Source organism: Heloderma suspectum, chromosome 10 (assembly GCF_057233095.1).
Source record: "Heloderma suspectum isolate Gila_16-S chromosome 10, 16-S_ref, whole genome shotgun sequence".
NCBI lineage: Eukaryota > Metazoa > Chordata > Lepidosauria > Squamata > Helodermatidae > Heloderma > Heloderma suspectum.
This window is the reverse complement of record NC_139467.1, coordinates 40,852,487-40,913,160: the sequence shown is the minus strand read 5'-3', so window position 1 is coordinate 40,913,160 and position 60,674 is coordinate 40,852,487. Positions and strand designations below refer to the sequence as shown.

The window sequence follows — 60,674 nt, the reverse complement described above, 5'->3', positions numbered from 1 at the left end:
GTTTAATTGCTGTGAACTGCCCAGTATAGAAATGTAATAAATAAATACCACCCATATTGCAGATGGGGGCACGCACAGCTTGCGTAAGGCCATCTAGTGAATTCATGGGAGAGGTGAGATTCAAACCAGACTTCCCAATTCCTAACTCAGGGTGCAATCCTATCGGGATAGGTGGCCAACTATCCAATGCAGGGCAGGAGAAGCACAGAGGGCATCGGTCCCCTCCACGCTTCAGCCGCCCTGCATTCACGGCTAGACAGCAGATTTCGGCTGTCTAGCTGTGGGACCTAAAAGCGTGGGAAGCGGCAGCTGGACGACATGTAGGATGTGTCGTACCGGCATTTCCAACTTCCCCGCCCTGACACGCCTGTTTTTGCCACTCTGCACTTCTCTTCCAAGTGCGGGGCTGTTCCGCGCTGCCTACAAGGCAGCGCGTGAGGGGGTGGAAGTCAGTTCTTGGGGAACCAACCTATCCTATGGCCATCTAGCCACTGACTAGTGGCCATAGGATTGCTCCCTCATTCTCTTAGCCGCTGCATTATGCCAGCTGAAAAGGCAACACCACGTTCTGCTGATGTTGTCTTACTGATAAAACAGTGTCAGCAGAACAAGACAAAGCAAAGAACCCTCTTAGGGCACAACCCCATGTGTGTTTAGGCAGAAAAACAGCCCTACAACTTCCAGCGTTCTCCAGCTGGGGAATGCTGGGAGTTGTAGGGCTTTTTTTCTGTCCAAACATGGATAGGATTGAGCCCTTCGTGACTTGCAGCACATTCCTATGCATGTTTACTCCAAAGTAAGTCCCACTGTGAAGTCCCACAGGCTCCCTCCTGGGTAAGTTTGCATACAACTGCAGCTGGAGCCCTGTAGCACCTGCCAGAGGGCCCTTTGCTGATGGGGCTGAGAAGGCCTTTAAAACTAAACGCATTCAGGCAAAAAAGCCTTGCGTGGCCAAGACTGACATGGATGAGGATGGTGAGGGAATCCCTAACAATCCTCTCCTCCGATGCAAAAGCTTTCTTTGTGCATGCATTCAGATTTGCTCTGGACGAATGGGCAGGTGCCAACTTAGACGCTGCTGCTACATCATGCCATCTTAGCCCCCTGCTCACTTTTTTTTTTTTTTTTGCCCCCCTGTGTAATGGGTAGTGGATGGACTCCAACCCTCTTCACCCACATGCACTCTGCAAAGATTGCTCTCCGCTTCTTCAATTATGAATTGGATTAGGGAAGTTAATCAGCCATTTCATAGAGGTCTCGACCCTCTCTGCTCTCTGGGATTAAAGAACCGACAGCCTGAGCTGTTAGCCACTTCTCCAACACGTTAATTGCTTCTTGGCTGCCAATATCCCCTCCACCCCCACCCCACCACCGCTCCCTTTCTGGCTTCCTTGCTGTGGGAATAATTCTACCATTGGAGGAAGACAGGCCGCAGAAGAGATTATATTGTCTGTGGATAGGACTGTGCTCTCTCTCCATGTCTAAGCAGCGGGGAACCTCCCTCTTCTTTACAAGAGGGATAAGAAAGAGCTGATTCACACAAGTATACTCATCCTTTGACGGTGACACACAGAACACCACAGACCTTTCCTGACATTGGCTTAAATGTAGTGCTTTTCAATGGAGTCGATGAAGGTCTTCGCCAGTGGAGGCTGGTGGCTCCGATGTCAGTGGGTTGGTGAATCCGCTCCAGGTTTCAGTTAGAAGCCTAGAGGAGCTCTTCAAGGTGCAGAGCACCGATAGCTCCTTTAGAGTGCAATCCTATGGGGATAGCTGGCTGCCTCTGAACTCGGAGGCGGCCGACTAGCCCATGCAGGGCAGGCGGAGCGCGGAGGGGATCTTCTCCTCTGCACTCCGCCCACCCTGCATTTATGGCTAGATGGCTGGTTTTGGCTGTTGGAGCAGGAGGGGGGAGGCCAGACAGTGCATAGGAAGCGTCATACTGGTGCTTCCGTGGTCCCCTCCCTGCCCCCCGGGAGCACCCCTTTTCGGCCACTCCGCGCTGCTCTTCCAAGCACGGATCTGGGGACAAACTGCGCCTCCCACAAGGCAGTGGGGGAGAGGGAGGGGAGTCGGGTTTCTGGGAACTGAGCTCGGAGCACCAGTTCCCATAAACCAAACAAATTTTATGGCCATCTAGGTGCTGTCTAGTGGCCATAGGATTGCGCCGTTAGAGTTCTGACTGGTTCTGACTGAAACCTGGAGCAGATTCACTGCCCCACTAACATTGGAGCCACCAGCCTCCATTGCAAGGTGGTACAGTCCTAAGGTTCTAGAATGGACTTGTGCCACTCCGGATGGCGGGGAGGGAACAGGCACCATTTTATTTATTTGTTTGTTTGTTTGTTTATTTCATTTCATTTCTATACCGCCCAATAGCCGAAGCTCTCTGGGCGGTTCACAAAAATCAAAACCAAACAGCTCACAATAAAACAATTTAAAATATATAGAACATTAAAGCCACAATATAACAATGCAACCACAATAAAACCTAGCAGCAGTGCAGGAGGTTAAAATACAGATTTAAAACAGCAAAGCTAAAAGTTCAGAAAGCTAAAATGCTAAAATGCCTGGGAGAATAAAATGCCTGGGAAAATAAATTTAAATTTTTAAATGTAAGAAGCAGAGAAAGCCTCGTTGGTCCATGACAACAAAAGCTACAGTGGGGTAATACCTTTACTAGGACCAGTGAAAATGCCACAAAAGAGCGTGCAAGTTTTTGAGTTCTCCAGAACTCTTCATCCAGCTAGGTGGAACAAAACGCAGGGGTGGGGGGAGAAACAAAAATGTTCAAAACAATTAGACCCAGATGTTAAGGCCCCAAACTCTGCATTTTAGACCTTGTCTCAAGATGGAGATTGGCGACTGAATGAATTAGTCACTGCTAGGTGCATCTAGGATTCTGAAACACACAAGCAAGGGCTGACCCCCAGTTTCTGAAAACATAACCCCACAAACAGCTCCGTTCAAGTAACTCCCCCACAAATCAGGGAGAAAGGTTCTCACTCGCTTCTCAGTGGTCCACCATTCTTCTAGGGCTTTTCTTCTTCAGATTTGTTTAGATTGCTAAACATGTGCAGTTTATATCTTCCCCCTTTCATTGATGTTTGTCTATGCACAGGAGCACATATGTGCTTTCATTAAAACATCATAGAAAGGGGGATCTGGATGCAATCACTCCTTCCTATCAGGTTACCTTTTCATGCAGTGATTTCGCACACATGTGCAATCACAATGCGCACATGAGCAGTCCATCAAGATTCCTCTTTGCATGGTGTTTTAATCAATGCACGTATGTGCACCTGCACCTTGGCAAACCTTAAGAAAGGAAAAGACATGATCAAAAACTGTGGCAAACTGCACCCACCAATTCCGGAATTAATGTCAGAAATTCTTCCGGTCAAACATGGCTGGGTAAAACATGAGACGAAGGAAGCCCACAGAACAATGAAAAATAGAACTGGGCATGTCCAGCCATACCTAGTCGATTGTGTTTTGTTTGAGCTACTGTGAGGTGTCATGGAAGCTCTGTCTGTGCCATTGGATCTGTGATGTTCAGTTCAGACATGACAGTCACTGATGGATGAGCACATACGTGTGAACCAATCCATAGTGGCCGGCAAAGATCAAAGAAGAGGAGCCTGTTTGGAAGAACTGGGCGTATTGCAAGGGTAATAATGCAGGATACATATGTTGTGTTGCCAGTGATCTTATTAGCATTGTGATATAATGACTGCATTTGTGCTCACTAGGGTTGAAAATGATGTTCACATCAGGGGCGCTTGGAAGACACGGATACATACCCAGTGCACCCTAATGCACACTGAACGTGTACCATAAGGACTGTGCTGGCTGGTTCTTTCACTGACAATGGGCTCAAGGCCAGTGGAGGCTGGTGGCTCCGATGTCACTGGGGCTGTGATTCCGCTCCGGGTTTCAGTCAGAACTCTAAAGGAGCTAGCCAAGGAGCTATCCTTTAGAGTTCTGACTAAAATCCGGAGCGGATGCACCACCCCACTGACATTGGAGCCACCACCAGCCTCCATTGCCAGGACCAGCAGAGTGCCAGCAGTACCAGGGCGGGGCTGAGAGTGGTTTCAACATATTCTGCCCCCTTCCTCCATATTGTCTGATCCTTTGCTGTCACTGTCTGCTATCCCCCCACCCCCGAACACAATGGCGGGGACATGGACTAATGGGAGGGAGGAGAAGACCCCACCGCTCTTTGCCCCGCCCTCATTTTTGGAAGGGGTGAGGACACTCGAGGGGGCTGCTTCTCATAAGCCTGGCATATTACTTCTGAATTTCTTCTCATTCACCCCCTTCCTTTCCCCCTCTTGCTTTTGGCTGTGAGGAGAATTGGGTCAGTGAGGTAACCATGGCAATGCTTAAGCAAAGAGACTCTAAAATTCCCCCCCCACATACACACACACATCATCTCTCTCTGTTTCTCTCTGGCTCGCCCTCCCTCCTTCCAAAAACCTTTGCATTACAGAGTAACTAGACTGCCGACTCCAGCGATGAAATTTGGGGTCTGAATCCCCCTCCACCTGGGGGCAAGGTTAGACTCATCTGTTTCTGGAGGGGAGGTGTGTTTGCGGCAAGGAGGGCGAGAGGTTTCCTTGATTCCCTGCACCCTTGGAGGCAGGCGGACCCTTCTGTAGGTAAGGAGCAGCCTTCTTCTCTTCAGAATGGATGTTTACTTTCTTACGGGCGAAACGCGGCGCGAAAGGCACAGGACCCCTTGTGCGATAACCTTTGACAGTGACAACTGCGGGCTGACAAGGATGAACCGTCTTTAAATGCTTTGAGGAATTCATTAGCACCACCCTGCCACTCCCAGATGACCAGGTCTGTGCGACCGATCCTCCTGCCACAGCCTGTGGGAGAAGGAGATTTCTGTATGTGTTTGCATGCACCTCTCTTTCAAAGAACAGACAAGCCGAGAGGCGAAAGGCCTGTCCTTTGATGTCCTCTTTGCTCCCCAAGAGGAGCTGGGCAGGCTGACGGATCAGGGTGAGACATGAAGAGCACTGATTTGTTCTCTAGAAGTGCGACTGAAAAGACACCTCAGAAGAGCAGCTGGCACCATAGTCCGAATGCATCCTTACTCAGAAGTAAGGCCCACTGGGTTCAGTGGAGCTCACTCCCAGGAAAGTGGGTACAGGGTTGTGGCAGACTGCTGGGTCATCCATGAGCCTCCTTAAAATCTCTCTGCCAGTGAGGTCTCGCCTCCTTTTAACCTCCTCAGTTCTTACAATAAGCCTCTCCTAGCTTCCTGCGACCCGGACCCGTCCGGCCTCCTCCACATGTGTTGGACTTGCAGTGTCCCCGGACAATGTTGGTGTGCTGGCTGGGGATAATAGCAGCTGTAGTCTAACACATCTGGAGCCGTGCTGGGGAAGGCTTCGTACTTTGCAGAGGCAGAAGAGAGAATGCTTCTGGAGAGAGAGAGAGAGTTGGGAACTGACTGAGCTTCTCTTCCAAACCTTCCCCTTTTTGTTGGTGTTTGTTTGGATAGGAATGATGGGGAAGCCAGGGTTTGGTCTGGGGGTGGTGAAGTGAGAACTAGCCCTTGGGTGTCTTCAGTGGGGCTAACTTGGCTACCAACCTAAATCCCTCAGTCTAGCTTCTTTCAGGAGCGTGCATCTGCCCTCAAGGCACTAACGGCTGTCTGGAAGAGCAGAGGGAAGTAAAATTGTAATGTATACAAACAAGGTATAGGGATGTAATAAATAAATTGGAAGGCCAGCTAAGAAGACAAAATGCCTCTGTCTAGGACCCTGAATAAGCAAAGATGCCCCCCCCCCATTCCCTACCTGCCACCTACCCTTTGCTTTGCGTGTGGGATTGCCAGTGATCTCATGGGAGTGGTGCTATAGTGGTCTAATTTGTACCCGCTGTGGTTTGGTGGTGCTGTTCAGCAGCAGGGTGGGAGAGGCAACTGGTGGGTCGTCCCTCCTTGTTCTTTGAGAAGTACTGATTCTGTTCAGCTCTTTATGACTCCTGTCTTTCACAGAACTCCGTACCCGTCTGTAAGTGAAAGAGATGGAAAGACAGGGGGTATTCAACCCCTCCAGCCCACCTTTCTCCTGGTAGTGTCTTGCCCAGGCCTAACACAGAATTTCATGTTGTCGTTGGGGGGGTTGTCACGATGGTTAGGAGAAGGATTACGGTAATTCCTTACACTACCAATGTGTGTTGGGGGTGGGGAGGGAGGAAATATTATTGCACATCGCCCAGAGTGGCCGGGTGGCCGGCCAGATGGGCAATTAAGAAATGTAATTAAATACATAAATAAATAAAACACATGGTGCAATCCTAGACACGTCTACTTAGAAATTAGGTCCATTGAGTTCAGTGGGACTTACTCCCAGGTAGGTGTGTAGAGGATTCCAGCTTATGAGCCAAAATGCACCTGACACCAATGAAGTTGATGCTGATGGGAGCTTCCTTCCCAAGCCAAATAGCAGTGGGGGGTGTGTGTATAATATTTGTCTGATGGGGAGGAAATGGTTAACACCACCACCCAATGCTGCAGTCATAATCAGCCACCAGTAGATGATTTATTTATTTATTTTTTAAAGGTACACATGCAACCTCAAGTAACCCATCTAGCAGTCTTCCCCAACCTGGTGCTGTCCAGATGTGTTGTACTCCCATCATTCCCAGCCAGCATGGCCAATTCAAGTTCAACATATCTGGAGGGTGCCACCAGGTCAGGGAAGGTTGCATTTAGCATCACATGTAGTTTGGCCCTAAGGCTGCACTCCTAGGCACCCTTACTAGTGAGTAGGTCCCATTGAAATCTCTTTCTGAGTAAGTATGCTTTAGAAAGGCCAAGAGTTGGCTGCCAAAGTGTTCCAAAGAACTGATGTCTGATGAAAGAGCATTATCTCCTAGCTCCCATGGCTTTCCTGCTTTAGAAAGAGATGCAGATGTTAAATGGGGCAGGGGGCGCTGTGGTGGTTGGAAATTGCACAATATGTTGTTTAAAAGAAAGTTGGAAGGGAGTTAAGTTGTTAAGAACTACAGCTACAGCATTAAGTCAATTGATTAGTTAAATCAGGAGTAGGCAGCTCGATGCCCTCCAGATGGCTTGGACTACAACTCCCATAAGCCCCAACCAGCATGGCAGATGGTTGGGGATTATGGTAGCTGTAGTCCAAAATATCTGTAGAGCACAAGGTTGCCTACCTGGGTTAGATTAATCAGCTTAAAAATGTTTTGATCAATTAAAAAGACCAATTAAACAAACAGCAGGTGTGTATTTTGATGGTTTATTATTTCAATTCATGAAGTTACAAAAACTATGGGTGGGCAGCAACATCTTAAAAGAGATATTTTCTCCCTTCTCACACAGGAAAGACTTTAAGATGGTGCCTGCTGTGACTTGTGCTTGGATTGTCTAAAAACCAATGAATAATGCGCCTTTTCTTCTGAAGTATTGTTTTATGCATATGCAAATGCATGCAGATTTACTCATCGCAAGCTCATGATTAATCAGCCAAGATTTATTTAATTAGACAATAGACCTATTAAGGACTCACATAAGGAGCTTCAAAGAAACAGTGTGGTGTGAGGGTAGCATCAGTGCTGATGTTAAAGCACAGCTTAATGAAATTTCGAAAGATCTATCTGAGAGACAACAGCAGCCCAGATTGCAAATTCGAAGAAGAGGCAAGGAGGTGGTGTTGTCCCCTGGCTGTGACAGAATGAGGAAAGAGGGAGCATCTCTAAGGTTCTGTAAAATGTAATTTATCCTGTTCTATCAGCATCCAAGTACACTGTCAGAGGCACCAATAACACAAAATGTCACTCTACTTCCATGTGCAGATCTGGGCCTCGCTGTGCAGCAGAATGAGGTGGTAGATTTGAGGTGGTGGGATGGATGGTGCCACTTTAGTCAGTAGGTGCAGGATTGCCTTCTGAATGCTCCTCCCTATACAAAAGGAAAAGCAAACTCCTTCCTCTAAGCCAGACTTACCCCCAACCTGGTGTCCTCCCGATGTGTACAAATCTCATCATCTCCAACCATAGCACTGCAGGGAGAAAGCAAAGCTAGAACCGTTCTCCACAGTGTGCTAGTTTTCTCTTTGCAGGACGTCTCCATGTAGAACGCACCTTCAAACAAATGGTGGGAAAACTGGGGCACAGTTCTGTTCTATGTTTTGATGGTCTCATTTTGCTGCGTGTGTTGACCAGACCCAAGTGAAGCAGCTGGAGATAATGAAGGAGCATGCTAGCTGCATAGTTGTGCAAGTGGAAAAGGTGTTGCACCAACTCACAAGTGGTGGGAAAGGGAAATAATGGAAACCCACCAAAGGGGGCAAAGGGATTTATTCCAATGACAATGAGCTAAAATTATCCAAAAGCATTTCAAGCAGAGCTGATCTTCATCAGAGGGGAACAAAATTGATGTACTCAGCATAAGCTACAGCAGAAAGCACTTGCTGGCGGAAGCCTCTTGTGATTAAAAGCTGCCATACTTAAAATGTGTTTGGTTGTTTTAACTGGTTTAGTAGTCCTATCTTCTCCCCATGGAACCATGGGAACTGTAGTTCTGTGAAGGGGACTATGGATCTCTAGTAGAGAATTCTCAGCATCTTCACCAAACTCCAAATCCCAAGATTCTTTGGAAGAAGCCATGACAGGTATAAAGTGCTAAAGTGGCATAAAACCCAGTTATGCCTATAATATTGATGTACAACTTAGGTACAGGATCTGAGCCAGGAACCGAGGGCATCTAATATAGCTAAGGGCATCTCTACACCTGCAATTTATCACACATTCATGATTGGCCACTCACGGAGGTTTGCGGGTCCATGACACGACGTCATAATCCTCTAGTGATTTTCTCGCTATTTCCCGCTGCCTATCCCGTGTTATCCCCAAATGGAAAATATGCAGTATTTTCCAGCCTGTGAAACAGGAGCGCCATGGCCTGCCTCTGTACTTCTCCCATAGCATGAAAAAACCATTTTACTGGAGGTTGTTGGGGGCACGGTCATGATGACAACAGCAGTGACATCAGAGTGGTGGGTGTGTTGATATATTGACTTGCCGGCTTGCTGCTGTGCCATGACTAAATGCAGTGCACCGACTTTTGCTCCTGACTTCTGCTGCTTAGTCCACGACACAGAATGCCAGCCTTCCAGCAGTTCGCCAGAAAACCAGTGTCTGCGGGAGCAGGGTTTGGGCAGTTCAATGGAGATTGCCGTCGACTTGCATTGCGTGTCAATCACAATCAAACCACCAGTAATCTGTGAGGGGAGGGAAAGGGGCAGGAACCAGGGAGGAAATTTTGTGATGCCCCAAGTGCGTGTAATGGCTTTTTGCTGAAAGCAGCCACCCTGTGGAAAGGTAAGGAATATAACAAGAGAGAAACTATGTAAAGGAGCTCGATCTAATCCTGTGATGAAACCGGATGGAGAAAGCTCCAGTACTGATGTGGATTTCTGCCCCCGTGTGATGGACTCCTTAGTCTGAGCTCCTGTTCACACAGGATGTGGCAGCAAACCTGAAGCTACTAAAAAGGATACACTGAACAGGGAATGTCACTGCTGCTCAGTGTAGACAGTACTGAGCCATTCTGAGTACTGAGACAGTCTGATGTGGTGTAAGGCAGTTTGCTATGTGTTCCTACTCCCTAAGAAATGTACCTCTATGATTTACATGTTCAAAACTTGTGGGTGTGTTCGAAAAGCCATCTTGAGCATGTACCCTAAAGTGTCACATGTGAAGTGACCCAATACCCAATTCTACGTAAACAAAAACTGAAGCAGATGTTCAAAAAGTTATATGCACCAACCAAAAGATTCACTCAGACTCTGATTCAGCACTTTGGAACATGGCCCAGTTCTGCTCGGACTGATTTGGAGCTTGTCTGTTTAACACGGGTACTGAACCTGAGTTGAGATTAGGAAATCTGGGGCTTCTTGGCCACCATTAACCACCATGGGAAGTCACAAAATGGCTCCCACCCCTTTTCCTGCTTGTCAGAGGTGGATGGGGGTTGGCAGGCATAGTGGCCCCTTGGCAGGTGGGTATGGCTGTCAAGTTTCAGAAAAATAGGTGTCGTGTTTTCTTGTGCCTTTATATTTTGATTCTTTTTTTGAAGGGACTGCTGATATTTTTTTTTATTTCTTGGCAGAATTGGAGGAGGTTTGCAGGGATAGTTGCTCCTTCTGAGGGAACTGCGCCTACCAAGAGTCAGATAAATAGGGGCAGGGATCTTTGTGCAAGAGCAGCTTTTACATTTTGTGGGTATCCACAAAAGGACACACTTAACCGCCTATGTTTCTTGTGGACCATTCTTCTGAAACTGTCAGCCAGCATAGACGTGGCCCTCAGTTAAAATCTGGGTGCAGCGGTTTATGTAGCAGGGGAGTCCTCAAATTTGAAGTGGGCGGGTGGGTGAGTGATTTGCTTTCTTTTCCTTTCCCCGTATGAAGACGATGCAGGTCATAGGGGGGTCTCTAGGCAAAACCTGCCAAGTTTCAGAAGGAGAGGTGCAGGGGCTAGGGAGCAATGGTGATGGAAAACCAGTTCAAGTCTTTTTCATAGTGGAGCTTGGCAGCGTGGAAAGAATGGTTTGTCATGGTGCCATCCTTGCCCTCCCCTAAAGCACAGTGAATGGAGAACACCTGGCAAAACATGCCCTACACTTACGTAATTCAATTTAATTAATTTAGGGTGCAATCCCATTCATGTTTACACAGAAAGAAGTCCTACAATTCCCAGCATACCCCAACCAGGAGTTGTGGGACTTTTTTCTGTCTAAACATGCATGGGATTGCACTCTTAGTTGATTATACCACACTTTTGCTCCAAAGAAGAGGTGCTAATGGTGGCTATGGTTAGCAGGTGGACCTGTCTGTCACTCAGCCCCACTTCCTCCCCACATTTAGACCAGGGGTGGGCAACCTGCAGCCCTCCAGATGTTTTGGCCTACAAGTCCCATCATCCCTAGCCAGCAAAGCTAATGGTGAGGGATCATGGGAGTTGGAGGGAGTCTCCTGTAGGCCAAAAGTATCAGAAGGGCCGCAAGTTGCCCACCCCTGATTTAGAGAAAGAAAGCAAAAGACGCTGTTGTTGGAGAAACATTGTCTGCCTTTTTTGAGGCTCGGCCTTTGGCCAATCTGATGCACATCCCAGATAGATAGATAGATAGATAGATAGAGTTAAGGAGCTCATTATTTTGACTTCTGTGTTACTCCTTAATTTTCACCACTGTGCTAAGTATTGCTTTGGCATTTCAGGTTGGCGCGGGGAAAAGGTCCCCTGCCTCGTTCCTTTTCAGAGCTCAGAAGAGCGACCCGCAAATTTTGTTTCTAGTGGCTGGTTAACGCTGTTGATCCCCAGCCAAATATTTTCTTGAAAGGCTGGCAAGAGGGGTTTATTTATCTACATTTCCTGGGGAACGGCTGATTTACAGGACTAATTGAGGGCTGGAAGTGGCATTGGCAAGGATGTAATCCCCACATACACCCCTGATCTGAAACAGAGGCCAGCAAAAGGTTGTTGGCTCCCAGCAATACAATCTGCACTGCCTTTGTTTGGGGCTGCAAATGAAATTCTTAATTGCACATCCAGATTCTGAGCTCAGGAAAGCCAGATTCTGCAGCCAGAAGAAGGGACATCAATCAAGCAAACCTAAAGAAGCTCTGTGGAGATTGGCTGCCCTTGTACATCCTGCTCATTCTGTGTTGTGTCTTCTTTGATGCCATGACTTTTCAAACTTAACGATGACATCCGAGGGGCTAGAAACTTGCAAAAGAAAATAAATCCTGATGATTGTAGGTTTCCTACCCCATACCTTTCCCCTTCCTTTTGACTCCCCAACCAGTCCTCTGTGACACATAATTCAAATTAAGCGGGGGTGTCAAACCTCTTTCAGCCCGAGGGCCAAATTCAGTTTCAGAGAAGCTTTTCAGGCTGCACTTCAGTGGTGGGCGGGGCTGAAGGCAAAGGAGGAGGGCCCAAAGGCAAAAGGGGCGTGGCCAAAATGCCAGCCTAGTTTAGCTTAAAGCTCTTCCTGCCAGGAACTAAGACTTTGTAGAGAACTTTCAACCTTTTAAAATGGGGAAAAAACATGCAAAAGCTGGGAAACAACCCAATGCTTGGTGGTTGGGGGGAAAGGAAAGGGTGCGTGGCCTTCTGGGTGTTTTGCCAAGAGGCAAAGGCTCTTTTTAGGATTCAGAAACAATACACACACAGGTGGCTAGAAGTCAAGACTTCAGTAAAGAGTAGGCAAAATGATACGGAATAACAAAAGATACCAGCACTGAGCAAGATCACTTACTTCCAGGTGCCAGGAGCTCCAGGTGAACAACAACGGAGAGACCCAGTCAAGCAGCCAGCACACAGCACCTCCGTGGTCCTGGTCTGTGTCAAAGCTCCCACTGAGTGACACTCTGGAGGGACTTATCTACCCAAAGTCTCCCATGGCTATGTGCTGTCTTTCACAGCCCCTACTTGATCATGCTGTTGTGATGGTCTCATGACGTTTAGGGATTTTTTCATCTTGCCCCAAAGATAAGCTAAATCTGCGGGTGGGCCGCAGCCAAAGAGATCCTCCCAACTTTCCCAGGCTGTCCTGCCTTGTTTGAAGAACAAGGAGTCTGGCCAAGAAGCTAGACAGTCCCTAAAGAGGCCTAGGAGGCCTGGTTTTTAAGTTCTCACAGGACGTTCAGGCATAAAAGAACCAGTTGTAGCATGTCACACAATCTCCTTGATAAATGAAGGTCTTCCTGGGCATTTCCTCTACATTGGGGAACTTCAGAGGGCTGTATTGGGTCCCCAGGTGTGCTGGATTTGGCCTGCGGGCCTGAGGTTCAAACTCCTGAAATAAAGCCAAGGGAACCATCCACTGGGAAGTGGAAAAAAGATGGGAATCAATTGAAATAGATGGGGGCAGCACATGAGCACACAGATGACCTGCTGCGGTTAGTTTCAGGGAGGTGTGTGGAGATCTTCCTGGTGGACGGGGCCTTCGTTCAGAGCTCCCATCCCTATATACCTGCTTGATCTGGTGTCTCCTGCAGACACTGGGGAAGCTGGCAGAACAGCGAACCCACTAGCTCAGTTGTTAGATGTGGTCCTGGAGAAAGTAACCCATGATCTGGCATTCTGTCAGGCCAACAGCAATATTGGTGGGATTTTGTTCTAGAACCTGGTCAGATGAAAGAACAGAGCCGCTATGCCGGGAGAAGCAGGCAAAAGGCTCAGTGGCCCTGATTCATTTCAGGGGGGGGGGTGTGCAGTTGTCAAGACTGTCAGGGGAGGGGAAAATTTGTCCTCCTGCCACAAATTAAGCATCTCCAGGGGCAGATGCCTCCTCCCATCAGCAGTTTCCCTGAGGACAGCCGATTACTTTCTAAGCAAATGGTGACCATTCACTCTGATGCGGGAACGTTTCATTGGAATGGGAAATAGCAAACTGCAGAGTATGGGGGACACCGTTACATGCAGAAAAGGGCAACTAAAAGGATCAAGGAGCTGCAGCAATTCCCCGACAGGGGAAGGTTACAACACCTGGGACTGTTTAGCTCAGAAAAAATGTGAGTGAGGGGAGACATGATAGAAGTGTACAGAATCATGCATGGTGTGGAGAAAGTGGACAGGGAGACCGTTTTTGCCCTCTCTCAAAATACTAGAACCTGGGGTCCTCCCATGAGGCTGATTGGTGGGAGATTCTGGACAGATAAAAGGAAGGGCTTCTTCACACAGCACATAGTTAAACTATGGAATTTGCTACCACAGGATGCAGTGATGGCCACCCATTTGGATGCTTTAAAAGGGGGTTGGACAAATTCCTGGAGGAGAAGGCTATCAGTGGCTGCTAGTCCTGATGCCTCTGTGCTACCTCCAGTACCAGAGGCAGTGAGCCTATGTGACCAGTTCCTGGGGAACATGGACGGGTGGTGCTGTTGTACTCATGTCCTGCTTCTGGGTTTCCCATGGGCAACTAATTGTCCACTGTGTGAACGGAATGCTGGACTAGATGGACCTTTGGTCTGATCCGGTAGGGTTCTCCTTATGTTCTTACATTGGAAGCAACACCCCTCCAGTGAATGCTGGCTAGTCCAGCCTCCACCACAATATGGGAAAACCTGTGGGAAGTGACTCTGCGTTACCAGAACCCCTTCACCACACCGCTTCTCGTAACAATGGGCAGTTTTCTAATCTCCCTACAGATTGGTGATCCCCGACACCAGGGGTGCTGAGCCTTCTTCAGTCTGAGGGCCAAATTCCAGTTTGGAGATGGTCTCAGAGCTGCGTTCCAGTGATGGGTGGGGCCGAAGGTAAAAGGGGCCAAAGGAGCCATATCTAAGGGACCAACTGTCCCCCTATGAACCCACTGAGGTCTTAGAACCTGCAGGAGAGGCCCTGTTGGGGGTGCCAGTACCCACAAAGGCCCATTTGTCAGGCACACATAAAAGGGCTTTCTCCTGTGTACAAGTGATGTGCACATTTGGAAAAATATGCACAAAAACTTGCATGGCTTTTCATGCAAAAAGGAGTAAAACAAAGCTCACGATCTGATATGGACTCGAGTCTGAATGAGCTTCAAGATGGAATTTGGAGAACCTCCGCAGGCTCGAGTTTTGCCGATTCGCACATCCCTAGCTAGCACCCATTGCAAGAAAAGGTGAAGACACATTCAAATGGCAAGGATTCCCTCCTAATTAGATCAGCCTGCCCCAACATGGTGCCCTCCAGATGTTTTGGACTACAACGCTTAGCATTCCTGACCACTGGCTGTGGTGAATGGGAGTTGAAGTCCAAAACCTCTGCAAGGCCCCCAAACATCCCCTGCCCTCCCCCCAGGTACCGGGGCATGCCTGCCTCTTGCAGCTGCTGCCCACCAAATCAATTGGAAGCAGAGAGAAAGAGCAAGGCTCCCCATGGAAGGGCAGGTGGGTGTTGGGAGACACCTTTGATTTATGGTGATGGAAATCTTTGTTGCCAGCTGTTGCTTCTGCCTGGCGGGCAGGAGCTGACCAGACTGTCAGGCAGGAGACGGGAAAGGGGGGGAAATAGTCCTGATTCTCACTGATTGCCTCTTTCTGCTTCTGCCAGGGGGGTTGACTTTAGGCCCCAGATGGCAATCTCCTTTCTTCTTGGGTGCCATGATATTTGGCTTAAAAAAAAAAAAAAAAAAAGCAAAGGCCATCCCTGCCTTTGGCAATCTGGGCCTCTATCCAGCGGTTGGCTTGGGGAGGAATCAGTGGCAGAACACGCGCTTTGCATGCAGAATGTCCCAGGCTCAATCATCAGAATCCTGAGTGCCTGGGGTGGGGGGGAGACCCCCAGTTAGAAACCCCGGGAGCAGTGGAGGCTGGCAGCTCCGAACTCAGTGGCGCGGTGAACCTGCTCCAGGCTTCAGGCAGGACCAACCAGAACTCTAAAGGAGCTCTCCAAGGTGCGAAGCAAGGGTCTGGCTCTGCAAAGCACCCTAGAGAGCTCCTTTAGAGTTCTGATTGAAACTCGGAGCAGATTTACCACCCCAGTGGCATTGGAGCCACCCGCCTCTGCTGCCCAGGGAGCAGCTGCTCGACAGTCTGGGAGCTCGGCGGCCCGGCTTGGTCTAAGGCCGCTTCCAATGCGCTATTAGACGTCTTTTGCTGCAGACTGCTGGCAGAGCAGCTGCTCTCTATGCCAAAGGCCCCCAGTTCTTCCCAGGTGGGGCTGGTCTGAGAGCTGCTGCCAGTCAGGGCAGACCAAGGGGCTGGAACCTCTTTCGGCTGAGAGCCAAATCCCATTTCAGAGAAGCTCTTGGGAGGCGTGCCCCAGTAGTGGGCGGGGCCGAAGGGGGTGTAAATTCGGTCCCGTTTAACCTCAGAACCTGCACCAAATGGGCCCGAAGCACCCCAGTGGGTAACCAGGCTAATCCCAACAGGTAAACGTCACCACAGAACATCACTACAGACGAGACTGTAACTTGAAATCATATGTATGGCTTTATTACTGAAAAGTCAGGAGAAATACAAAACAAAGGAAATAGCATGGTGGTTATATGAGCATTAGAAATTCTCTCTCCAATTATAGGGAAAGAGAATGCAACGAAAACAGAAGATAAATCAAAAGTTCTGCTGCATTTTCCCCCCCCCCCTTCTTCAAAGACAGTCCTGAAAAATCTGTTAGAGTCTCAGTTAGGGAAATATCATCATTTAGTATAGAATCAAACTTCATGGTCTTCTCGCCCAGGGGTCAAGAGTCTGGAATACAGAGCTCGTTATGAGTCTGGGGTCTTCTAGGGGCGCTTCTTGTAGGCCTCTCCCAGGTTAAATCAGCCATCTTTACTCTTTGTTAACCCTTTTCAGTACCAGATTAACAGGGGGCAGGGCCAGAACGCTTGAAAGAACAGCCACTCCAGCAAGTTTCAGCTGAAAACTCTTCCTGCCAGTAGCTCAGCCTCTGGAGAGGCATTTTGACCTTTCAGAATGGGGAAAAACCTGCCCAAACCCAGGAAACCACCATGTGATCAGTGGTTGGGGGAAAGGGGGTGGGGCCAGAAGACGGGGTGGAGCCAGGCTGGGACCCCCACTGGGCTTGAGGGATGGTGGAGAATTCCGCCACGGATCTCGGTGAGGCCGAATGCCAGCGCATGCTCTGCGAATGGCGGCCGTGTCTGCGGCCACCATTCACTTCACCATTTTAGCCATGATAGGCTACGTAAATACTTACGTAGCCTATCACGGCTAACGCATTTGCGTCCCTGCGGAGGCTGTGATAGGCTATGTAAATATTTACATAGCCTATCATGGCAAAGAAAAAAAAGGGTACGCAAATGGCGGTGGCTACGGCGGCCACCATTTGCGTTCCCTTTTTTGCCGTGATAGGCTACGTAAATATTTACGGCGAAAAAGGGAACGCAAATGGCGGCGGCCATAGCCGCCGCCATTTGCGTTCCCTTTTTTTTTGCCGTGATAGGCTACATAAATATTTATGTAGCCTATCATGGCAAAAAAAAAGGGACGCAAATGGCGGCAGCTACAGCGGCCGCCATTTGCATCCTTGTGCAGCCCAGCAGCGGCCGGATGTCGCTGTGGGCTGCCCCGTCGGGGATTTCGGGGGGAGGGACGGAGCACCTCCCCCCCCCCACGGATTTACGAAACGAAACAGGTAAGTCGTTTCGTACATCCCTATTCAACACCCCTGCTCTAAGAGCTGATGCGCCATTCCCAAAATTAGTTTGCTACAGCTTGACACTGAGATGCCACCTAGGAAGAAGAGCAGTGGGTGGTTTTCCCTGCCCCACCCCATCATCTGTAATGGGAACTCTTCCCTATTTCTTGGCTAATGCCTGCCTCTTCGCTCTGGTCCTTTCCTCCTCCGCCTCCCCTCTCACTGACTCTGCCGGGCTGAGGTGGGACATCTGCACATCTCCTCTTCCATGCCAGCCATGTCAACATCCAGTCGGGCTGTCCCATGGTGTGGAGCTTCAGCTGGCATGACGCACACGCCTCAGTCCTCTTGGATGTTCTCCTGGACAAGCCCCGCTGGAGCAAACAGGAGATGTGCAGGAGCGTGGGAATGATCTTGTGCAGTTTTCCTCCCATGTGCGCAGGGGAAGGCCTCGGGTGATCGTGCCCCACATGAATCAGTGCCTGCAGGTAGATGACATTTGGCTTTTCTCCCTCAAGGCATTAAAATCGCTCGGGTTGGCCTGGTGAAGATGAACCCTTTCTCTTCCCTGCATCATGTGATGACCAACGTTATGCCAGCCACCGATGCGCAAAGTTGCTAAAGAAGAAAGCAAAAGGCCAGCAAGCTGCTGGTCCCACTTAGGTCAGGTCAGCGAAACCTGTGGTGTGTAGCACTTCCCATAGAAACTAGTCCAGTCCAGTCCATGTAACTACAATCGGGGCATAGCTGGCACCTTGGCAAGCCAGTGAGAGGTGCCTGCCCCTCCTGGAGAACCAGTGAGTTTGCTCCTATTGAATCTTCTCTTTCTGTCTTACATCGGCAGCAACGTTCCTGGAAACCTTTTCCCAGGCGCCGGCACCTTCCTCTTTATTACAACGTGGCCTGAAATGAATAATTTAGCTCCTTGCTCTGGAAGATGGATGCGCCCATCACATGGGTGGGCTGAATTATTCATGGCAAGGAAAAGCAATAGTGAGCAAGCTACCCAGCTGGGCACTTCACACCTTTCTGGGGTGGCCCAAACTGGATGTTTGCTGTGAAGGAATAAAACTGAGGCTAGCCCAACAGCAGAAGTGGCTTGCAGAATCCTTAGGGCAGGGGTGGACTGAGGGTAGCTCTCCAGAGGTTTGGGACTTCAACTCCCAGAAGCCCCTGCCAACCTGGCCCATGGTCAGGAATGCTGGGAGTTGAAGTCAAAACATCTGGAGATCCACTTTCTGCACACCTCTGATTTAGGGGATGTGGAGTGGGGGCGGATAATCAAGTGTCATCTGCACCTTGTCAAGGTCCTCAGATGGAGGTCCAGGGTCAAGGAGAGGAGGAAGAAGGCAGCAGGCCAAGCACAGAGAGGAGTCCCTGGGGGAGCAGCAGGAGTAACAGCAGCTCCCCGCTGCCACGCACTCAGTAGCTGGCCAGTTCCTAGGTTTGCCAGGTCTCAGCTTTAGTGCTACACATCTGGAGAGCAGCAAGCTTGGGAAGGCTGCCTTAGTGTCAGCCCCGGTGCAAGCTCTCTTGCCGCCCAAGATGGGAGAGGGAACATGGTGCCCCTGCATCGTGCCCCTTGGTTCTTCCATCGCTGCATCGTGCCCCCCTTCCCCTTACCTTTGCCACCACCGCTGCATTGGCTCTATGAAGAGCCATGTGGCCAGAAGAAGTGGCTGTGGGGCTCTTGTGACAGCTCGTTTGGGTCTCGTTAGACTTGGGCGAGGTCTCGCAAGAGCCCCACAGCTGCTGCTTCTGGTTGCATGGCTCTTCATAGAGCCAACGCAGCGGCGGCAAGAGTAGGGGGCATGACAAGGGAAACAGAGGGCGGTCGGTTGCTCCAGAGAGCCCTGCTGGCCGCTCACTTGCTGCAGCAAATATCACAGTAGGAGAGTGGCTGGTGGGGCTCTCCACTGAAGGGGGCAGGGCAAGCACTGGTGGGCCCCCTTGGTGAGGCAGGGCGGTGGAATTTGCTGTTCTTCCCACTGCCACCTGATGTGGGTGTCTCACCCTGCTTCATGGGAGTGCCAGCCCTGCTTAGTGTTACACCTATAATGTACCTCACATGTGCAGCAGAAATGAGATGAATCTATTCTCCACTCAGTCTAAAATTTCACTTCCTGGGGAGGGAGCAGAACCTTGAGGAATCATGCCTCTAGCCATTCCCTTCAAGCATATTTTTACCAAGACACCCCCAACAGCCAAAAATAGGGCCAGTGTGTCATCAAGGTCAGGTATTGGAAAGTGGGTTGTGCCCATGCAATGTTAGTCCTACTTAGAGTAGACTCATTGAAATGAATGGAACTTAAGTTAGACTAACATTGGAAACAGCCCCAAATCTGAAACATAAGAACAGCGGAGTCCACAGGGCAGTGGAGGCTGATGGCTCTGATGCCACTGGGGCAGTCAATCCATTCCGGGTTTGAATCAGAACCAGTCAGAACTCTAAAGGAGCTACCCAAGGTGCTTCCACACCTTGGGTAGCTCCTTGAGAGTTGTGACTGTTGTTACTGAAACCCGGAGCGGATTCACCGCCCCACTGGCTTCGGAGCAACCAAGCCTTCACTGCTACAGGGTCAACCCCACCTTGTTCCTCACAGGACTAGGTGGAATGGCAGTCTTCAGGTGCTCTGAATGATCAGCATGCATAGCTCAGCTCAGGAGATGCCAAAGCAGGGCTAGGGTGGCCCTGTGTTCTGCTTCAGGGAGGCCAGTCCGCTATTATGAAGGCATCCTCCCTGTGAAGGGCTCCAAGTCTGGAACAGGCCTCGAAGGTGCCCATCCGCCGTCGGCACCTGGACAGCAGACTGAGCGGGCACATCAGCCCCCTGGTCCCAGTCTTCCCCACTAGGGTGAGATGGATTTTATTTCTAAGTTATTTCTAAATTGGCACATATATTAGCATATGCCAATTTTATACAAATCGGTATCCTCTTTGGGCCTCCTTTTTGGTGCTGGATTTCTTTTTTGGCAATGCATAAATGGCCACCCTAAACAGAACGCTCGTGTACTTAAAAAAAAAAAAAAAGTCCTGCAAGCAGCAACAGTAGGGAATTTCCGTGGCAAAAGTAGCCATTCTTTACAGAAGCAAGGATGACTTCTTTCTGCTTCTCTCCCTTACCACCTTTATCATTCTCAGTGGTCTCCCCCAACTCCTCTCTCACCACTCTGCAAAAGCCACCTTTCCGGCTTCCTGATTCCCAGTCATTCTCTTCCCTTAGGGCCAAATTAGATCTGACCTGGCAGATCAGGGTCCAGTCTCTAAATTAGATCTGACCTGGCAGGTCAGGGCCCAGTCTCTGGACATCCCCCCCTCCTGCTGCCGCCTGCTGCTGAAATGCAGCTGTAGAGAGGCTGGGAATTTGTTTGGCAAGGTGGCAGGAGGAGGGGTGCTTAATCCTTTTCCCACAGGTCATTTTTCTGATCAAAGTTGCCCTGCTTTTTTTTTTTCCTAACCAAGGAGGGGAAACCCCCCTCCCTCCCATCAAGACCTTGTATCTTTTATCCTAGGAAGGCAATTTTGCTCAGAAAAAAAGTGAGAGGGAGAGAAAGGGTTAAGCAGCCCCCCTCCCCAACTGCTGCAAAGGTCAAGGTTGCAAGTCTTCCCCCAGAGCTATGTTGCAGTCAAAATGACTGGAAACTCCTTCGTGGGCCTCTTGCATCACATCCAGTTTCGCTCTTAGGCTGCAATCCAGTGCACACTTACCTGCGAGTAAGGGCCACTGAACACTGTGGGACTTCCTTCTGAGTAAACATGCATAGGATCGCACTGGTTACACACCTGTTATTTATTTGGAGTTCATTGACTGACCTCAGCTCACTGCCTTAGGGACTGTAGCTCAGCGGACAGAACATGCACAGAAGGTTCAATCTCCACTTGAAGTTTAGAGTAGGGCTGCTATTAGGCACGTAAAAGATTTGGATGCCAGGCCCATATGACAAATATCTGCATAAAGTTTGCATACATTGATTTATATCTATATATGCAGATGGAGAACTAATTACTAAGATTTGTTCACATTTGTCAAGAGGCAAAGCCAGACAATGAACGTCTCACCCAAATCATCTCAAATAAAGTAACGTCTTCAATTAATTTGCACCCAAATCAACGGAAAAGCTCAACTGCCATGCAGGGAGAGGTTTGGGGTTGGGGTTGCCGCATGTGGGGAGGAGAAAGTTAACCCTCCCCCCACTGCTACCCCCTTGAAAATCACCCCCTGCACGGCAATTAGGCTGAGGGAAAAAACCTTCCATCGGCACCAATGGACACTCGGGGCTTTGGGAAATAGATCCAGGGCCCAGGGAAACAGATTTCAGGGCAGGGCCCAATGTGCCCAAGTCCAGCAATGCCACCGCTTTAGAGAATCAAGTCCCACCCTGTTCTGCACTTGTAGTGTGTGTACGGACGAGAGAATTAATGGCTGGGAACTCTTGGATTTTAATACAAGGACCCCCTAAAGCTGTGCTGAGTGTTGTGCTGACCCCCCCCCCCATCCACTACAGCTGACAACCGGTTTTGGGCATTAGAGCATGGGCTAGCTTTATCCGTGTCTAGTTGCCAGCATTTGTCACCAGAGGTTGACAGCCCCAAGCAGCCCACGCAGACGGAGCCTTTTGGCTCTTGCTTCTCTATGCCACAACTGCCTTGAACACAAAAACAAAACGAAACAAACCAAGGAAAATACAGCGGGAGGAGCGGCCGTCACGAGGGCCTTGCGTGCAGGCACAGTAACATCCGCATTGACATTTGTTTAGAATTCAAGATGTATCTTACTCATTTCTGCCCTTTTGGAAGGGAATGGCGAAGAAAGGGCCAGGCCTTGTGAAACAACGAGGAGGACAAAAAGCATTTTGCTCCTGGATATGCTCTTGCCTCTGTAGAAGGTAGTTCAGGACTGGTGAATAGCTCAAGCTGCCCTTATACGAAACGTGTTCTGTTTCAACTCCAAATCTGTCTGAACCCTGTTACCTGATGGTCAGGGTCCCAGGAATTGAACTTAGGACGCAATCCTGTGCATGTTTAGACAGAAAAAAATCCTACGACTCCCAGCATTTCCCAGCCAGCTGTAGGACCTTTTTCTGTCTAAACATGCACAGGATTGCACCCTTACGGATGTTTCAAGCATTCAAAGAGACGTGCTTGCACAGGCAAACGCCTCTACTCGACTGCCCTTGAGCAGGATTGGGGCAAATGCAACCCTGCTTACAGGATCCGGGTATTGTGTTTGCCCTGATCGTATAAGCCACCACCACCACCCACCACCCTTTCCCCGCCCCGAAGCAAAGAAACTTGCTCTGGAGGTCTTCTCCTCAATGGAAATGATGGATGCAGCTGGGGATTCTGGAACTTGTATTCCCAGTCACAAGTACACCCTGCTGGGGGCCCGCTGCCACCTCCACCTTCTCCTGGAGCCTGGGATCAGGAGGGGGCAGCAGCAGCAGCAACACGCAGTTCTTGAGCATTGTCTGAGCTTTGTGCATATTTGCTTGGAACATGTGCAAGGTCTCCAGCGAGGGAGCAGCGGGCGGTTTGTGCATGGCTGGCATGGATCCTCGTTGTTCGGAATGACCACATCATTCACCCAGGAAAGAAAAAGAAGCAGCAGCCAGGAGGAGGGGACAAAGCAGCAGCAGCAAAGACACGAAACGGCCTTTAAAAAAAGTCAATATTTGCACTAAGTGTTTTTCCAGGGAAAAGTCTACCTTGCCGAAATGGTTCCTTTTGACCCGCAGCTTGGAAACTGGAGAATATCTGGAGCAGTGCGATATTCCCATACTGACTGGATTACTCACAAACTTTGGTTGTTGTTGAGGGAAATTATATTGGATTTTTTATGTATTTATTGCATTTCTATACCACCCAATAGCCCAAGGTCTCTGGGCAGCTCACAAAATGAGACTTAAAACCATAAAATGCAATAACATAATAAAACATAACATTAAAAACATTGTAAAAATAGAACAGAATCAATCTAGAATAAAAACCGAAGTAAACGCCAGCAGCAGAGGGAAGATCTTAAAACACATAGACAGTTTAAAAAAAACAAAAACAAAAAACGCTGAAGGACTAAAAAGCATGGAAGAATAAGGTCTTCACCTGGCATCAAAAAGAGCACAGTATAGGTGCCAGAAGAGCCTCTCTGGGGAGAGCATTCTACAACTGGGGTGCCACCACAGAAAAGACCATACTAGCCACTCGCCTCGCCTCATTTGTTGGGGGGCACCCAGGGGTTAGAAAGTAGCCTTTTCTCAGATCACGTTCCAAAACAATATGGCTGCCCTTTAGGTCCACAGGAACCAGCTCTTCCTTCCTCAGTGGCTCATGTCTCCTTTGTCTTCTATTACAGCTTCGCCCTGCTGGCAAGGAGCCACTGAGATCACCTCAGGTGACCATGCTTAACGGGGAGACAAGCTCCTCCTCGGCCAGGAACGTGGTCCGGAGCTCCAGCATCAGCGGAGAGATGTACAACATTGAGAAGAGCAACGGAGGCAATCCGGATTCGGCGAGCCTCTCGTCCACTAAGAAGCGGCGGTCCAGCCTGGGGGCCAAGATGGTGGCCATTGTAGGCCTGTCACAATGGAGCAAGAGTACGATGCAGCTCAACCATCCTGGTAGGGAGCCTTCCTAGACCTGCTTTGTTGTCTTTTTTTGTTTTGTTTAAGTAACCACAGTAAATGCTCTTGAAATACTGTTATGCAGTGAGATGTCCCAGGCAGTGGAGGCTGGTGGCTCAGACGTCAGCGGGGAGGTAAATTTGCTCTGGGTTTCAGTCAGAACCAGTCATGACCTCTAAAGGAGCTCTCCAAGGCATGTAACCAGTTCTGACTGGTTCCGGATGAAATCTGTAGTGGATTCACTGCCCTGCTGATGTCCGAGCCACCAGTCTTCCGTGGTCCCAGGAGATCTGGAGGCTTACGGCATGGTTGCAATATCTGATTTATTTTCAAATATACATGCAGAGTATAAAGGAGGGCAAACAGGCACTCCAATTACAGGCAAAAGATACACAGAGCACACCTCCCGCCCCGTTCCCAGATGCACCCCCACCCCACCCCACCCCGTTCCAGCTAACTCTGAGTAGAAACTCCCGACTTTCTCTCTTTCGGCCCAGTTCAAATGCAAACTTATCTGTGAGGCAGGGGGCTCTGCCTCCCCATGGCAGGTGAATTGCCCATTCAGAAAATATCCACAGTCATGAGGAAACACGGATGTTCTTTGGTCTCATCCTTGACTGCTTATTTGCAGCCACCCACCTTTCTTTTGAGGAATGTGACCTTGAACATGTTCTAAAGCAGACCGTTGACTCTTGCTCCCAACAGTGCACCCTCAAAATGGTGCACCCTCAGTTCTTGGAAATGGGGCTTCTGTTAATGCAGCCTGGAATGAAGTTGGCCTTTTGTGCCGCAGCACTGTATTGTTGGCTCATTCCCATGCTGTTGCTGTTGCTTCATTTCAGAGTGGTACACCACCTGCTTTGCCTGCAAACAGAACCAGGTTCGATTCCCAGTGTCTCCAGTTAGGGCTGGGAAAGACTCTTGCCTGAAACACCAGAGAGTCCCTGCCAGGAAATGTAGACCAGGGGAGGGAACCTCAAACCCAGGGACCAAATCTGGCCCACTGGAGTTCTCCAGGTGGCCCTGACCCATTCCCTGGCTCCACCCCTTTCCTCCAACCACTGATGGTTTGGTGATTTCCCACTTTTGTTCAGTTTTTTCCCCATTCTAAAAGGCCGAAATGCCTCTTCTAAGGCATAATTGCTGGCAGTACAACTTTAAGCTACAATATGCTGGCATTTTTCACCCCGCCCCCTTTGGCTACAGCCAAGCCCACCACTGGAATGTGCCCCCCCAGAGCTTCTCTGAAATGGAATTCAGCCCTCTGGCTGACCAAGGTTCCTCACCCCTGCTGTAGATAATACTAAGGGTGCTAGATTCGATGTTCCGATGGTGCTGGTCTTTCTTTTGTATGCTCTGCATCTGTGATGCTCCTTGCCTCTGCTGCTGCTTAGCCAGTCCTTTCCCCCGCTCTCGTCTGCATGGGCATTTCCTCTTTTCTTTCCTGTGTGGAACCTTTCTCCTTGAGGAACTTCATGCCGCCACTCTCTGCCCAGCAGACAGCTTATGCCTCTTTGCTGTAGCTTAGCAGTGGGCCTCGGGGATCAGCTGCTGCTGGGTGGCACCAACTCGCTAAGCTCTCGCAGGAAGTTAGGAAGGGTTACCACTCACGCCAGCTCAGCCGCCTGCCCTTTTCTGTCCTTTCCCTTGCCAGAACAGTGATCACATTATAATCATTTAATGAGGGAAAATCCCATTCCCTTCTGTTCTCTCTCCCTCTCTCTTCTGCCCTCTCTGGTTCTTGTAACCTCCAGCATTTGAGGCAGGAAAACATATCCACTCATTTATATAAAGCACACGAGGACACCGAACAAGTCAGGTGACTAAGATACAGCGATAAGGTTTAGTGGCATGACTCGCCAAAGAATTTGGAAGGAAGCCGCCCTCCCCCTCTCCGCAAAGGAGGGATGGTACAATTATACATGCCATTATTCATTTATTCAAACAATTTTGATTCTGCTTTTCCAAGCTTGAGATGGCATACATACAATGCATTCAAACACGGATTTTGATTTGTAAACCCCACCCCCACCCTGCAATGTTCTTAGAACAAATAAGGAATCATGCAGTCCATTAGCATGCAAATTATATATCTATCTGTGTGTGTGTGTGTGTGTGTGACAGCAGGTACACTTTAGAACAGCCTTCTCCAATCTGGTCCCTCCAGATGTGTTGGACTACAATTCCTGTCATCCCCACCAGAAAGCCAGAGGCTGGCTGGCTTTAGAACATACAGTAAGTGACCCCCTCTAGATAAGACCGAAAGCCCATCTCATCCAGTATCCCGTTACCAGCAGTGGCCAAACAGAGCCCTCTGGGAAGCCCACAAGGAGGGCAGGAGGGCGAGTGCCCATCCCAGCTTTTGCCTTCAGCTCATATTCAGACTTGCGCTTCCTCTGAACCTGCAGTTTCCCTTTAGCTATCATGGCTAAAATCCATTGCAGATAAAATTGATCAGATTTGCAGATTAAAATGATCGGATAAGGAGTGTTACTCCGTGCGCTGTGGATACAGTTAGTGAGCAAGAGGCGGCCTGTGGCAAACCGGTTTTGTGGGATCAGTTCCAGCTTCTTCCTCCTGATGAAGTGGACAAGGTGCTTTCATCTGTAAGGCCGACCACCTGCTTACTGGATCCTTGCTCATCTTGGCTCATTATGGGCTGCAGAGAGAGGCTGGGTGAGGGGATCAGGGCGGTGGTGAACGCCTCCCTTGAGGAGGGAGTGATGCCATCAGCCCTCAAGGAGGCAGTGATAAGACCGCCCTTAAAGAAGCCCTCCTTGGGTCCCCAAGTTCTGAATAACTTTCACCCAGTCTTGAATCTACCATTTTTGGGCAAGGTGATTGAGCGGGTGGTGGCGATGTAGTTGAAGGCACACTTGGAAGAAACCGATTATCTAGACCCATTTCAGTCGGGCTTCAGGCTTGGGCATGGGACAGAAACGGCCTTGGTCACCTTGGTGGATTATATGAGGAGGGCTCTGGATAGGGGTGAATGCTCCTTCCTTGTTCTCCTCGACCTCTCAGCGGCTTTTGATACCGTTGACCACGGTATCCTCCTGGACCACCTGGAGGGGTTGGGCATTGGAGACACCGTATTGAGGTGGTTCCAGTCCTTCCTCTCCGGCAGGTACCAGAGGGTAGCACTGGGAGAGGAGGTTTCGGACCCGTGGCCACTCACTTGTGGGGTGCCACAGGGTTCCATCCTCTCCCCGATGCTATTTAACATCTATGTGAAGCCGCTGGGGACTATCATCAGGAGGTTTGGGGTGCGGTGTCATCAATATGCAGATGACACGCAGCTCTACCTCTCGTTCAAATCTTCACCAAGGTTGGCCGTAGAATCCCTGTCCAAATGTCTGGAGACGGTGAGTGGCTGGATGGGGAGGAATAAGCTGAAGCTGAACCCTGACAAGACCAAGGTACTTTTGGTGGGAGACAAGAGGAGGCTGGGGGATGTTGACCTGGTGTTGAATGGGGTATGGCTACCCTTGAAAGACCAGGTCCTGGGGTCATTTTGGACTCCAAGCCGTCCATGGAGGCTCAGGTGTCAGCTGTGAGCCGGACAGCATTGTATCAACTCCATCTGATACGGCGGCTGCGCCCCTTCCTTCCTGACCATCTGCTCCCATCCGTAGTACATGCCCTGGTCTCCTCTCGTTTAGACTACTGTAATGCACTCTACGTGGGGTTACCCTTGAAGACAGTCCGGAAGCTGCAGCTGGTACAGAACACGGCAGCTACCTGATTAAAGGCAGCCGCCGGCAAGATCACATCACTCCAGTGCTGAAGGAGTTGCAGTGGTTACCAGTTGTTTTCCGGGCCAAATTCAAGGTGTTGGTTTTGACCTTTAAACCCTATATGGTTCCGGCCCAGCCTATCTTAAGGAGCGCCTCCAGCAGCACCAGACAGGCCGCTTAACAAGATCAGCCTCGGATGGCCTTCTCTCTGTCCCATCAGCCAGGACAGCTAGACTGGTGGGGACGAGGGAGAGGGCCTTCTCTGTGGTGGCCCCCACTCTGTGGAACTCCCTCCCTAGGGAACTCCGTCATGCCCCCTCTTTAATGAGCTTCCGCAGTGCATTAAAAACATGGTTGTTCAGGCAGGCATTTGGGGTGGGTTAGGGTATTTTAGAAAATGTTTTTATTGTAGAATTTTATTGTTTTAAACTTTTTATTGTATGTTGTACATCGCCCAGAGTGGCTGGGTGACCAGCCAGATGGGCGATTAATAAATTCAATAAATAAATACATAAATAAAATTGACAAGCCCCTCCTTAATACATTAGTTTAATCCCATTTCAGTCATCATTATCATCATCACATTTGTATAGCTCTTTCAAGTGTTCAAAGTGCTTTAGGTACATTATTTAGTTATAATCCTTACAAAAAGCCTATAAAGGTAAAGTCAGTGTTATTATTACCCATATTGGAGATGGGGCAGGGGGCGGGGGCTGAGAATGAGACAGGTTGGCATGCCTAAGGTTACCTAATATGTTGATGGGAGAGGCAAAATTTGAACCAGACGTGCTGATCCATGGCTCAGTCTTTTAGGCACCATGTTATCCAGCTCTACTGATGCAGTCTAAACCAGTGTCCGTCGCCACATCTGGCAGCAAGTTCCAGAAATGAGTTCTGCATTTTGTGACAAAAAAATTCTTTCATCTAATCTGCATCACAGAAGTGCTTTCTTTTTGCACCCCCAATGGAAGTGCATTTATTATCTATTTATTAAATTTATGCCCCAGCCTTTTGCCAAAAAATGTGCTCAGGGAGCGCAACTTTATACAAGCAGTGAGACTTTAAGGTTCCCAGTGTGGGCCACAATCCTGCTGGGATTACTCCAAAAGATCAGTGGAGGAGCTGGGCAAAGACTCCCAGCAAGGGTGTTCACTGGTTTCCTTGCTTGTCAATCACGCTAGTGCTTTTGCATTCATTGGCCAGAATCCTGGAAGGCAGGGGGAGCTTCTCTTCTTACTGAGCCAATGGAATTTAATACCATCTGACCTTTTCCCAAGAAACTGCTTCATTAAAAGAGGGGAGAGGGGCTCAGTCCCCTTCATTGCATGTACTAAGAAATAAAGGACAGAGGATCAGAGGCTGGTGCTTCCTTCCCGTGTCAGTTGTAGGAGCCATATAGGATGGGGCCATGGCTCAGTGGAGCTACTTTGCATGGAGATTGTCCCTAGTTCAATTCCCAGTATCTCCAGGTAGGTCTGGGAAAGGCAACAAGTGACGCATGTGTGCAGATGGAATTCTGGATACTGGATCTTTGTTTTGGTTGAGCTGAGGACTGAAGGGCTAGACCAAAGGTAGGTTTTGAGGAGGATTTGGAAGAAAGAGCCAGTGTGGTGTTCAACTTGGATTGGAGGTGCTGGCATTCAAATTCCCACTTTGTCTTGTAGGGGTTAGAGCATAGCACTGAGACTTGGAAATTCTGGTTCAGATCCCCACTTGGCCATGAACCTCACTGGATGACTTTGGGCCAGTTGCTGACTCTCAACCTAACCTACCTCACAGGGTTTGTTGTGAGGATGAAATGGAGAGGAGGAGGACCATATGAGCCACCTTGGGTTCCTTGCAAGAGGAAAAAAGGTGGGATAGAACTGTAATAATAAATAATAAATACATTGGATCTTCTTGGGCCCATTGAGATCTCAGACTCTGTCTCTCAGCCAATGCTATCTTACAGGGTTGTTGCTGTAAGAATAAAATGGGCAGGGGCAGTGTCAGTTATCCTGAGCTCCTTGGATGGAGGAAGGGTGGCATACAAAAGTGAACATGTAAGTGAGCAAGAGAGAAGTGGCAGCAGGTAGGTGTCCTGGGAAAGAGCTCTAGGCATAAAGGCAGCAGGGTAATGAGCAGCCTCCTTTCGGTGATCTGTCCTTCTGCACTTGGCACTGTTGGTTTTCAAAAGAAACTGTCATGTGGAATTGCTGAAAGGGTGTGGAAAATGCTACTTCAGAAGAAAAGGGACTTGTCGGCTAATACAGCTTCAGGAAATGTTTATGTGCCCAAAATAGATATTTTTTGGGGAAGCCCAAAAATATATATACATATATGATGAGTCCATTATAATCTTGGTGCGTTCTCAAAGTCATCCCTTTGCGTTATTATAGTTCCGGTACTTGTTGGCATTTCATGGTTCAGCTGTGCTTTGAAAAGGAGGAGTTGATTTGGAGCCTGTAAGACTTGCGCATTTGAGATGTATCCAGAGGGCTGTAATTATCCTCAGAAGGGCTAAGAAAAGAATAGCAAAAAACATAAATAAATAAAATGGTGGAGAAGAACATAATGAAGAAATGTCCGCTCCACTGGGGGGGAAAGCTGTTGGGGAGAAATTTTAGATACAAACAGCAAACTTCAGTACGTACATTTCAGGGCTTCTTTTTGACAAATAATTATTTCATAGGAATTTATTTAGTGGTCAAACCATTTATTTACTGCCTTTCAGCCCTCAAAGCTCCCCAATACACACAAGGTGGTTACAACATTAAAATAACAATACAATTAAAACCAGAGAGCATTATAACAAGCCAATAAAACAAACCTAAAAACAGGTAAGCATTAAAATAACTCAAAACTTGACAAAATAAAAGAGCCCATCTAAAAATAATCAAAGAAACATCCGTTAGGAGGGAGTTCCACAATCGGGGGTGCCGCCACCAAAAAGGCCTTGTCTTGCATCACAGCCAACCATATCTTTCTTGGTGGCCAAATGCAGAGCAGGGCCTCTGAAGTTGAATGTGATTGTCTGCCACGTTCATGCAGGAGGAGGTGGCCTTTCAAATATCCTAGCCCCAGGCCATTTACAAAGGTAAAAAACGTGTGCCTTCCTTTGTTTGTGGCAAGCACACATGCATTGGAAAACCCCAAATAGCCATGCTTTCTCAATATGTCACATGCCATGAAACAGACAAATGTGCACTATTCACAGGTGATGGTGTACTGTATGCCCAGTTTTTACAATCTATTGGGTCACAGGAATCCATTTGACATGTCCATTCATACTGACATTTTAGTTGGCCTTTACTTATATATTTAAAGTTGGAGATGCTTTACGTTTTTTCCTGTATGGATCTAAATAACAATAACTACACCAACAACAACCAATCGTTATTTGGCTTGGGCTGGGGGACCCACCATTCTCATCAGTGCTTCTTTGGGACAGCAGAGAATAGTGGCAGGGGGGAGGACCAATTGGAGACACCACTGGGATGGAAGTTCAACTGGAACAGTAAGAGTATTCCTATCTGCATACTCCTATCTACATTCTATGTTTTGATCATGAATGTTGGCAACTGACTTTCTCCTATACAGTGAAGAAGACCATATTAATGGTTTGCAGATAGCCAGGATCATCAATTGACATTTCATTGATGGGAGCTAATGGCAAGAAATATTATCCTGATAACTGGAAATATCTTTCTCTCTCTCCAGCTTTTGGAATGCAATACCTGTTACAGTTTGAGAGATCACACCCCCTAGCTTTTGAAGGAGGCTGAGAAAGAGTTTGAAGCAGTGGAGGCTGGTGGCTCTGATGTCAGTGGGCCAGTGAATCCGCTCCGGGTTTCAGCCAGAACCAGTCAGAACTGTAAAGAAGCTATTCAAGGTGCTCTGCACCTTGGATAGCTCCTTTAGCGTTCTGACTGGTTCTGACCAAAACGTGGATTCACCGCCCCTCTCACATTGGAGCCACCAGCCCCCACTGGTTTGAAGCTGTTTGCAGTTTGAATTAGGAGAGAACCAGGCAGAGAGAGAGGAGAGTTTCTGGCTGAAAATGAAGTCCCTGTGTGTCTAGGGACTCTCTCTGGAAATCTGTGAACAGATTTTCTGCCTGCTGGAGGAGTACCTATTTGTATCCAGTATGTTCAGCGTGTATACTGGTAAATAAAACATATGTTACAAAGATGCCATAGCTCTTCAGTGCTCTCTGTCATCCATAGGAAACAGAGCCCTTCTCACCATTTGGGGAAGTGAGCAACAACTAATAAGATATAAAGATGACAATGCAGAACTCGCAGAGTACGGAGTTCTTGCATTCTCATGAATCCAGTGGGTTTAATGAAGTCCTGGCAGCCGCCTAGAAAGAATTGGAAGCTTACTGCCAAACTAACATTCCCAGATGCTCAGTGCTGTATACATTACATCTTTCTTCCCCCAGCTCCGCTTCATCCTCTGAATTGTATCTCAAGAACTGAGATATAATTCAGTTCCCGTTGTGCTTGCAAGCCATGGGTATTCTGAAGCTGCTGACTTAGTGTGGGTTCTGGAGGCGGCTGGTATGATGCGGGGCACCCACCTACAGGGAGCTGGACCAGGCAAGACGGCAGCACTGTCACATTTCCATCCCCTTGAGTGAGGAAGCAAAAAAAAGAGAGAGCCTTGGTTTCCCTTGCAAGCCCATTCCAGGAAGCCGCCAGAACCTCTTCTGTGTGCTGTCCGTGGTGCTGAACTCTATAAGTAGGGGTGTGTGTAGCCTTAGATCCAGCGTGCAGGAGTCGGCGCAGAATCTGGAACCTCTCTTGCACTATTGCACAAAAGTTCTCAAAGATAGTTGAGCCCTGAATCCCCCCCCCCCGCATTCTTTTCTCTTGCACTGAGCTCTGGCAAATGATGCCACGAAGCAAGAGAAAGACGGAAGCGCAGCTATAAATTAGCACCAATGCGAACTGACCTAATTAATCCCTGCTACAGAGTTGTCCACACTGTGTTATTATGATGAAGCAGAGTGCGGAGAGGGTGGCAGGACTCTAAACACACAAGACTAGTTTGAAAGGAGCTCAAGGCTCATTTTGAGCCCGTGTAGCCCCGTGAAGCGGCTTTAATCTCACCGTCCATCCAGCCCGGCATTCGTTCCTCTGATTTGCACGGTCTCTCCAGGGTCTCAGGGTGAGAGTCTTTCTCAGCACCTGCTACCTGATTCTTCAAATGGGAGATGCCAGGAACTGAACCAGGAATGTCTGCATGTAAAATATGTGCTCTATGACTGAGCACCCCCTCCCTTATTGACTAGGAACAAATGGCTCCATATTCAGGTCTGACTTCCATCACAAGTGAGTAGCAGGGAAGTCACCATTCAGTCCACCTCACCCCCTCATCTGTAGTAATACTCACCCACCTGAGAGGGTTGTTGTGAGGATTATAAGAAGCATTTCGAACATTCAAAACGTGTTGAATATATAATGATTGATTGGTGAGCAAGCAGTGAAGCCCATGTGCACGAGTCTGAGGGGCTGCTTCAAGTCTGGAAGCAACCCTTCCTTCACTCTAACCCAGCTGCTGTTCTAGCTGTGGGATTTCGATTTGTCTGGCCTACTGTACGGAATTCAGTGTCACCATATCATCTGCTTCTTTTCTACTTCTTCTCACCACTGAGGCTAGAGGGCTGAATTTGTACAACTGAGGACACAGCTAAGATGAAGGAGGAAACCATGAAAACTTCACCCCGTTGGAGGATTCAGGACGGGATTTTCTCGCAAGCCAAACTGGCCAGAGATTTTGCACGTGAGGGCTGGTGGCTCCAATGTCAGTGGGGTAGTGAATCGACTCTGGGCTTCAGTCAGAACCAGTCAGGAAGCACCTCGGAGAGCTCCTTTAAGGTTCTGACCGAAACTCAGAGTGGATGCACTGCCCCGCTGACATTAGAGCCACCAGCCTCCAATGGATTTTGCAAGGGGCAGGAGAGTTGCTTTTCTTTCTTTCTTTCTTTCTTTCTTTCTTTCTTTCTTTCTTTCTTTCACCTTCCCTGTGTCAGGCATTCAGCTGCAAGGCCAAGCAAATCCTTGGAATGGGAAGGCAATCAACACACTAGAACAGACCCAGCACACTTAGGAGCGTCGTACCAGGCAATGGCAGAAGAGCGGTTTTCTCAGACTGATTCCCAGGCCTTGGAGGCTACATTGGCTGCAGCGGCAGTGTTCTGGCTCAAACTGCCTGTGACCACTAGAACAACGGAAGCTGCCTTATGCTGAGTCAGACTCTTGGCCCACCTAGCCCAGTAGTGCTGGCGCTGACCGGCAGCAGTGGCTCTCCAGGGTTTCAGGCAGGATTATTTCCGAGCCCTACTTGGAAATGCTGTTGGGGTCTTCTGCATGCAAGCAGGAGCTCTGCCACTGAGCCATGGCCCCTCACTGGTGGTGCAGGGCGTGAGAAACCAGTGCATCATCACACAGGGCTCCCATTTTGAGCCCAGCAGTACTTGCCACCCCTGAGGCTTGGATCGCATGTCTGAACAGGATTCTGTCTTGGTGTTCTCAGAATCTGAGCACAGCTTACTAGGGGATCCCATGCAGGCGCTGATCGTGTCGCTTACCTTCAACAACACGGTAGTATCTGGAGCCCCACCCAATTCACGGGGATCTTTATCAGCATTTGGGGTGTTTAAGCCCCCCCTTTTTGTTCCTGCATGTTCTGGCCTGGATCCTCACTGTGACAATGCTCCTGGCGATGGCTCTGCACATGTAGGCTGTGCCCTGTGGAGGCGAGTCATGGACAATAGGGCCTGAGGAACTGCCATGTCAGATCAAGCCTCTGGCTTGCCCCATTTCCCTCCTGACAACAGCCTTGCACTTCAGGGGAAACAAAGCATCGGGCCGCCTTGCTCTGCTCCTTCCTCCCAGGATGCTGCTTGCTGTGGCGCTGTATGTGGGTGTGGAGAACTCCAGCAGGATCTCTCCTGACTTTTTAAAGCAACGGACTTATGCCTTGGCTGAAATTTGCCCAAATTTGTCTTGGGTGACTGTAAACCAAACTGTCTGGTAACTACGAAGAGGGGAGAGGTGCAGAAATTTGAAGCCGAGGGGGAAGCAGTTGCTCCAGTAGGACACTGCCCTGACTCCCCGGGAGAGGAGAAGCAGAGCCATTCCACCGCCCCGCTGAAATGCTACTTAATTTTCCCCCACGTCCCTCCCCATTGCTTTTTCCTTGTCTGTCATGTCTTTTTAGGTTGTAAGCTTGCAGGCAGGGCTTGTAAGCCACCCCAAGAGCCTTTTTTGGCTGAGAAAGGGGAAAAGAATACTTTAGGCTGCAATCCTATGCATGTTTAGACAGAGGAATGCTGGGAGTTGTAGGCGTTTTCTCTGCCTACGCATGCATAGGATCGCAGCCATAAACAAACAAACAAACAAACAAACAAACAAACAAACCCGGGCTTGGGGATTCTGTAGTGAAGGGGTTCACAACTGCTCATGATTAATGCTATAGCCACGCCATTGCGTTGTGCAGAGCGAGAAACTTCTTCAGGTGTTTATATAGTTAAGCAGTTGAAGAGAAACAACAGCCTTTGCTTAATGGACAACGTAATGGAACGTATCTTGAGCAGTACAAGATGGGCTGGGGGACTGAAGCCAGTTTTGCGTGGCAGGGGCACAAACAAGGGGCTGAAGAGGAAGTCTTTATTGTTATTATTTGGCTGGGGAGCTAGCTTATTTATTTCCAGCACTCCTACCCTGTTTTTCTATAAAAATAATCAAAGCATCTTACAGTCAGTAAACAACAATAAAATAGTGATTATTTTAATAACAAAATAATTGCCCTGCTGACAGTCTGCTTAATTTTTTCCTCTTCCTTTCACTTCCCCTTTTCCTTGCATGTTGTGTCTTTTTAGATTGTAAGTCTGTGGGCAGGGACTGTCTTTTTGATTGATTGTCAGTCTCTCTGAGAGTCTTTTTTTGGCTGAGGAGCGGGATGAAAATACTTTAAATCAATATATAGGTAAAAGGTACATCATAAATAATGATTAAGGCTGCAATCCTGTATGCACTTACTCCCAGGCAAGAGCCATTGAATTCAGTAGACTTAATTTTGAGTAGGTCTGCAGAGGATTTTATTTATTAACATTTATTAATATACCACTTTTTTTTTTGCTGCAAAGCCATCAAGGCAGTGCACAATTTCAAAAAATAAGATCATAAAGCCATACAAAAGACAATGAGGGGCCCAAGCCTTCCCAGCAAGCTCTGTGGCTGTTGTGTAGAGATTTGAACTCAAGTCTCCCCAGTCCTAGTCTGACACTGTAATCACTACACTACCCTGGTGAGCAGTGGTGGGGCCAGGCATACTTCCCTCAGGAGTCTGTTCCAAATTTTGGGCCCCACAACCAAAAAGGCCCTGTCTCTAGTGCTCTGCACCTTAGATAGGTCCTTTAAAGTTCTGACTGGTTTTGTCTGAAACCTGAGCGGATTCACCGCTCCATTGATTTTGGAGCTACCAGCCTCCACTGCACCTGCTGTACGTCCAAAAGGATCCACAGAGGAGCTTCAGAACTGGAATTAAGTACCTGGGAAGGCTCATATTGGGGGAGGCAGTTCTTGTGATACATGGGCTCCAGGTTTAGATGCTACTTGGGGCTAGTGCTGCCATCCTGACCGTATGCTTCTCTCAGCACCCCCACAATCCCTGCACTTTTCAGTAATACGGAGATTGTTACAAAGATAGCAGAACTCCCTCATGGTTTCTCTTCTAATGGAAATTAAACCCATGAAGGCTGCTCTAAACTCTCTCTCATTTGAGACATAGGAGAGCATGAAACATGATTACGGCGTGTAATCTTTAAAGGAGCAATCCTATGCATGCTCAGACAGAAAAAAGTCCTGCAACTCCCAGCATGCCCCAGCCAGGCTGGGGCATGCTGGGAATTGCAGGACTTTTTTCTGTCTGAACATGCATAGGATTGTGCCCTAAGTTGATCAGGCTGATTAGGGAAGCTCCAGCTAACTCAGGCAGAGCTGGTTCTAAGCCAAAAACAAACTAACATTCAAACATAAGAGGAGCCATCTTGGATCAGGCCAAAGGCCTATTTAGTCCAGCATTCTGTTTGCACAGTGGCCAACAGGATGCCCCACCGGGGAACCCACAAGCAGGACATGAGTGCAACAGCACCCGCTGCTTGTGCTCCCAAGCCACGGGCATACAGAGGCCATAGATAGCCATCGTGACTAGTAGCCGTTGATAGCCTGATCCTCCATGAATTTGTTTAATCCCCTTTTAAAGCTGCCATAGTTGGTGGCCATCACTGCAACGTGCAGTAGCAAGTCCCATAGTTTAACTAGGTGGTGTGTGAAGAAGTCCTTCTTTTTATCTGTCCTGAATCTCCCAACACAAGAGCCAGCGTGGTGTAGTGGCGAGAGTGCTGGACTGGGAGCCGGGAGATCCGGGTTCTAGTCCCCACTCAGCCATGGAAGCTCACTGGGCGACTTTGGGCCAGTCACAGTCTCTCAGCCCAACCCACCTCACAGGGTTGTTGCAAGGATAAAATGGAGAGGAGGAGGAGGAGGAGGAAGATAATGTAAGCCGCCTTGGATTCCTTGCAAGAGGAAAAAAGGTGGGATATAAATGAAATAAATAAATAAATACAAACATTCAGCTTCATGGGGTGACCCCACTGAGTTCTGGAATGGTTATGATTCTCTTTCTCCACACCATGCATAATTTTATACACCTGTGTCTCCCCTTTGTCCCCCTTTTTCCTCAGCCAAAGAGTCCCAAATATTGTACAAATCACGGAGGCTATAGAATGGAACACACTCTGAGTACACTAAGCCAGTTCCCTCAAGCCTTTCTCCAGCCTTACAAACGCCTTGACAGAACTCGATTTCTCATCATTTCGTTCTTTGGTACTTGCGGTCAGTTGAGATGATGATAAATTGCTCCAAAAGGACCGTGGATCTGTCCTATAAGTTCCTCTTCAGCTCGCACCAGGCCCTGCAAATCCGTAGCCCAAACCTCGGTCCTCTTTGCTCTTTCCTCCAGGGCCTCCTCTCCTCTTTGGCATACGGCCAGGCTCCTCATAGGGCCTGGCCATATGATTTCTGCTCGTGTCCCCCAGGGGAGCAACTTGCGGAAAGAGGCTGGCACAAATTAGTATTGGCGGCTGGAAGACAGAGCATGAGCCCACTCTCAGTTGTGCAAGAAGGAAGGAAGGAAGGAAGGAAGGAGGACCGGAGAAGGGGGGGTAGGCAAGAAGGGGAGAGTTGTCATGGCAACCTGTGAATGAGACACCGAGGCACATGTGAAGTGCTGATTAGGGAAGAAATTGGGGGCCGAAAGGAGCCTAGCTGGTATTGCTCAGGGCTGCATGTGCCACTGTTTTTGCTTCTTTCATTCTGTTTATGCTCCTTATCCTCAGCAGTCTGCTTGGTTCACTCCAGAGGGTTGCCACATTTTTAAATTGTCTGTATTCCTGTACCTTTATCAGAAGTCTAGCACCAATAAATTAAGCAGAGGAAGCTTCCCCACACTGCTTTCTCTCCCCCTGCTGCATTCCTGTGTATCAAACTGCGGTTAAAAGCACAGGACCAAAGTGTGGGGAGCGGCAAACTTTAATCGAGTGAACCAGGACAGGATCCCTGTTGTCATGCTCTGAAGTCCTCACCCCCAAATCATTCATCATTCATTTCATTTATTACATTTCCATACCGCCCAATAGCCAAAGCCCTCTGGGCAGTTTACAAAGATTAAAAACCATTAACAATACATTATACATAGTATAAAGAAACCATTTACATACAAACAGACAGCACACACACAGACATACATGTATCTAAACAATTTTAAACAATCAACAATAAGAAAAATCCAGGATCTGATTAAAACCTCACCATATGCTGCCAGATGCCTGAGAGAAGAGGAAGGTCTTAACCTGGTGCTGAAAAGATAACAATGTTGGTGCCAAGCAAGTTTTGTTGGGGAAATCATTCCATAATTGGGGGAACACCACCAATAAAGCCCTCTCCCTTGTTGCCACTTTCCAAGCCTCCCTCGGAGAAGGCACCTGAAGGAGGGCCTTAGAGAAGGAATGTAGCGTATGGGTAGGTTCAGACCAATTGAAACGAAGCCTATATAAATGCTACTGCTTTTGAACATTGACCTCCTGGGATGCGGTTCTGCCATCCAAATTGGGTCATTCAAAAGGGAACAAGAATCGAGGCTGTGTGCCACTCTAGACTTTTCTTAGCTCTATGGTGTGTGTAAGGTGGCCAGATGCAAGAGAGGACAGGGTGCCTGCACCTTGTCATGCAAGCACCACCTGCTGACATTCCATCTTCCACACAACGCTTAAAGGTCCGGGTGCCTCTTTTGCATCTGGCCACCCTCCGTGTGCTTCACCCGGTGCAAAAGGGGGCAGAGCTCTTGTCTCTTAAAACAACCTTGGCTTCCTACATTCTCCGTTCCCAAATGGGGTGGCAAATTTGGGGTGCCAGTTTGAGCTCAGCCATGAAAAAAAAAAACAGTGGCTGCCACTTTTCTTGCTCCTGCCTTGTCAACGTTCCTTCTGCCATGCAACCATGAAAAGCAGGGGAGCTTGGTCAACACTGACGGAGTTTCAGACCATCACGCCTGTTGCGACACGAGGTTGTTGTGTGAATACACCATACATCAAGCAACATGGTCGGCTAGGACAGACTTCCTCCACCATGTGCCCTCCAGAGGTGTTGGACTACCATGCCACAATCCCATGCTATGCTGGCTGGGGATTATGGGAGTTGTAGTCCAACACCTCTGGAAGGCATGTATTAGGGGAAGGTTAGGCTAGGATTACCAGGTTGCCAACTAGAAAGCAGCATTTGCCTTTAAAGGCCCGGATAAAAGAAGGAGACATGAGAACTGCAACTGCTACTGCCTCTTCTTCACATAATCCTTCCAAGCTGCTCTCCATCCCTCCCTGCAACAGGACAAACATGAAGTCCTGATGGCTATGTTGGTCAGAATAAGAGAAAGGCAGAAGGACTACTGGAGAAACTGGCATGTGGAGCCAAGGTTCCTTGGTCCCAAGGATTGCCAACCATCTAGGGCAGGGGTGGGCAACATTCAGCCAGCAAGCCAGAGGCAGTCCGCCACTACCACCGAATATGACAACCCCCCCTCACACCAATTTGTCACTGCAAATTGGCAGGAGATTGCCACAGATTGCTATCTAGGCCTCATGTGGCTTGTTTTCAAGGTAAAAAACAGCCACAGCCGTTTGCTGCTGAAAATCAGTAGCAAATTGGTGATTTATTTGGCTGTTGCTGAATTCTGCAGGGTGGCAACAGTGGCAGGAATGCAGTGGTGGTGGGATGGGATGCAAAACGGCCTCTGGAGCTCCCGGAGTTGCCCACCCTTGGACTAGGGAAAAACCAGCGTGGCCTGATCCCATGCCTTATTATGCAGGTCAAACTGCTGCTAACGCTACAGTTGTAGGGGCAAGCTGCAAAGCTGGCGTGCTTTTAGTGCATCGCAAGGCAGGAATTCAGCTCTGAGCTCAGCATCTAGATCCACTTGCCAGCCTGGTTGGTTCCAGGCCTGTCAGGATAAGCCCATCACCCACAGCTGGATGCAAGCCAGCCACCAAGGATCTGGAGGGAGAAGCTGCATTTCCAGGGACGCGGACTCACCCTCCTCCTTGGCTGGCTCTGAGGTGTATCAAGGATGCTGCCTGCAGCTGCGTTTGGAGTTGGAAGGGTTTAAAAATAGCTCTTTTATTTTGGATTCTCCAGAGGCCAGGCAGGAGGCCGGTCCATGTCAGGCTTCATAGCGCAGTCTGCAGAGAGCCTCAGTGGCTGCCTGACAAGCCCCCAAACATGGTGATGGGAGCTGAGCAAGGAGGCCTCTGCTGGGTGAAAAGGAGCAGCATCTCTCTTGCCCAAAGAGCTTTAGATGGGCTACGCAAGTTGTCTTGGGTTCAGTTCACAACGGATTCACCTAAAATAATTTCCCCAGTCCCTTTGCACACCCCGTCTTCCCACTGCTCACTTCACTCATACCAGTGAGCAATGATGGCTGCCAAGACTCCTGGGAAATGAAGTTCCCCAGGGCTCCTGGGTCCTGACAAGGGATGGTTGAGCAAAAGGCTGCTTGCCACAAAAATGAATGAGGCCCCCGCTAATGGCTCAGTCAGACCTGGGCAGGGAGCGTATGCTGGAGATTATGTGAGGTGGGCAATTTTATTTGGTGGCAAAGGAGGCTTTTTTCCAGCCCCCACATGGAGGGAGAAAACAAATTTTGGAAAATAAGTGGCTGGAGGGGAGGTTTACATCTCCCTTACTTGGGTGCAGTGGTCCCAATCTAGATCAGGCCCCTGCACCCTTATTTTAGAGTAAGAAAGAGAGGGTCAGCTTCACACTGCATATTTAACCTGCTGACCTGGTTTGCACATCACGGTGACAATTCCTGGGTTATATTGTGTAATCAGAGTGTGTCTGGGCATGTACAGAGCACATATCCATGACCATTTAAGCTTTCAAACTTCTATAGTTGTAGCAGCAGAAAAAGTGTAAGGGTCAAACTACACATTCACCCAGTTAACAGATTATGGCGGCAGTTCCTGGGTTGTTTAACCCAAGAACTGGAGGGCTGTGTGTTCATTTCTGCTTTTAATTAACCCAGGAATGCCCCCATTCCTGGGTTGTTTTGTGATATGCGAACCCAGAAACTTTAAGTTGTTAAATAGCGTTAACCCAGCAATAAATCATGGGCAACTGTTGGGTTAAATCTAGGTTGTTTAATCCCTAAACAACCCAGAGTTTCCAGATTCGCACATCAGGAAACTGGGTTGTTAATTAAAAGGTGAAATGATGTCCAACCTTGCAATACCTGTGTTCAACAACCCAGCAACTGCTGCCGTGGCATGCAAACTGGGTCAATGTGTAGTTTGACCCTTCTCCACCACCTCTGCTGCTACAAATGGAGAAGCTGGATTTGAAAGCTCAGTGGTTATGGAAACATGCTCTGCACATGCTCAGACATACTTTGATTATACATTGTCACATGTCCACTGGCTGAGTCCAGGCACCCAAATTCTGGGCCCAACACCTGGCTCATGTGATGCTGTGCTGGCAATAGTCTGGCTGCTGACAGCTCTGTAAGTCTTTCATCGTTGAGGGAGCAGCCAAATACATGAAAGGACTTTTGCATGCATTTTTTTTAAAGGTTGCGTAAGTCCCTTTGAATAATTGATCAAAAAGTCAGGGTTTGTGCAGGTGGGGAGTACAGGGATCAGAAACCTGTTGTAGGGAATGTGCAGTGTGAAGCTGCTTCACTTTCATCAGGCCCCACTTTCATTTCTGCCCTCTCAGGGCATGGGGCTCTGCAGGGCAGGGAATGTTTCCAAGTGGTCTGTCAGGCTCCACCATCCCTGCTAGAGGGAAAGGTCAGTTGTAAAGGGCAGGTAAACAGCGCAGCTGAAGTACAAAGCTGAGTGTTGGTTTGGTGAGGGGTCAGGAGGGAAATTAGCTCACATGTAACTCTCTGAGAATTACAGATACACCACTGCGGGGGGGGGGGGATCTGGAGCGGAGACAGATTTGCTCCTTCAGATCCATTGCTGTGAATTCTGAGGTTGGCTGTTTCTCTCTGGCTTCCGGCACGAGCCGTTTTGTCGTTTGGCAGTAAGGTTTTACCAGACCCTGTGTTTTTCACAACAGCTTGTAGAATAGACAGTCAGAAGTGATCATGTTTATCTTCATGCCATGACAAGCACTCCTTGCTAACTGCAAAGGCACAAGAGCAGATCAGGTGCTTTTCTTCTGTTGGCAACCCCAGGTGGTGGTTAGGGAAGTGAGCTGTGAGCCAGGAAGTCCTTGGCCCAAATGTTAACCTCAGGTCAGAAACTCACTAGATGGCCATAGGCAAGGTATTGTCACAGGCCTGTGCAACTGTGCATCAAGAGACAGGCAGCCCCTCAGGGGCTCAATAAACCTCACGGTTTTTCAATTACCACCCTCGGACCTCCCTGTTCTGAGCTTAGCTACAAGGCTCTCTGTAGCTGTGGGGTGGAAATGAATTTTCCCAACAACAATATATTATTCCCTGTTGTAATGCAAAGTATTTGGGGATGACTTGGTCTTGAATGGGCAATTAAGATCCATTAGCTTTACAAAAGGCCTGCGCCTGGTGGAGATGAAAATGGCTGGAACTGGGTTTGTTGATATAGATCAACACAGCAGTCTGCAATGTTTGGCGGATCCTTGGGGCGTGGCTTTACCACCACACCAGTGGACTCCATAAACCAAGGGTGGGAGTGGGGAGTTGTGTCAAGAACAAGCCAGGTTACAATAAATTGCCACTCTCTGGATCACTGATTATGTAAACCTGCACGATCTTCTCAGTCTCAGCGGACCATGGCTCAGTATGGGGGTTGTTAAAATCTGTTCATTTATACACTGGCAGGTGATGGAAAAGGAAATATGGAACGCATCCATCATAGATGGACCCCAAAGCAGAACACAGCCAGGCTCCAAACCCAAGTGTCTCTGAGAACATGGGGCTTCTTTCTCAAGCATCACTAGTTTCTCTCTCTCTCTGTCCAGCAGGTTCAGAGTAGAAAGTACAACACACACCAGGAATATTTATTTTAAATTAAATATGCCTTAAAAGTACTAGCGTGAATTAAAATATCTGCTCTGTACTTGACCGGGTACATTAAAGCCTGCCCAGGCACTAACTTTGGTGAGTCCTCAGCAAAAGTGAGCTTCACTGATCAATCCTCACTGTTGTTGTTGTCCTATTTCATTTATATTCCACTTGATCGGATACCTACTTGAGACATATCACTGATAAAAAAACCCACATTTCATAATATCAGCAATAAGCACATGAACTATAAACAGTGTTCATGGCAAGGGAATAGAACCAACCAGTGCTGGTTCCAGGCTTTGGGGAGCCATTGGGGAAGATGTCTCCATGGGTTCTGTTCCCTCAGGGCACCCAATTTCTCCTCCTTGCCACCGTTGCCACCGCCATTTGCTTGCCTCTCCTTCTGGGCCCAATCTCCTCCACCTCCCAGAGGGAAAGACCAAGCTGTGCAGAGGTTATGCCTCCTCCTCCAAACCTCACTGGGTCTTTGTTTGTGTGCTTGCTTGGAGAAGGCAGGTGAACAGCCAGTGACAGCAAAGAGGAGGACTCTACGAAGTGCACCCTCAATTAAGATGTGGGCCTCAGCAGGTGCCCAGTGGTGCCATCCCCTGACACTAGCCCTGAAACTGACTTCAAAACAATGCCGTCATTGCCAAAAAAAAAAAAAAAGAGCAGACAAAGGAAGACAGTGATTAGCATAACATTTGTGTGTACTAAGTTACAGGTGTAGATGTAAATCTAGAGATAACTGCAATATATCATGCCACAGCAGAGAAGACTGTGGTCTGTGTGGCTGCCCACGTTGGTGGGCACTTTCAAGACCCCCTGCTCGACCTTCTTAACATGGTTCTTGATCCTTAAACTAGGCTTGGACTGGAGAGCCATTCGAATGGAGGGTGCCTTCAATTAGGAGGGTTGGAGGGTGCCTTCAATCATCCCCTTTAATGGAGGATGATCCCCTTTAATGGATCATCTCCCCTTTAATCATCATAGGATGATTGATTATGATTATGATTATGATTATGATTTAATCATCATAGGGAGGATCATCACCCTCCCCTTTAATGGAGGATGCCTTCAATCATCCCCTGTCCTCTGTAAAGTAGGACGCATCTCCACCCTAGGCCTTACTTTCATGTAAGTATGCATAGGATTGCTGGCTTTCACATCCTCCTGAGGGCTAAGTGATCCACACTGAGGCAGATTCCTGTAGACATGAGAGATGGGCAGCGTGTACCATAAAAAATGTGGCATAATAATACTTGGTCCCAGCAGTCCCAAGGGCACTCCCAGGGTCTACCTGGACAGTTTGAAAAGGGGAGTAGGCAAATTCATGGAGGATAAGGCCATCAATGGCTACTAGTCATAATGGCCGTAAATTACTTCCAGTTGGTAGGAAACAGGAGCGGGAAGGAGGGCTGGCATCAAGGGTAGGCATGTTTGGGCCCCTGCCAAGGGCCCGTACCCCACCAGGGGCCCACTGGCAACTGCTTCCTCTTCAGCATTGCAGCCCTGCTTGTTCACCTGCCTCTCGCTCTGGCCCAGACAATGGGGGTGGCGAGACAGAGGAGCAGTAGGTGCCATGGCCAGCTTGTTCATTGGCTCTCCACCTGTCAAGAGAGCAAGCAGGAGCAATGATGGTGACGCGCAAGAACAGCTGGTGACCATGGCAATGAGGAGGGGGATGCCCTGAGGGAGGGGGCCCATGGAGCATGCACTGGTGCTATTGCACTCATGTTTTGCTTGTGAGCTTCCCATTTGTGCATTTGTTGGCTACCGTAGGAACTGAATGCTGGACTAGATGGGCTTTTGGTCTGATCCAGCATGGCTCTTCTTATGTTCTTATCCCAAACCCTGCATTGTGCCTAGTAGAGCCTAATCCACCTGTCTGCTGCCTCCTTCCACATTCTAACTTAAGACCGTGACTCAATGTAGATTCCATGGTTTCATCATCAGCCACCCCCACTTTAATAACTAGCCTGGTGAAAAGTTCTGGAGAACTCGAAACCTTGCTCACTATTTCATGACATTTTGGTTGGCCGAATAAAACTACTGCCGTGGTATGCATTTTGGAACATGAAATGGAATAATTAAAAACTCCCATGAGCCAAGGGAACTTGCCCACCAAGGAGCTGCCCATTGGGTCCCTGTATGATTTACCGTCCTGACCTCATCTCCTTCCAATCAGCCTCTGCTGCAGGTGGGTAGTTCTGCCATGTCTGTGCACTAGATGTAGTTGGATCATGCAGTCATTCCCAAATGCAAAGAAGATGTTACAGAATTACACACCCTTAAAAGAGGTTGCCCATTGTTTCTCTGTACTAGTCATTGCTTTGTGCTCTTCTCTTTCTCTTTCTCCTTTTTCTTCTATGCAGAAACACAGGGCTGGGCTCCTCTGAGAGAAGGTCATTAAAAAAAAGGTGCCTCCACACAGCTATCAAAATCTGAGAAACACTGGGCTGGATGAAGACTAACTTAGCTGCACATACTTCTCCTAGCAATCAGTGGGACTGAAGACAAACTTGTCCCATTGATTTCAGTGGGATCTAAGTACAATTAATTTAGGTTGCAATCCTTTACACACTTACCTGGGAGCAAGTCCCATTGAACTCAATAGGACTTACTTCTGAGTAAACATGCATATGATCGCATTATATGTCTGCATTCAGCTCAGTATGCTGGACATACTGTTGCAGGGGGCAGATCTACACTACACAAACAAATTTGTTTTATAGAATTGTAACTGTCATGGCTTCCCTCAAAGGATTCTAGGAGTTTTAGTTTGACAATGTTGCTGGGAATGTTCTGTTCCTTAATCCCACCCCACCCCCGCCCCCTGCAAAAAAACAACAGTTGTCAGGATTCCCTTGTTGTTGTTGTTGTTCAATCGTTCAGTCGTGTCCGACTCTTCGTGACCCCATGGACCAGAGCACGCCAGGCCTTCCTGTCCTCCGCTCTCTCCCAGAGCGTACTCAACTTCATATTCATTGCATCGGTGATGCTATCTAGCCATCTCATCCTCTGCCGTCCCCTTCTCCTTTTGCCTTCAATCTTTCCCAGCATCGGGGTCTTTTCCAGAGAGTTTTCTCTTCGCGTTAGGTGGCCAAAATATTTGAGCTTCAGCTTCAGTATCTGTCCTTCCAATGAGCACTCAGGGTTGATTTCCTTTAGGATGGACTGATTTGACCTCCTTGCAGTCCAGGGGACTCGTAAGAGTCTTCTCCAGCACCACAGTTCGAAGGCATCAATTCTTCGGCGCTCAGCCTTCCTTATAGTCCAGCTCTCACAGCCATACGTTACTACTGGGGAAACCATAGCTTTGATTAGACGGACCTTTGTCGGCAAGGTGATGTCTCTGCTTCTGACTATGCTGTCTAGGTTTGCCATAGCTTTCCTCCCAAGGAGCAAGCGTCTTTTAATTTCATGGCTACAGTCACTGTCTGCGGTGATCTTGGAGCCCCAGAAAATAAAATCTGTCACTGCTTCCATTTCTTCCCCTTCTATATGCCAGGAAGTGATGGGGCCAGATGCCATGATCTTAGTTTTTTTTAATGTTGAGCAACAAAACGCATTAAGCTAGTTTAACGGCACAGTCCTGTGCATGTCTACTAAGAAGTGAGCTCTGTTGACTTTGATGGGACCAATGGTGTAGCTAGGGTCAGATCTTGGGGCCAAAGTCCAGGGTGCCCCAAATGACTATCCCAAGAGTGGTCGGTGATGAGGGAACCAGAAGCAAACTCCGTTTTATTCCTGCTGCCATGCTGGTGCTATCATTCAAGTGAGCTTAAAATTAAAAAGAAAATGTGCATGCTCGGAACTGTGTGTTTTTGTTTGTTTGTTTTAGCCAGGATTGGCAAACATTCTAACACAGGAAATATAGGAGCAGTTGCAAAGCATGGGAGAGTGGGGCGAGGGGTGTGTGTGACAAAATAAATGTTACCTGTAGGCTTCACAACTGAAGTTATACACAAATCCATCTAAAGGGGGGCATAAGACCCTGAAGTCCAGGGTCTAACATTTAACCCAGCTGCACCACTGAATGGGACTTACTCCCAGGTAAGCATGTGTCGACTTGCATTCTAAGTCTATATTGGATTTCAATGACTGGTGTGGGTTTTCAAAGGAGAGGTGTGATATAAGTGTTTTAATAAACAACACTGCAGTGCAGCTGTGCTCAAAAGAGCAATCCTCATGAATCTGATGGATCTTAAGGTGGTCTCCATGGTATTTAGCGAAATTGGTATCTTGGAACCTTAAGAATCAAACTGCGAGCACTTTTCCAGTCCCTGAACATCCTCCCCACTTAGTGTAATGGTTTCTGCCTTTCCAGATGGTGGCCCAAAGAAACTTCGTAGTAACATCCGCCGTAGTACAGAGACCGGCATTGCTGTAGAGATGAGGAATAGAGTCACCCGGCAAGGCAGCCGAGAGTCCACTGATGGAAGCACCAATAGTAACAGCTCCGATGGCACGTAAGGCCCAGTGATGGTTAACAGCATCCTATTGTATAGAGCAGCTGTCCCTCATATAAACACGGGCAGCGGGGGGGGGGGAGAGATTATAGGTTCCTGTTGGACTGGGTTTTTCGAAATCGTTTCCTACTATTGGTGGCTTATAGACAGGCCCCAAACACAAGAGAACAGGACGCAAATGAGGAACAGGAAGCCTGTTTATCCTGTGTGCATCTTCTCCTTTTGCTTCTTTTAAGTGTCCAAAGTAGATCCCACTTAATGTTTCCATGTTTTCATTTGCCTCTCCTCACCTTCTATCTCTCCTCACCTTCTCCTTCAGGTTTATTTTCCCCACAACCAGACTGGGAGCTGAAAGCCAATTCAGTGACTTTTTAGATGGATTGGGGCCAGCACAAATTGTAGGACGGCAGACACTAGCTACTCCACCAATGGGTGAGTGAACCTGTACAGCAATTATAGGTCCTCCGCACTCTGGACATCAGAGAACCACACTTCAATCTTATGCAGTTGACACTCTGTCAAGGCTGTGACTCACTGAGCAGGCAAAGCCCAGAAGCAAGTTACTCCAGAGCTGTTCCCAAACTAGCCAGAAATGATGCTGTTACTTGCACATGGGAATCACAGGTTCAGACCCATGCTCAGCTGTGAAGCTCACTGGACAACTTACTCTCTAAGCAGTTAATTGTTATAAGCAATTAAATGGGTTTATACATGCCCAATGCCCTTTGTAGTTGCTTTTAAGAAGGGGTCTGTGTGACTGCTCTGTATTAATATTACAAGGTACAGAAATACCAACAAATCCTCTTTAAATAAATATTGGGGGGGGGGGTGTTGCAGTTGAGTTGTGCAGGTATTTGAATCTTGTTGTGTGTATCTCCCAACCACCTCAAGTCTGAAATGGTATCCCTATCTAATAGTTAACTTTGAAAACGGGAAAGTCAACCCTGGGTTCTGAGAAAGTCAACCCTGCCTGAAAGCCTTCCCTTTGAAAATTCCTCTAACCTATTTTATGTAGGTGATGAATGTGATTACTTAGCAATGATGGAAAGTCAGCCTGTGTATGCTTAGAGGCACTTCTACATCTTCTACAGTAGGAGGAGGACATTCCATGCATCTGATGAAGTGGACTGTGGTCCACAAAAGCTTATGCCATAATCAGTTTTGTTAGCCTTTAAGGTGCCCCGAGGTGCCCTTGTTCTGTGAGCAGGCACTCCTGCTCACACCTGCCTGTTAGAGCCAAAAGCCCATCCCCAGTAGCAAAGACTCCTCTGGGATATTGCTCAGGATGAGGCAACTGTTTGTGTGAGAACAGCTTTATTAAAAGAAGTAGTTGTTTGTTTTTACTGCTTCATGTGCTGTGTGTGGGTGTTCTTTTCTTTTCTTCTTGTACCAAATCTTGCTTTTCTGTCTGAGCTGCTTCTTCTTTAAAAATTTCCCTTTTGAGCATGAATACGCATACCCTCTAGTGACAAGATGTGGGATAACAGACCCTTTACTCTAATACCTATCCTTAGAATCCAGCCCTCTCTCCCCTTTGGACACTAGGCAACAAAGAACATTGATTCTTGTTTGCACTCTGCTGGTTAAAAGCAGGACTTACAAACAGAGGAATTTATCCTACGGCTGTGTTCACATGAGCAGGCAACAGTGTTTCACCTCTCTGCTGTTCACATGTTTTCAACACTGGGGAGTCACAGACTGACCAGCAAGGCCATGGGGTCCCACAGGAATCTGTATTAGGACTTTTCAACCTATTCATAAATGATCTGGAATTAGGAGTGAGAAGTGAAGTGGCCAAGTTTGCAGATGACACCAAATTATTTAGGGTGGTTAAAACAAAAAGGGATTATGAAGAGCTCCAAAAGGATCTCTCCAAACTAGGAGAATGGGCATCTAAATGGCAAATACGATTCATTGTAAGCAAGTGTAAAGTGATGCACGTTGGGGCAAAAAATCCCACCTTCAAGTATAGCCTGATGGGATTTGAGCTAGCAGTGACCAACCAGGAAAGAGATCTTGGGGTTGTGGTGGACAGCTCAATGAAGATGTCAACCCAGTGTGCAGCTGCTGTGCAAACTCCATGTTAGCCATAATCAGAAAAGGAACTGAGAATAAAAATGCCAATATCATACTGCCCCTATACAAATCTACGGTGCAGCCACACTTGGAATACTGTGTCCAGTTCTGGTCACCACACCTAAAAAAAAGATATTGTAGAGCTGGAAAAAGTGCAGAAAGGGGCAAGTAAAATGATCAAGGGGCTGGAGCACCTCCCCTATGAGAGAAAGTTACAACAGCTGGGATTGTTTAGCTTGGAAAAAAGGAGGGTAAGAGGAGACATGACAGAGGTCTACAGAATCATGCATGGTGTGGAGAATGTGGATAGGGAGACATTTTTCTCCCTCTCTCAAAATACTAGAACCTGGGGTCATCCTATGAAGCTGATTGGTGGGAGATTCAGGACAGATAAAAGGAAGGACTCCTTCACACAGCACATAGTTAAATTATGGAATTCACTACCATGAATTGGTAGTGATGGCCACCAATTTGGATGGCTTTAAAAGGGGGTTGGACAAATTTCTGGAGGAAAAGGTTATCAATGGCTACTAGTCCTGATAGCTATGTGCTACCTACAGCACCAGAGGCAGTGAGTCTATGTACATCAGTTGCTGGGGAACATGGGTGGGAGGGTGCTGTTGCGCCCATGCCTGTCAGGAACGCCTTGGCGGCCTCTCTCAGTAGATTCCAATAGCCAACTCAAGACACAGATGAAAGGGAATTCCTTTCAAAGCTTTAATCCCATTACAGCTTAATGACTCTTTCAGATGCTAATCACCAGCGGCTAAAGCAAAGAACAGCAGCGTGGCCTAAGCTTCAGGCAGGCAGTTGATCCCCGTTTGAAAGAGAGTCACTTGAAGACCCAGAACTTATGGGCTAGGGAGAGATCCTCCCTCTTTCCCTTGGGTCCATGGGAGGCGGCTGTTGCTTGCACGCCAAACGGGCGCTATGCCTCCTTTCCGCGCCCTCCATTGCTCGTCGCTCTTTGCGTCTGCATCGAGCGTCTAAGAAGCCCCCCTCCCGCACTCCCTCACTACCAGGGTCACTATCTATCTCAGGAATGCTGGCAGGAGGAATCTCTGCCAGGTGCTGAGACTGTGAGAGATGAGCTGGCTCCTCTCCCATGGATTGCTGATCCTCCTCAGAATCAGAACTGCTCTGGGGCTCTCTGGGCTCAGTTTCCACCCTGACACATCCTATGAAGCTGATCGGTGGGAGGTACAGGACAGATAAAAGGAAGGTCTTCTTCACACAGCACAGAGTTAAACTATGGAATTCACTACCACAGGATGTAGTGATGGCCACCAATTTGGATGGCTTTAAAAGGGGGTTGGACAAATTTCTGGAGGAAAAGGCTATCAATGGCTACTAGTCCTGATAGCTATGTGCTACCTACAGCACCAGAGGCAGTGAGTCTATGCACATCAGTTGCTGGGGAACATGGGTGGGAGGGTGCTGTTGCGCCCATGCCCTGCTTGTGGGTTCCCAGTCGACATCTGGTTAGTAAAATCACACATGACCAGTACAAAGCTGTGAATGACTTCTCCCTGGTTTCCTAGGTGATGTCCACATTGGGATGATGGACAGGAATGGACAACTGGAGGTCGAAGTCATAGAGGCCCGGGGCCTCACTCCGAAACTAGGGTCCAAGTCTGTTCCTGGTGAGTAGCCATCTCAGCTCATATGTAAGACAGAAAATGGAAGAGGTGCATCTATTCACACACATTTTAGTTCTCTATATTTGATGCCTGAAACACCATGGGTATGAATTCATCAGCCAAGGGATTAGCTTGGAAGAGCTGAGAGAAACTTAGCACCCTTCCAAATGTTGACATCTGGCCAGGACTGGTGTCTGCAGCCGGAATCATGGGTATTTGCTAGGACTCACACGTCCCAGCGTGCTCTCAGGCTTACCTGGTGCTGGCAGGGGTTCTCCTGCAGCCACGCCCTCATTCGCTCACCAGCTTACCTGATGACAGCGGCCTGTCACGTTGCCTGCCAGCACCAGGTAAGCCTGGGAACACGCGTGAAGGGGAGGCCGGTGGATGTACCACCCCTTCCTGTAGTACTAGCTGGCCTGTGCAAGGGGTTGCCCGCTAGCAGCAGCACTGCAATGGCTACTGCTGCCACCAGGTGCGCGCATTTGCTTGCAAGCACTGTGGGGCAGAGATGCCAGCCTTCTTTTCGTGTGCGCCCAGGAGAGAGAGCAGTTGCTGCTGGATAAGCCCATGCAGGCCAGCATGCTATGGGGATTGGGTAGGAAAGCTGCTGCCATTGGGTAAACCTGCTTGCGAGCCTGTGTGAGGGGTGCTAATGATGTCAGGTGCTGGAGGGGGTGACTGGCACTGGGGGAGGGTACCAAGGGCAGCCAGCCCAGGACCCCCCTCCCCCCAAAGCAGGGCTCGAGTCTGGCCATGACCATACCAAGTACCATGATGGAGTTCAAAACCTCAGAAAACTATCCCCCCATCCGATGTGGAATTCCAAGACTCTGGGGTAGGCTGAAGGGTGTAACCTCAGCTTGCACCTGGCACTGGTGGGTCTTATTGGGTCTAACCACTGTGTTTCGCACAATCTGGGAGCGCATTGCAGAATGTATCATCCACCACTTTCCTACAGCTGTGCATTGCCGGGGGAAACTGGTAATGGCAGACGGGCTGTCTTTTGGGCAGAGGTAGCCCTGCCATGAGATAAGTTGGGGCAGCTGGCTAAAGGGCAGCGTAGGAGACAGACATGACCCATGAGGCAGGCAATCCATCTGGGCCTTTTCCTTCCCGAGCCCCATTGAAATAACTGGAAGCCTGTGGAGGCTAGTGGTGAAAGCCCCTTGGAGAGCTCTTTTAGGGTTCTGACTTGTTCTGACTGAAACCTGGAGCAGATTCACCACCCCACTTGACATAGGAGCCACCAGTCTCCACTGCTGGAAGCTGCACAAGAGATTTTAGTGGCAAGAGAAACCATTTAACGTTTACATCACAAGCATCAATATATCTTGAACTAGTCCTGCATTTAGAATACCTTAACAGGTTGAGGGATATGTTCAAATGCTGAAGTAAAAGTTCTGGAAAATATGATTTTTCTTGTTTTATAAAATGAAAAGAGGATTGGTTTGTTTCTAGCCGTTTACTTGATTAGCAGTGCTAAACCTCTCTGTCTCTCTCTCTGTATATGGCAGTTGGGAAATTAATATATTCAAGTCTTCCTAATGTGGAAAGAGGATTTTGTTTCTTTTCAGTATCCCCCTTCCCACCTCATTTTTCAGTTTTTCCTTACCAAAACTGTCACCACCATTTGTCTCACTAGGACCCCCTGCCTCCTTTTTAACTCTGAACACAGCTGATGATGATTATAAACAGCCTGACAACAGTCCTGTAAGGCAGGCTGCTGCTGCTGCTATTATTATTTTCCATATTGCAGAAGGGTGGCCGAGGTTGTTAACAAATGGTAAACATTTAATTCAAAATATATATTTTATGACAAGTTACCCGACTGTCACCTAAATAACTGGGGCTCTTTTATCCAATCCCTGCATCTACATTTTCCTTTTACCACAGGGGTGGTGAATTTTACCTGAGGTTCCCTGCCTCGGGATAATTGTGTTTAACAAAAATGGCAAACCAAAGAGCCTCTGTACAAGAATCAAGTACATTGTTGTTCAGTTGTTAAGTCATGTCTGACTCTTCGTGACCCCATGGACCAGAGCACGCCAGGCCTTCCTGTCCTCCGCTGTCTCCCGGAGTGTGCTCAAATTCATATTCATTGCATCGGTGATGCTACCTAGCCATTACATCCTCTGCCGTCCCCTTCTCCCTTTGCCTTCGGTCTTTCCCAGCATCAGAGTCTTTTCCAGGGAGTTTTCTCTTCGCATTAGGTGGCCAAAATATTTGAGCTTCAGCTTCAGTATCTGTCCTTCCAATGAGCACTCAGGGTTGATTTCCTTTAGTATGGACTGGTTTGACCTCCTTGTAGTCCAGGGGACTCGTAAGAGTCTTCTCCAGCACCACAGTTCGAAAGCATCAATTCTTCGGCGCTCAGCCTTCCTTATAGTCCAGCTCTCACAGCCATACATTACTACTGGGAAAACCATAGCTTTGATTAGACGGACCTTTGTCGGCAAGGTGATGTCTCTGCTTCTGACTATGCTGTCTAGGTTTGCCATAGCTTTCCTCCCAAGGAGCAAGCGTCTTTTAATTTCATGGCTACAGTCACCGTCTGCGGTGATCTTGGAGCCCCAGAAAGTAAAATCTGTCACTGCTTCCATTTCTTCCCCTTCTATATGCCAGGAAGTGATGGGGCCAGATGCCACAATCTTAGTTTTTTTAATGTTGAGTTTCAGACCAGCTTTTGCACTCTCCGCTGTCATCCTCCACAAGAGGCTCTTTAGATCCTCTTCGCTTTCTGCCATTAGGGTGGTATTGTCTGCGTATCTGAAGTTGTTGATAATTCTCCCGGCAATCTTAATTCACCACCCAAAAAATCCCACGCACCAAAGGCAGGGCTTCCATGACTGCAGACTGTCTCAAAAACTAGCCCTGGGCGTGGTTGCCATTCTAACGAGCTACTTGCATTCCCGTCTCTCTGCCCATGCAGCAACCTACGTCAAGGTTTATCTGCTAGAAAATGGGGCCTGCTTGGCCAAGAAGAAGACAAAGAGTGCGAAGAAGACCTGCGACCCACTCTACCAGCAGGCGCTGCTTTTCGATGAGGGCCCTCAGGGCAAAATGCTACAGGTGAATGCTTTCCTCCTCTTCAAAGGGTAAACGGATCACCACCATCAGGGTCCTTAAGTGTTTCTGAGGCACAGCCCAGCTAGCGGCAGGTTCATGTGCCCTCACAACAGGCCCTGGGCCTACATGAGGGGAGGAAGATGCTAGTGGCATTTCAGGAGGCAGTCCATGGGCCCCAGTGAAAATCTCTGCTGTGGTAAAATGCTCTTGATAATGGGGGGGGGGGTCTCCGTAGGCCTGTGTTACCACAGAAGGCGGGTGGGATGCTAGGAGGCAACTGAGAAATCATACAGGTGTTCTCAAGGCTCCCGAAGAATACTAAATTTAAAACTTCTAAGCCTCAGTGTAGACATGAGTGAAAATGCTTGGCTTCAAGAGAACCTGAGATTGCAGTCGATCTGAGTAGTCAAAAACAGGCAGCAAAAATAGTTTAAAATACGGAGTGGTAGGGGAGGTGTGTTAGAATATTTACCCAAATTTAACATTAAAATCTTGGTGTAGACAAGATTTTGGTGAGGGTGGGGGGTCAAAATTGAAAGGATATATTTCACAAATGTGAGCTGGTTAAAGGCAATGGAGCTCAGGATCGCAGACTGTTATTTCCAGGAAAAAAAACCCTATGGAGGTCAGAACTGCTCTCTTTCCTGCTTCCCCCCATGTACAAATTTAATTCAGATTCTTCATGTCCTCCCACACTCCGGTTCAGGAAAGGCAGGAACTAAGGCTGCCATTTTAGATTTCAGTTGTGGGCAAAGGGCAGATTCTTAACAAGTGTTAAAGGCCAGATCCTGGATATATTCAAGACCACACGGCAAGAAAAAAGGAAAGCAAAAGAGGCATTGCATTATGAACATTTGTTCTGGTTATATTTTAATATCTCCTAATAAGTATAATAATGTTATCCACATATGCCAAACAGTTGCACATATATTCCCTATTTTAAGCACAGGGATTTATTTATTCATTTATTTATAGAATTTATAACCTCATCTTTTGATGAGAATGTCCTCAAGACTATAATAATCAAAACAAAACAATTAGAAAATACCTCTGGCATGCATACTTAACAGATTAGACGTGCAATCCTATGCATGTTTAGACAGAAGAAAGTCCTACAACTCCCAGCATTCCCTAGCCAGTATGGCTGGCTGTGGAGTTGTAAGACTTTTTTCTGTCTAAACATGCATAGGATTGTGCCTCAAGCCATTTAGATTGCAATTCCTATGCATACTTACCTAGGAGTAATTCCCTTTGAACTTAGTGGGACTTACTTCAGAGGCCATAGCTCAGTGGTGGAGCATCTGCTTTGCATGCAGATCATAGGTTTGATACCTGGCATCTCCAGGAAGGGCTAGGAAAGAATTCTGACTTAAATCCTTACATCAGTGTTGACAGTACCGAACTAGATGTACCAATGGTGTGACTCAAGGTAATGCAGCCTCCTATGTAGGATTTTACTATTAATTACTTATAATAATAGTAGCAATAATGTGAAGAATCAGGGAGTTGGCCAGAAATAAAGGCTTTCCTAAGGATGAATCACGTATGGTTGGAAACCTGGGCAGCCATCCTTCTCACTTTTTATTCCCTGCCCCCAGGTTCTCCTGGAAGTTCAGCTCAGGCTTCCTGCACTGAGCAGGGGGTTGGACTCGATGGTCTTGTAGGCCCCTTCCAACCCTACGATTCTATGATTCCTTCTCCTTATTCCTTTTAGGTGATTGTCTGGGGAGACTATGGGCGCATGGACCACAAGTGCTTCATGGGAATGGCCCAAATTGTTCTAGAAGAGCTGGACCTGTCCAGTGTGGTGACAGGTTGGTACAAGCTCTTTCCCACCTCCTCTCTGGCGGACTCCACCATCGGACCCCTTACACGTCGTCTCTCCCAGTCCTCTCTAGAGAGTTCAATAAGTCCTTCTTGTCCTTAAGGATGACTGGGAGGAAAGAAAAAACAAAGAATACCCTGCTCTACCACAACTTTTGGTAGCATGGTTTGTAAATATTCCATGTCTTTCCCTCCCACCACCACTGCTCCTCCTCCTCCCCCCTCTTCTCCAAGAAGAGAAAACTGCTTCAAACAATTTTAGACATGTCCCTCACTCACTCGACAGGTATGCGATACAGAAGGAGAAAACTCCAGAATGTGGTGGGGGAGGAATTAAAAGGGGAAGAAAAGAAACACATGATAAAGAAAAAGTCATATGACTGTCTCCCAGTTTTGAGACTGTTACATCACCTTAAAACAAATCGCCTTTGAAAAGGAGTCAACCATTTCTCATCTGTAAAACATCTTGGGGAACATCTACAACCAGACTCAGTTAATCCCATTGCAAGTAGCATGTTAACTGAATAGGTTTCTTTCTTGCTCAGTATTGTTTAATTTCCATATCTTTGAAGGAGAAGGTAGAGCGTTTCTCCTAATTCTCTTTTAAAAGAAAAAAAGAAATTCAGCACTACCTTTTTTTAATGGAATGTAGCATCTTCAGACATTATGTAGCCTGCCCTGTGCTCACAAATCTCTCTGCAATATTTGTGCAGGCACCGTCTTTCCTGACAGGAAGTGCCAACTAGCCACTTCCTGTTTAATTTCTGGGTGCAAGCATTGAGCAAGAAATTTTGTATTGCAAATAAGGAGGGGAAAAGGTGATTCTGCCAAAGTTGTAGTGGGGCAAAATTATAAACGGTGCATTTAACATGACTGTTAAGTTTAAAGCATATTAAGGTTCACGTCTTGTGTTCTCACCCTGTGAGCCATTTAATTTGTTCTCCTCCAACCAAGACATTAGACATTGTGTCTCTTATGGTCTTTGGGAGTAATCTAGTTTCTCACTTAAGCCCCACCAAAATGAATGGGAATTGCACAAGAGCCTAGCCAGGCTGTATTGCTTCAGCTGAGCACGTGCAAGAGACAAATCTTGCTGGATGGTGTCCTTTGTACAGTTTAATTCTCGCACGGTCTTCCTTTGTCTCTGGGCCCGTTTTGCAGCCCAAGAAGCAGGATGCTGAACTGCTGGCATTGAAAGAGAAGGTGAAACATATTAGAAGAAGTACACTGGACCAGGTTGAATGCACCTCTCCAAAATCCCATTGGTGGGCTCCAGGGGAACATTGTAGCATCCCCTGGATTTCTCACAAGGGTGAGTGTGGGCCTCTCAATCTAGTACGTGTTTTGAATTTAATACAATCTGGCTGCAATCTTAAGCTCACTGACTACAGAGCAAGCCCCATGCAACACCCAGTGGGGTTTATGTCTGTGTAATCCTGCATAGGATTGGGTTGTTAACTGTGTGTGCATGTGTTTTTAAGTAGCAATCTGGCCCGCAACGCGAGGGCCAGTTCCTGTAGCAAAACTGAGAATTACAGAAGCTTTTAATGACGGTGCCTACTGAAATTTGATGAAAATACTCAGGGGAGATACTACTGGAAATCATGATTTCATTATTATTATTATTATTATTACGTTTAAAGTTTCACATTGACTGTACTGTAGGAGCAGTAAACAGAAGGACCACTGGTCAATGCAGCAGAAGAAAGTTTCTGGGCATTTTCTGCTTACCAGATAGCCTTGGATGTTTCATTTTCAACCCAGTGGTGCTCAAATTGAGATTTTTTAAAATTGTTATTATTGGCAAATCCACAAAGAAATTTCATCTGTCATATATATTAGATAAAATAAATAAACATGGGTTCCTCTATTGCTCCAGCCAAGACAAAACAGGAAGTTCCTGAGAAGAAATAATTAGATTCAAAGAGAAATAACGGAGCCACGGGCATTAATTTTCTCCATTATAATGGAATTTGAAATGGATGGCGACTTTTTCCAGATGATAATCCTGCCTCTGCCCTCAGAAGACATGAGCAACTGTGCAGTAACCCTATTTCAGCAACGTTACGCTGCTCAGCACTTTTGGATAAGTTAACTTCTGTGCTCACAAGTTTAAAGCACTGGATTTACAATTTCACTAAACCGCTCCACCTACAGACTTCAAAACAGGGACTTGATTAAGTTCCCTTGGTTCTGTTGTTCTTCATGATCCCCATTTCATGCTTTTGTCCCAGTATGTACTTGGTTCGTTGTGCCATTTTTCAGAAAAAGCTAAACGTTGGTTTCCAAGGCGCTCTCTCTAGTTAATGTTAGAAAGTCTTCAGTGGAAAATAAGCTGATGCTTGTCTCGGTCAAGTCACCACCCATGTCAACTGTTTTTGCTGTCTCCTATTTCTGTATCTGCAGATGTGGGTATGAATGAGTACAAGCTGCAGAAGATAAAAAAAAAATGGCAAAGCAGGAACTAAGTTCCCTTCAACTTTGTCCATTTGCATTTATGATGAAGAACAGCCAATGTATCTGATTTCTATTTGGCAGAAAAGTGAGCAGATCTGCTTGGAGGTAGAAAAATGACTTAAGTGGCCAATTTTGTCATGGTATGGAAGTCATGCAATTGTTTCTCTCATAAATTCAGCATAATTAACTCTCCAGACCACATATTTTCTTGCACTAATAGCAGAAGTGAGCAACAAATTGATGCTGTTCTTGAATCCTTAAGGGCCTTGCTGATATTTATTTGTTTGGGAACAAAGCAAGGAAGGCCATTAAGATTTTGGGCAGCCATAGCTTACTACACATAGCACACCAGTTGACTTGTTCAGCAAGTTACACCAGTTGGAAGAATATTCATTGCAAGAATATTCATTAGATATTCCATGAGTATCTAATGCTGTGGGGACAGACCAAGGAGGAGAATGCCTCAGACTCCCATGGAATAATATTATGTATGCCTTAGGTTTTCATAAGAACAAGAGTGAGAGAACACCTTATCTGAACACATCTCACCCAGATTTCTCTTCAGTTGAAATTGGAACATTGGTGCCAGGCTGGAAGAAAGAACTGGATGGCAGAAGGAGAGGGATCAATTACCATTCTCCATTCCACTTACAATTGCATCTATATAGTGAAGCCACAGCACTGGAAATTCCAAAATGGCCACAATGTTCCTAAACTGGTTCCAAGAGGCATGGCAAAACTGACATGCTACAATCATAGAAGTGGACTGATTCACATGATGGTCAAGCCATGTGTTGAAGCAGTCATGGGACTGCTAAGCCTTAATTCATTTGACCCACATTTATTACGCCATCACCAAGGGTGATGAGTCAAGAAGGGTATGAAGACAGTCACAGGCCCAGCCAAAACATGGAACTAGTCAATCCATATCTCAGCATATCGGCTTGAGTTTGTCAACAGGCCTATAACAAAAATCTGACAAAGGCCTCCTTAGCTTTTCTCTCCATCCGGAGCCCACATTTTTGGGTGGGAGAGTGGGTATTAAGATTACGGCTGCATTTTATCAGTTGAAAAACATAAACTAAAAGCTGCTCAGAAAATTAAATGCATTAGCCAACATCCAAAGAAAAAAGCAACTAGTTCCATGCGCTGGAGGGAGCGTTGCACAGCAATTCCATCCCTTCTCTGACAAAAGCAGTTTCAGATATACCATTCAAAAGGTGCAGGGGGGCAGGGGGAAAGCAGAAATCCCACTGAGGATTCCCAGAAGCCCTTGAGTGCACTTAAAATAGCCCTTTGGATCCCAGCAATTGTGTTTACAAAGTGACCTCAGTTCTTTTGTTTTATTTCTATGCATGAAATCAGATCTTTCCTTAACTAATAAGTTTTCCTTAACTAGGAAGGACAGAGGCTGCTCTGCTGAACTCTTTTTAAAGCTTCCCCCCCCCCTGGGGGGGAAAAAGCACACTTTTCCTCATGATCACAACTTGGTCTAAAGGCGAAAAGTCCAAAGGACATTTGTTGCATGATCTGTATTTTGTAATGAACAACTAGCATTTTGATATTGCTGAACTACGTTGTTCTGTCTCTGTAATCCTCCCTTCTCTTCCACTTCATCTGGAAGGGTGTCACTGAGATGATGAATTGCAAGATACGTTATACTAAATAAGGTGCGATTAGAAAACAGGTTCTGCTTCCATACCACGTTTGTCTCTGGGCATAATCCGCTGGGAAGTCCTCTTAAGCAAGCTCCACTGAAATGAGCAAGAGCTTCACACCACTCCCTGGTGGACTGTGCCCTTGGAGTTTAAGTCTCAAGTTCCAAACCCAATAATGCCAAGTGGGGAATAAGATGCATGGTTAAGGTTTTCTTTAAAATAGCAAACTCTAAACTAAATGTTAGGCTTGAGCTAAGCGAAGTTGCAAACAAACTTGTTCTAAGGTGTGTGTGTTTTTTAAGGGTCATATTTGCAGGAAAGAGATTGCATCCATGGACTAAGTCAAGTGCATAAGCACGTGAGACAGAAAGCTCAACCTATGGTTGAAAAACATTC

At 47.7% G+C, this 60,674-nt stretch overlaps 1 protein-coding gene across 1 annotated transcript; it reads left to right on the top strand.

The window, feature by feature from the left end:
• The first annotated feature begins 23,489 nt into the window (after positions 1-23,489).
• On the top strand, positions 23,490-56,266 carry RIMS3 (regulating synaptic membrane exocytosis 3). Its single transcript, XM_084814423.1, has 6 exons — positions 23,490-23,748; positions 47,413-47,554; positions 47,874-47,986; positions 51,172-51,273; positions 54,203-54,342; positions 56,054-56,266. The coding sequence occupies exons 1-6, from the start codon at positions 23,529-23,531 to the stop codon at positions 56,264-56,266; spliced, it is 930 nt and encodes a 309-aa protein (XP_084670549.1). The 5' UTR covers positions 23,490-23,528.
• The last annotated feature ends 4,408 nt before the right edge of the window (positions 56,267-60,674 follow it).

Coding starts and splice junctions, on each gene's coding strand:
- RIMS3 (XM_084814423.1), top strand. CDS start 23,529: ATGCTTAACGGGGAGACAAGCTCCTCCTCGGCCAGGAACGTGGTCCGG. Junction 47,555..47,873: donor AGTAACAGCTCCGATGGCAC/GTAAGGCCCAGT, acceptor CTTCTCCTTCAG/GTTTATTTTCCCCACAACCA. Junction 51,274..54,202: donor AGGGTCCAAGTCTGTTCCTG/GTGAGTAGCCAT, acceptor CTGCCCATGCAG/CAACCTACGTCAAGGTTTAT.